Here is a 70,534-nt window from a genome sequence, read left to right as displayed (position 1 = left end):
ATCGGCACACAAACACTTCTCCAAGTAGGCCTGGGTTCAAGTTCAGATGAACATGCAATAGCGGAGCTGAGGCCAGTAAGGCACCAGTCAGGTGTCACACACTCTGGCAGCCTGCTCCTCCAGGGACAGTAAGACCTCTATTTCCCTTCAGGAGGCTCGCTTGCCTTACTTCCTGTGAACAGCGTTTCCCAGCCTGGGCGGAAAGCAGTTCCTGGAGATCTTTTCTCAGGGGCTGTTTCCCCGGAGTTGGGGCGGACCTCGGGGACCCAACTCACAGGGGAAGGCAAAACCAAATGGACAGGTCTATGCTCTGTAGGAGATCTCTAGTGAACTGCCGGGGTCCAGCCCCAGCTGATCCAGGGTATTCGAAGCAGAGACGGCGTAGGCGAGGGTCAGGGAACAACTGCTTAATTAAACGTTAATTAAGGATATAAAGAGTAATAAAATGAGGATAGCTCAGTAGGAAAATTCAGTGGAGAAAAGAGGCTGAGTAGCTTGCTTTACGCGGGGGACCAATAAAACTTCAAGACAAGAAGCTTGCACCACTTACGTAGGCCGCAGGCGTCCTTCCGTTCTCCCAAAGGAGAGGAGACACTGAGGCCTCCCCGGTCGGATCTTAGAAGCCCAGGCAAAATTAGTAAGCTTGGTGGGTTCTGCGCTCCAGATGGAGACTCAACCAGAGTGAGAGAGAGAGAGAGAGACATGGGGAGACCAGTATTTCGAGAAACTGATCCCAATTCTTTATTTTCCATGGTCTACTTTTATACACTGAGATGTTATGCAAAAGTCACGTGGGGTCAGCAGTCCTGACTTTTATCAAAGTCAGGTGCTTCATACAAAAGTATACAGAGGTCTTAGGGGTGTTACATCATCTTCTGGCCGGGGGGCCTGCTGACAATTTACGACCCTCTCCTTGTGACAGCGGTCAGTCAACCAGGACACTTATTTCTCCAGGGGTGATTATTCTTAAAACAGACGCCACCCAAATAAAGTTACATTCCTATAGGGTGAGGGTGTAGTGGGTTTTAGTTAAGGAAAGAATTTACTTAGCCTAAGGTCTAACGTGATTTATATCAAAGGTTAATACTTATTTCTTCTATATATTCATTACTGTGTATAAGGGCAGGGGATGTGGAGACTTAGCAGTAAACATCAGCTCAACAAATGAAAAACCCTTCACCAATATGATTTCTAATCAGCCCATTATACTTATACTAATAATTTTCTAACTTTCCTAAGGAACCTGTTTTTAGAAGGTTTAAAGCATCTCGTGCCTCTCATGGTTGAGAGGCTGTGAGCAATCACATGTGGCCGGACAAGCCTGTCAGGCAGGCTAGAGAACCTTCAGAGGAGTTTGTAGGTTAAAACACTCTTGTCACACCCAGGGGTTTTTATCAACTGGAGCTCTAGGTTAACTCCTTCTCCGAAAGAGGTGGTGGGGGACAGCCCCCCGTAAAGTCAGAGGTGTAGGTGAGAGCACAAAGTAGTAAGGTAGGCAGGCTCTGGTTATGCGGGTAGATGCTCGAGGATTTCCAGGGGGACTCCTGAGGCTCGATCCCGCCTTTGCGTATGTCGAGCCTCCTTCCTCATGACCTTTGCCATGGGCGGAGTGCCTCACTCTGGCCCCCAACAGTGAACCTCCTCTCTCAGGAACATTCTTGGCTCCTATCGAGACACCTCTGTGTGTGTAGCTACACACGCAACGTAGGGGCAAAGGGAGCCAGATTCTTTCCGTGGGGTGCTGATGCTTTGTGGCAAAGCACCTGCTTGAGAATCTATCAGCTTACGCTTCCCTCGCCTTGACAGAGGTCTCATTGCTGTAGCCCTTGGCAGTTTGGAAAGAAGAGGACCCTTACCTTTCATAAAGTGGGCCCTTGTCCTAGTTTGAAAGGAAAGGCAAGAGCTGAGCTGAGGCCAATAAGGCGCCAGTCAAGTCTGACATATTCCCGAAGCCTGCTCCTTCATGGAAAATAACGCTGGAATCTAGGAATGTCTCTGCAAGGCTGGCAAAGGGCAGTCAGGAGCCTGCACCCTGCCTCTGGAATTACCTATTTCTGAGCAGATCTGGAGGTCTCCTTTAGGAGAATCTAACTCATTCCTTCCATATTGAGACTTCCAAAAACAGGCCGGTCGGCTGCCTCTTCGTGCCCGAAGGAGGCTTGCTTTTCCTGCCTCCTATGAACCCAGCTTCCCAGGCTCTGGGAAAAGCGGATATTGAAGATCTTTTCTCAGGGGTTTTTTCCATGGAGCTGGGGCCGAGACCAGAGACCCAATTGCACAGGGGAAGGAAAACCACATGGACAAGTCTTTGTTCTCCAGGAGACCTCTAAGTGAAACTTACTCTGTCAGGAACGTTCTTGACTCCTATGGAGACACCCCTGTGTGTGAAGCTGCGTACCCAACAAGGGGGCACAGAGAGACTGATTCTCTCTTTGCAGCTTTGAAGCTGTCATTCAAACAACAGCTTGAGAATCCATACAATGCTCTCCCTTACCTCTGAGAGAGTTCTCATTGCTGTAGCCCTTGGCAGTTTTTAGAAATCCGCACCCAAACCCTTCTCCAAGTAGGCCTGGGTCCTGGTTTGGATGGCCATGCAGTGGCGGAGCTGAGGTCAGTAAGGCACCAGTCAGGTGTCACACATTCTGGTAGCCTGCTCCTCCAGGGACAGTAAGGCCTCTTTTTCCCTGCAGGAGTCTCGCTTGCCTTGCCTCCTGTGAACTGCGTTCCCCAGCCTGGGCGAAAAGCGGTTCCTGGAGATCTTTTCTAAGGAGTTGTTTCCCCGGAGCTGGGGTGGACCTCGGGGACCAAACTCACAGGGGAAGGCAAAACTACACGGACAAGTCTATGCTCTGTAGGAGACCTTAGTGAATCTCAAGTCTTAGGAACATTCTTGGCTCGTACAGAGACACCTCTGTGTGTAAAGCTACACACCGAACATAGGGGCACAGGGAGCCTGATTCTCTCCGTGGGGTGCTGATGCTTTGTGGCAAAGCACCTGTTTGAGAATCCATCCGCTTACGCTTCCCTCGCCTTGACAGAGGTCTCATTGCTGTGTCCCTTGGCAGTTTGGAAAGAAGCAGACCCTTACCCTTTACCAAGTAGGCCCTGATCCTAGTTTGAAAGGAAAGGCAATAGCTGAGCTGAGGCCAGTAAGGCACCCGTCAACTCTGACATATTCCCGATGCCTGCTCCTTCATGGAAAATAGCGCTAGAATCTAGGAATGTCTTTGCAAGGCTGGCAAAGGGCAGTCAGGAACCTCGACCCTGCCTCTGGAATATCTATCTTCTGAGCAGATCTGGAGGTCTCCTTCTGGAGAAGCTAACCCATTCCTTGCAAATAGAGGCTTCCAAACACAGGCTAATTGGCTGCCTCTTCTTGCCCGAAGGAGGCTTGCTTTTCCTGCCTCCTATGATCCCTGGTTCCCAGCATGGGGGAAAAGCAGATCTTGGAGATCTTTGCTCAGGGGTTGTTTCCACGGAGCTGAGGTTATGCCCGGAGACCCACACATACAGAGGAAAGCAAAACTACATGAACAAGTCTTTGCTCTCTAAGAGAGCTCTAGTGAACCTCAGTCTTTGACGAACGTTCTTGGTTCCTACAGGGACAACTTATGGGGTCAGAGAGCCTGATTCCCTCTGTGAAGGTTTAACGCTGTCGTTCAGAAAACAGCTTGAGAATCCATACAATTCTCTCCCTTATCTCTGAGAGAGTTCTCATTGCTGTAGCCCTTGGCAGTTTTTTAGAAATCCGCACCCAAACCCTTCTCCTAGTAGGCCTGGGTCCTAGTTCAGAGGAACATGCAATGGCGGAGCTGAGGCCAGTAAGGCACCAGTCAGGTCTCACACACTCTTGCAGCCTGCTCCTCCAGGGGCAGTAAGGCCTCTTTTTCTCTGCAGGAGGCTCGCTTGCCTTGCCTTCTGTGAACTGCGTTTCCCAGTCTGGACGAAAAGCAGTTCCTGGAGGTGTTTTCTCAGGGGTTTCTTCCTCGGAGCTGGGGCGAACATCGGGAACCCAACTCACAGGGGAAGGCAAAACCATATGGACAGGTCTATGCTCTGTAGCAGAGCTCTAGTGAACCTCATCTCCCAGGAACATTCTGGGCTCCTATAGAAACACCTCTGTGTTTGAAGCTACACACCCAACATAGGGGCAAATGCAGCCTGATTCTCTCCGTGGGGTACAGATGCTTTGTGGCAAAGCACCTGTTTGAGAATCCATCCGCTTCCACTTCCCTCTCTTTGACAGAGGTCTCTTTGCTGTAGCCTTTGGCAGTTTGGAAAGAAGCAGACCCTTACCCTTCACCAAGTAGGCCCTTGTCCTAGTTTGAACGGAAAGGCGATAGCTGAGCTGAGGCCAGTAAGGCGCCAGTCAAGTCTGACATATTCCTGAAGCCTGCTCCTTCATGGAAAATAACGCTAGAATCTAGAAATGTCTTTGCAAGGCTGGTAAAGGACAGTCAGGAACCTCGACCCTGCCTCTGGAATTTCCATCTTCTGAGCAGATCTGGAGGTCTTCTTTTGGAGAAGCTAACCATTCCTTCCAAATAGAGGCTTCCAACCACAGGCTAGTTGGCTGCATCTACTTGCCTGAAGGAGGCTTGCTTGTTCCGCTTCCTGTGAACTCCGCTTCCCGCCTGGGGGAAAAGTGGTTCTTGGAGATCTTTTTTCAGGGGCTATTTCAACGGAGTTGGAGCCGAGCCCGGAGACCCACACGCACAGAGGAAGGCAAAACCACATGGACAAGTCTTTGCTCTGTAGGAGAACTCTAGTTAACCTCAGTATGTGAGGAAAGTCTTGGATTCCATGGGGATACCTCTGTGTGTGGAGCTGCGTACCCAGCAAGGGGGCACACAGGGCCTGATTCTCTCTTTGCAGCTTTGAAGCTGTCATTCAAACAACAGCTTAAGAATCCATACAATGCTCTCCCTTACCTCTGAGCGACTTCTCATTGCTGTAACCCTTGGCAGTTTTTACAAATCCGCACCCAAACCCTTCTCCAAGTAGGCCTGGGTCCTTGTTTGGATGGCCATGCAGTGGCGGAGCTGAGGTCAGTAAGGCACCAGTCAGGTGTCACACAATCTGGCAGCGTGCTCCTCCAGGGACAGTAAGGCCTATTTTTCCCTGTGGGAGGCTCGCTTGCCTGGCCTCCTGTGAACTGCGTTTCCCAGCCTGGGCAAACAGCGGTTCCTGGAGATCTTTTCTCAGGGGCTCTATCCCCAGAGCTGGGGTGGACCTCGGGGACCCATCTCACAGGGGAAGGAAAAACCACATGGACAGGTCTATGCTCTGTAGGAGACGTTAGTGTGTCTCATCTCTTAGGAACATTCTTGGCTCGTACAGAGACACCTCTGTGTGTAAAGCTACACACCGAACATAGGGGCACAGGGAGCCTGATTCTCTCCATGGGGTGCTGATGCTTTGTGGCAAAGCACCTGTTTGAGAATCCATCCGCTTACGCTTCCCTCGCCTTGACAGAGGTCTCATTGCTGTGTCTCTTGGCAGTTTGGAAAGAAGCAGACCCTTACCCTTCACCAAGTAGGCCCTGATCCTAGTTTGAAAGGAAAGGCAATAGCTGAGCTGAGGCCAGTGAGGCACCCGTCAACTGTGACATATTCCCGATGCCTGCTCCTTCATGGAAAATATTGCTAGAATCTAGGAATGTCTTTGCAAGGCTGGCAAAGGGCAGTCAGGAACCACGACCCTGCCTCTGGAATATCTATCTTCTGAGCAGATCTGGAGGTCTCCTTCTGGAGAAGCTAACCCATTCCTTGCAAATAGAGGCTTCCAAACACAGGCCGGTTGGCTGCCTCTTCTTGCCTGAAGGAGGCTTGCTTTTCCTGCCTCCTATGATCCCTGGTTTCCAGCATGGGGGAAAAGCAGATCTTGGAGATCTTTGCTCAGGGGTTGTTTCCAAGGAGCTGGGGTTATGCCCAGAGACCCACACATACAGGGGAAGGCAAAACCACATGAACAAGTCTTTGCTCTCTAAGAGAGCTCTAGTGAACCTCAGTCTTTGACGAACGTTCTTGGCTCCTATGCGGACACCTCTGTGTGTGAAACTGCGTACCCAACATGGCGGCAGAGAGCCTGATTCTCTCTGTGCAGGTTTAATGCTGTCGTTCAGAAAACAGCTTGAGAATCCATACAGTTCTCGCCCTTACCTCTGAGAGAGTTCTCATTGCAGTAGCCCTTGGCAGTTTGTAGAAATCTGCAGCTAAACCCTTCTCCAAGTAGGCCTGAGTCCCAGTTCGGAGGAACAAGCAATGGCGGAGCTAAGACCAGTATGGCACCAGTCAGTTTTCACACACTCTGGCAGCCTGCTCCTCCAGGGACAGTAAGGCTTCTTTTTCTCTGCAGGAGGCTCACTTGCCTTACTTCCTGTGAACAGCTTTTCCCAGCCTGGGCGAAAAGCGGTTCCTGGAGATCTTTTCTCAGAGGCTGTTTTCTCGGAGCTGGGGTGGACCTCGGGCACCCAACTCACAGGGGAAGGCAAAACCACATTGACAGGTCTATGCTCTGTAGGAGAGGTTTAGTGAACCTAATCTCTCAGGAACATTCTTGGCTCCTATAGAGACAACTCTGTGTGTGAAGCTACACTCCCAACATTGGGGAACAGGGATCTTGGTTCTCTCCGTGGGGTGCTGATGCTTTGTAGCAAAGCACCTGCTTGAGAATCCGTCCTCTTAGGCTTCCTTCACCTTGACAGAGGTCTCATTGCTGTAGCCCTTGGCAGTTTCAAAGAAGAAGACCCTTACACTTCATAAAGTAGGCCCTTGTCCTAGTTTGAATGGAAAGGCAATAGCTGAGCTGAGGCCAATAAGGAGCCAGTCCCCTCTGGCCCATTCCCGAAGCCTGCTCCTTCATGGAATATAACTCTAGAATCTTGGAATGTCTTTGCAAGGCTGGCAAAGGGCAGTCAGGAACCAGCACCCTGCCTCTGGAATTACCGACTTCTGAGCAGATCTGGAGGTCTCCTTTAGGAGAAGCTAACCCATTCCTTCCAAAAAGAGGCTTCAAAACACAGGCAGTTTGGCGGCCTTTCGTGCCCGAAGGAGGCTTGCTTTTCTCTCCTCCTATGAACCCCAGTTCCCGCCTCTGGGAAAAGCGGGTCTTGAAGATATTTTCTCAGGGGTTCTTTCCACGGAGCTGGGGCCGAGCCCGGGGCCCAAAGGCACAGGGGAAGGCAAGACCACATGGACAGGTCTATGCTCTGTAGAAGACCTCTAGTGAACCTCATCTCTCAGGAGCATTCTTGGCTCCTATAGAGACACCTCTGTGTGTGAAGCTGCGTACCTAACATAGGGGCACAGAGAGCCTGATTCTCTCTGTTCATTTTGACGCTGTCGTTCAGAAAACAGCTTGAGAATCCATAAAATGCTCTCCCTTACCACCGAGACAATTCTCACTGCTGTAGCCCTTGGCACTTTGTAGAAATCTGCACCCAAACGCTTTTCCAAGTAGGCCTGGGTGCTAGCTCGGATGAACAGGCAATGGCGGAGCTGAGGCCAGTAAGGCAACAGTCAGGTTTCACACACTCTGGCAGCCTGCTCCTCCAGGGACTGTAAGGCCTCTTTTACTCTGCAGGAGATTCGCTTGCCTTACTTCCTGTGAACAGCATTTCCCAGCCTCGGCGAAGCGTTTCCTGGAGATCTTTTCTCAGGGACAGTTTCCCCGGAGGTGTGGCGGACCTCGAGGACCCAACTCACAGGGGAAGGCAAAACCACATTGACAGGACTATGCTCTGTAGGAGAGGTTTAGTGAACCTAATCTCTCAGGAACATTCTTGGCTCCTATAGAGACAACTCTGTGTGTGAAGCTACACTCCCAACATTGGTGCACAGGGAGCTTGATTCTCTTCGTGGGGTGCTGATGCTTTGTGGCAAAGCACCTGCTTGAGAATCCATCCTCTTAGGCTTCCCTCACCTTGACAGAGGTCTCATTGCTGTAGCCCTTGGCAGTTTGCAAAGAAGAAGACCCTTACCCTTCATAAAGTAGGGCCTTGCCCTAGTTTGAATGGAAAGGCGATAGCTGAGCTGAGGTCAATAAGGAGCCAGTCCCGTCTGACACATTCCCGAAGCCTGCTCCTTCATGGAAAATAACTCTAGAATCTAGGAATATCTTTGCAAGGCTAGCAAAGGGCAGTCAGGAACCAGTACCCTGCCTCTGGAATTACCGACTTCTGAGCAGATCTGGAGGTCTCCTTTAGGAGAAGCTAACCCATTCCTTCCAAATAGAGGCTTCAAAACACAGGCAGGTGGACGGCCTTTTCGTTCCCGATGGAGGCGTGCTTTTCTCTCCTCCTACGAACCCCGGTTCCCAGACACTGGGAAAAGTGGATCTTGAAGATATTTTCTCAGGGGTTGTTTCCACGGAGCTGGGGCCGAGCCTGGAGACCCAAAGGCACAGGGGAAGGCAAGACCACATGGACAAGCCTTTGCTCTTTAGTATAGCTCTAATGAACCTCACTCTGTCAGGATCTTTCTTGATTCCTACGGAGACACACCTGTGTGTGAAGCTGCGGGCACAGAGAGCCTGATTACCCCTGTGCAGCGCTGAGTCTGGGCGGCTAAACAACAGCTTGGGAATGCAGCCTGGGGCGCTTCCCTTCCCTCTGACAGAGCTCTCCTTCGGTCCCTAAGCCCTCTGCAAGGAGGCATGGATCATAGGTGCAAAGGGAAAGGAAGAGCGGAGCTGAGGCCAGTAAGGCGCCCGCCAGTCACGTCTCCCCCACTTCCGCAGTCTGTTCCTTCCCCTGCGCGAAAGCTAGAAGCTGGGAAGGGCTTGGCGAGGCTCGCCCAGGCAGAGCAGCCTCTAGGCCGGGGCTCTGCGATATCGCGTCTGGGTGCAGATCTGGAGCTCCGCCGGAGTGGAAGCTCATTCAGTCCTTCCCAATACAGGCTTGCAAGCACCCGACGGCGGCCTGACTCTATTCTCCCGCGTGCTGGGAGTGGGCTTCCAATCCAGAGCACAGAGCACTGCCTGGAGCTCTCTGCTCAGGGGCTGGTTCCCCTGCGCTGGGACTGTGCTAGGGAGCCCAAAGGCACAGGGGAAGGCCCCAAACCACATGCACATGACTCTGCTCTGGAGCTGAGCTCCGGGGAAGCCCAGTCTGTAAGGCGGTTTCTGAACACAAACGGAGGAACACTCTGGCTGTGGAGCTCCCTCCCCACGACAGGGGCACTGGGACCCTGATTCCCTCCGTTCAGCGCTGAGTCTGGACTACCAAGCAACAGCTTGGGAATGCAACCTGGGGCATTTCCCTTCCCTCAGACAGAGGTCTCCTTGCGGGAGGCTTTTGCAGTTTGCACACCCCCGTGCCCTAAGCCGTCTGCCAGGAGGCCTGGCTCCTAGGTCCAAAGGGAAGGCAAGAGCAGAGCTGAGGCCAGTCAGGAGCCAGTCATGTCGCCCACACTCCCGCAGCCTGCTCCTTTGCAGGTGCAAACGCTAGAAGCTGGGAAGGGCTTGGCGAGGCTTGCCCAGGCAGAGCAGCCTCTCGACAGGGGCTCTGTCCTATCGCGCCTGGGCGCAGGTCTGCAGCTCCGACGGTGTGGAAGCTCACTCGGTCCTTTCCAATACAGGCTTGCAAGGACCCGCCGGCAGCCTAACTCATCTCTCCCGCGTGCTGGGACTGGGCATCCAGGCCTGGCACAAAGCACTGCCTGGAGCTCTTTGCTCAGGGGCTGGTTCCCCTACGCTGGGGCTGTGCTAGGGAGCCCAAACGCACATGTCAAGGCCCCAAAACACATCCACACGTCTCTGCTCTGCAACAGAGCTCCGGGGAAGCCCAGTCTGGCAGGCGCTTTCTGGGCACAAAGGGAGGAACACTCTGGCTGTGGAGCTTCCTGCCCAAGACAGGGGCACTAGGACCCTGATTCCCTCCGTTTACCGCTGAGTCTGCATTGCCAAGCAAAAGCTTGGGAACACAGCCTGGGGCGCTTCCCTTCCCTCGGACAGAGCTCTCCTTGCGGTAGGCCTTGGTAGTTTGCATACAATGGGGCCCTAAGCCCTCTGCAAGTTGGCCTGGCTCCTAGGTCCAAAGGGCAGGCCAGAGCGGAGCTGAGGCTGTCAGGCTCCAGACACATCTCCCATACTCCTACATCCTGCTCCTACCCGGGCGTGAACGCTAGAAGCTGGGAAGGTACCTGGACCGTGCAGGGGCGGGGCAAACACGGGCGGCGTGGGGCGGGAGTCGGCTTCTGGCGGGGGTGGGGGCGGGCTTCCCAGTTGTGCTCTCGGAGGTGGACACTGAGGCTGAAAACGCGCCGGGAGCGCGGCAGGGGCGGGGCTAACCCTGGCGGCGCGGGGCGGGGGTCGGCTCATGGGGGGGATGGGGAGGGGTTCCCAGTTGTGCTCTCGGGGGTTGCAACTGCGGCTGGGAACTCCCATTTCGTCCGCTCCTGGGTCCCCAAGGATCGCCATCCCATGGGTGCAGCCGAGGGCTGCGGACCACAGGTAAGGGAACTGGGACTGCGTGGAGCAGGGAACCAAGTATTCCGCCGTCTGTTGGCACATACTCGGAGCTCCCCAAACTTGCGGTCGCAGAAAGGCCTTGCCTTTGGGGTCAAGGCCTTTACCGCTCCACCCCTCTGCTGAAAAATCTCCGAGTCTGCGCGGTTCTTCCAAGCAGCCTAGTGTCCGCTGGAAGTCCAAGGGACAGAACACTGAATTCTTGCCGGCTGGCCCAGCCCTGCTTCTGGCACTTTGTAAGCCAGCGGGCCCTTGAGCACCTGCTGGGATGGGAAAGGGAAGGGTCCACGGATTGCACCCTAGAAACTTAGTAGGGTGCATGGATTTCAAACCCTGGTGGCCGCCCAGGCAGCAAAGAAGGGGGGAGGGCACCTTGCTGCCCTTTCATGGCAGAATCTGTGGTTGTCCAGCTGCGTGGGCCTTTTCATGAGGACCCTGTGCAATAAAAGTTTGGTGTTTTGGAACTGAATAATTAGAACGTGTAAAAGCTTTAAATTATGTGGTGGTGTAATTAAAAAACAAAACAAAACAAAACCAAGCTCCAAATGTTTTGCAAATGGAGGTTTAAATATTGAAGGACTGTATTCCTTGCACTGTGGCATTCTATCAAGAAGTGTGCAGGATTTTTTTTTTTTTTTTAAGCAAAGTGTTCGAAGTGAGGGAAACAGGAAACCCAGAGGTGCCCCTGTATTTTGGGGAAGGCCTTAGGAGGTCACTTGGAAATGCTGCTGGCTGTGCCGGAGGGGGGCAGATGGGCTGTGCAGGCTTGTCCTTTGCATGGATGTTCTTGTGTGTGGAAACCCAGCTCGGAGCCATCTCCTGATGTGTAAGAATTTCGCAGACAAACCTTGAGCTAAGCAATGCATTTTTTCCTAAGAAAATGTTTGTCTTAAGCGATGTAAATATCCTATGTATTTCCGCTAGACTCTGGCTTCAGGTCGGTTCCCCAAAAAGGCTCAGAAGCGATTTGAACAAAACAGCATGTTTTCCTCCTAGCTTGTTCTCCTTATCTATGTTAAGGAAATGATATATTTGCCTGCAATACTGCCTTTCTTCAAGATTCATGTCAATCAAGTTTTGGCCCGGGATGACTCACCTGCTGCCAATATTATCTCAATGCATGTCGTGGGGGAGGGGCCTGGTGCCATTCCCTGAAACAGTTCCTTTCTTTCCTTAGCTGACTGCTAGTGCCTGTAGAATATCTGGCTAAAGACCAGCAGGGGGTACTCTTACTACCCACCCCCACCCCGCCTCGAGTCTAAGTCAGCAGCTTTCTCTATCTCTTTCATACTTTAATAACACTTGATGGCACAAAAGCTCTGAGCGATCAAATCATATCAAATCTTCATTTCAGATTGAAGATGCATTCCATGGTATTGCCATCTTAAGTCTTTCCATCGTTATGGAATATCTGTCCATGTATTCAGGATAGTTTTCAGCCAGGGTGTATAATTTCCAGTGTGCCAGTCTTGTCATCCTCGTTACATCCATGGCAAAGTGTTTTATTCATGTTGATATTATTGAAAGGGAATTTTTTAAAATTCCTTTTCAGATTATTATCTGCTAATGTATACAGATAAAACTGTGTAATCATTCATTTTTATCAGTTTGGACAGCTTGATAGTTGTCTTTAATTTCTTTACTTTCTGACACTTTAAGATTATCCTGGGACACATATGTAATGCCTCACCCCTAAATTCAGACATGTGTTCAAAGAACTTCTGTCCTTTTATTTATTTATTTATTCTTTAACATTGAAATCGTTTTGACTATGCTGGGTGTTTGTTGCTAGATGGAAGTAGCTAGGACCTCTGGACTGCAGTCTCTCATCTCTTGCTGACCTCTTGTTGACCTCTGCAGATTCCTGGTAGGTGGGAGCTTGTTAGTTCCTTGTTCCTTATCAGAACCTCCTGTGGTAAGTGTTTTTCTCTTCTCTGTTGCCTGGTAAGGGTGGGTGGTCATGGGCATCCCAAAGTTGGCTAGAAGTCATTATTTAGGCAGGCTTGTGCACAGATATGGGAGAAGGCAATGGCACCCCACTCCTGGAAAATCCCAAGGATGGAGGAGCCTGGTAGGCTGCAGTCCATGGGGTGGCTAAGAGTCGGACACCACTGAGTGACTTCGTTTTCACTTTTCACTTTCATGCATAGGAGGAGGAAATGGCAACCCACTCCAGTGTTCTTGCCTAGAGAACCCCAGAGACTGCGGGGCCTGGTGGGCTGCCATCTATGGCGTGGCACAGGGTCGGCCTCAACTGAACCACTTAGCAGCTGCAGCAGCAGCAGCAGCAGTGCATAGATATCAAAGGGGATGAGAACAGTCAGGTAGGATCACATATGTCATCGTGAAACAATACTTCTCCTCTTAGCCAAAGCTAACGAAAGATTTCTGTTCTAGGTCAACCTAGAAGAGATCACTTAAGAGGTAAAGAAACTTAAACTCCATTAGCAAAGGCAGTTCAACATCTCAAGAAAACTTGTGCTAGGCACAAAACTCTTTTCTGGGGGCCTACTTTCCCTACAACCTCCTTATCCCATTCTGTACCCATTCCTTTGCTTCTCCCGTCCTGAAAATGCCACCTCTAAGACAGAACTACTTCGTTTTCCTTCTTAAAGTGTGATTGCATTCCATACATTCTTGTAATAACAAGTCATACATTTCCCTTCAGCAACCAAGAACTGACTCTTATATTGGCATTTGATAGATTGGTGAGCATACCTATCAGTGATAATAGCGCCCACCCCGCTTCCTGCAAGAACAGAACAAAACAAAACAAAACAAAAAAATTGCTTTCTTACATTTAATATGTTCGGATGGTGCCAGTCACTATTCATGCAGAGTCAAAAATCTCTTTTGTTTCTGTGTAAAAGGGAGGTCCTTTCAAGTCGTGAATGTTTCAGAAGTTTCATTTATTTGGAAGTGACCTAGCTATTCAATACACTGTCGTCACTTAGTTTAGCACCAGGATAGAAACTCAGGTAACCAAAACACCTGGAGGAACGATTGTAAGTTCAGTTCAGTTCAGTTGCTCAGTCGAGTCTGACTCTTTGTGACCCCGTGGCCTGCAGGACGCCAGGCTTCCGTGTCCATCACCAACTCCAGGGGCTTGCTCAAACTCATGTCCATCGAGTCAGTGATGCCATCCAACCATCTTATCCTCTGTCATCCCCTTCTCCTCTGCCTTCAATCAAGACTATGAGAGGCAGATATTTTAGAGTATAATTATTGTTAAGAGTTTATCTAAAAGCTCATATCACATTTACATATTTTACATTGGTTGTTGCGGTTTCCAGGTACTTTCTTGCTGACAAGCTTGTGACACATATAACAATAGAGCAATTTTTACCTCAGAAGAAACCTAGGCACTATGAACATGTTGTGCTTAATGTTGTTGACTCTTAGACATGTCTATAGTGGAGGAGCAAAACCAAAAATACTAGATATTTAATATTGACTAGTTCCCAGTTCACGGGACTCTGACATTCATTTAGGTCAATGTTTTCTTGTATTTCCAGCAGTTTGATTTGGAAGGGCTGCCTTGTCTTGAGACCATTGAAATCAGAACTCAGAACTTGAGCAATATTATCAAAAAACACAAGGCTCACACTGACATATACCTTAATCCAGACAGACAGACAAGACATCTTCCAGTTTTCCGCCTGAGATTTAAAATATTTCTTTGAGCCGTTTTCCTGGGAAGTGGGGGGGGGGAGTGGGGGTGGCAGCGAGGCAGGCTTGGGTAACAAGCTAATTGTTGGTCATTGCATATGCAAAGAACCAGCTTTCCGGGTTCCAAGGAAAAAAGCTTCCTTGGTACCCAATTTTGTTTGGATCTATAGACTCTCATGGCCCTCCTAGGTCAGGACATCTTTCCTTTCTGTAGTCCTCGTTTGAACCCTAAATCATAGACAGCTTGGATTGTCTCTGTGGGGTGGATGTATTGTCCTCGTGTTTGACCTGGCGGCAGTAGCGAGGTCCGAGAGCCTCTCCTGGAACCGGGCGTGGGGACAGGGCTCACCGGGAGCCACTGGTGGAAGTGGGCAATGCGCCGGGAGCGCGCCAGGGGCGGGGCGATCCCGGGCGGCGCGGGTCGGGGTTCCGGTCGGGAGGGGGTGGGGGGTGGTAACAGTTGTGCTCTCGGTGGTGGCCACTGCGGCTGGAAACGCGCCGGGAGCGCACCCGGGGCGGGGTAAACCTGGGCTGCGCGGGTCGAGATTTAGATGGCTGTGGGTGGGGGTTCGGTCCCAGTTGTGCTCTCGGGGGTCGCCACTGCGGCTAGGAACGCCCATTTCCTACGCTCCTGTTTCCCCAAGGATCCACATCTAGTGGGTGCAGCGGAGGGCTGCGGGCCACAGGTCAGGGAACTGGGACTGCTTGGAGCAGGGAACCATGTATTCCGCCGTCTGTTGGCACATTCTCGGAGCTCCCCAACCTGGTGGTTGCAGAAAGGCCTCGCCCTTGGTGTCAAGGCCTTTACCGCTCCACCCCTTTGCTGAAAAATCTCAGTCTGCACGGTTTTCCCAAGCAGCCTAGTGTCCCCTGGAAGTCCAAGGGACAGAACACTGAACTCTGGCCGGCTGGCCCAGCCCTGCTTCTGGCACTTTGTAAGCCAGCGGGCCCTTGAGCACCTGCTGGGATGGGAAAGGGAAGGGTCCACGGATTGCACCCTAGAAACTTAGTAGGGTGCATGGATTTCAAACCCTGGTGGCCGCCCAGGCAGCAAAGAAGGGGGGAGGGCACCTTGCTGCCCTTTCATGGCAGAATCTGTGGCTGTCCTGATGTGTGGGCCTTTTCATGGGGACCTTGTGCAATAAAAGTTTGGTGTTTTGGTACTGAATAATTAGACATTGTAAAAAGTTTAAATTATGTGGTGGTGTAATTAAAAAACAAAACAAAACAAAACCAAGCCCCAAGTGTTTGGCAGAGGGAGGGTTAAGTATTGAAGGCCTGTTTTCCTTGCACTGTGGCATTCTATCTAGAAGTGTGCAGGATTTTTTTTTTTTTTAAGAAAAGTGTTCGAAGTGAGGGAAACAGGAAACCCAGAGGTGCCCCTGTATTTTGGGGAAGGCCTTAGGAGGTCACTTGGAAATGCTGCTGGCTGTGGGGGAGGGGGGCAGATGGGCTGTGCAGGCTTGTCCTTTGCATTCATGTTCTTGTGTGTAGAAACCCAGCTCGGAGCCATCTCCTGATGTGTAAGAATTTCGCAGACAAACCTTGAGCTAAGCAATGCATTTGTTCCTGAGGAAATGTTTGTCTTAAGCGATGTAAATATCCTATGTATATCCGCTGGACTCTGGCTTCAGGGTGCCTCTGAGAGGTGAGGGATACTGAGGAGTTAGAGGGGCCTCTCGGGACTCCACTAGGTTTGACGAAATGAAAGAGGGCCTCATCTCGATTGGAGGCAGGAACCTCAGGCTTCCTCTCCATTTCTGACTCCGACCGCAGGTCCCTGCAGGGTTGGGACAGGAGAGTCAGGCCTCGTCTTGTCTGAGTAATGGAACTCTGCTTGCCTCTTGAGTCGTTCAGTGGGTCTCAGGCCCCTTGTCGAGCTGTGTGTGGAACCTGCGGGTGTTTCCAGAAGATGCACGGGGGTGTCATTGCCCCTTCATTTTGTGCCTTCCCCCACAGGGTTGCCTTCAAACAGGTGTCCGGGCATCAGGTTCATTTCAAGAGCGGACCGGGAAATCGGGGTCGTTCGACATGTGGCACCACCCACGTGGCTCATCTCGAATTTCCTCGTGAGACCAGCATCATCCTGAGGTGCGCCGGGAAGGCCGGGAACACCTTCCACACAAAGAAGGGGAATCGACTCTCCTGTCGCGATCAGGAGGGAAGATGGGGCTCAGATGAAGTGGGGCCGGGACTCTAGGTGTTCCACTCGAGGGAACCCGGCGTTTCAGGGAACTTTAGGGGTCGCATCAAGGGAGCCAAGTACCGTTTCCCACTTCAGGACGGAACATGGGACTTCCCTGGAGACGCTGTAGCGGGCAAGGGCCTCATCCTGTGAAGACGTTGGAACCACGTCGTTTTTCTCGAGTTGCGTCTGGATTCTCGAAAACGACGTGGATTTCAGGTTTCCTCTTGGGTTGGCCCTGGGAAGCCCAATCTTCCCCTGGAGTTTGGAGGGAAAGCTGGGGGTTCTGCTCGAGTCACTACAGGGCCAAAGAGACCTCATCGAGGCGTGTGTCCAGGACCTAATATTCCTCTCAAGGGAAGACAGAGATCTCGGGTTTCCATTCCAGACTCCCCCGGGGAGTCAGGCCTCGCCTCGAGGGGAAGCAGAGGACTCCACTTTCCTCTCAAGTCGCGACACGGATCTCTTGGAGCCCAATGAGTGGACTCAAGGGTGTCGAGCCTCCTCTTCAGTTTGGAGAGAGGACTCGGGATTGCTCTCCAGGTCAGGCAGGAAAAGAAGGCCCTCATCTCGCGATGACGGGGGCATCTCATGGGTTTCCTCAGGCTGCGGCGCCCGTGGGGGTTTTCTCACGAGGCACGACGAGGACCTCAGGGAGCCTCTCATGCGGCGCTAGGGAACTCATGTCTCCATGCGCATGGCGAGGAGGAGCTGGTCATTACTCTCGAGTCATGGGAAGTGACTAGGGCCTCAAGACGCGTTGAAGAAGGACTCTCGAGGTCTTTCTCGGGTGGCGGCGGGAAACCCTCATTTCCCTCGACTTCTGCAGGGGACTATAGAGAACTTACCAGGGTGCCTCTGAGAGGTGAGGAATGCTGTGGAGTTGGCAGGGCCTCTCGGGACTCTGCTGGGTTCGGCGCAATGGAAGAGGGCCTCATCTCGAGGGGAGGCAGGAACCTCAGGCTTCCTCTCCGATTCTGACTCCGACTGCACGGTGCCTGCAGTGTTGGGACAGGAGAGTCATGCCTCGTCTTGTCTGAGGAATGGAATTCTGGTTGCCTCTCGAGTTGTTCCGGGAGTCTCAGGCCCCTTGTCGAGCTGTGTGTAGACCCTGCGGGTTTTTCCGGATGATGCACGGGGGTGTCAGTGCCCCTTCGTGTTGTGCCTTCACTCACAGGGTTGCCTTCAAAGAGGTGTCCGGGCATCGGGTTCTTATCAGGAGCGGACCGCAAAATCGGTGTCATTCGGCACGTGGCACCTCACACATGGCTAGTCTCGAATTTCCTCCTGAGACCGGCCTCATCCTGAGGTGCACCGGGAAGGCCGGGAACCCCTTCCAGAGAAAGCAGGGGAATTGACTCTCCTGTCGCGATCAGGAGGGGAGAAGGGGCTCAGATGAAGTGGTGCCGGGACCCTTGGTGTTCCCCTCGAGGGAACCCAGCGTGTCGGGGAACTTTTGCGGTCGCATCAAGGGTGTCAAGTACCGTTTCGCACTTAAGGACAGAACATGGGACTTCCCTGGAGACGCCGGGAATTTCGGTGTTCCCCTGGAGTGAGACCGGTATGTTGGGGAACTTTGGGGTCGCATCAAGGGTGCCAAGTAGCATTTCGAACTTTAAGATGGAACGTGGGACTTCTCTTGAGACTCTAGCTGGCAAGGGCCTCATATTGCGATGAAGGGGGAACCACATGGTTTTTAAGACTTGAGGCTGAATTCTCGAATTACGATGGGAAATTCAGACTTCCTCATGTGTTGACCGTGGGAAGCCCAATCTTCCATTCAAATTGTGAGGGAGAGATGGAGGTTGCTCTCGATCACTGTAGGGCAAAATAGACCTCATCTAGGCTTGTGTCTAGGACATAATGTTCCACTCCAGGGGCGACAGGGATCTCGGGGTTGCATTCCAAACTCACCCGGGGAGTCAGGCCTCGTCTCGAGGGAAGCAAAGGACTCCGCTCTCCTCTCGAGTCGCACCGGGTATTTCTTGGACCCAACTGAGTGGCCTAAAGGGAGTCAATCCTCCTGTGAAGTTTGGAGAGAGGACCAGGGATTGCTCTCCAGGTCAGGCAGGAAAAGAAGGCCCCCATCTCTCCTTGACGGGGGCATCTTGTGGTTTTTCTCGAACTGCGGCGCCACTGTGTGTTTTCTCACGAGGTACGATGGGGTACTCAGGGAGCCTCTTGTGTGGTACTAGGGAAGTCAGTTTTCCTGCTTGTGGCGAGGGGAGCGCGTCCTTGCTCTGGAGTCATGGTAGGGGAATCGGGCATCAAGAGACGTTGAAAAAGGACTCTCCAAGTCTTTCTCGGGTTACTTCAGGAAACTCTGGGTTCCCTCGACTTGTGCCAGTGACCTCAGGTAGCTTCTCAGGGAGCCTCTGAGAATTCAGGGATACTGTGGTGTTGGGAGGGGCCTCTCGGGACACCACTGAGTTTGGTTCAATGGAAGAGGGCCTCTTCTCTAGTTGAGGCAGGAACCTCAGGGTTCCTCTCCATTTCTGACTCCAATTGCAGGGTCCCTGAAGAGTTGGGACAGGAGAGTAAGGCCTCGTCTTGTGTGAAGGAATGCACCTTCACTTGCCTCTCGAGTTGTTCACGAGGTGACAGTCCACATTTGGAGCTGTGAGTGGAATCTGCGGGTTTTTCCAGACGATGCATGGGGATGTCAGTGTCCCTTCGTTTTGTGCCTTCATCCACAGGGTTGCCTTCGAAGAGATGTCCGGGCGTCAGGTTCTTATCTAGAGTGGACCGGGAATTCGGGATCTTTCAACATGTGGCACCAACCATGAGGCTACTTTTTGAATTTCCTCATGAGACTGGCCTCATCCGGAGGTTCGCGGGGAACGTCGGGAACCCCTTGCAGACAAAGCATGGGAGTCGACCCTTCTGTCGCGATCAGGAGGGGTGAAGGGGCTCACAGGAAGTGGTGCCATGAACTTTGGTGTTTCCCTCAAGTGAGACTGGTAGGTCAGGGAACTTTGGGGGTCGCATCAAGGGTGCCAAGTACCGTTTTGTACTTCAGGATGGAACGTGGGACTTCTCTTGATACGCTGTAGAGACCAAGGGCCTCATCTTGCGATGACGGGGGAGCCACGTGGTTTTTCTCGAGTTGCGGCGGGATTCTCGAGTTACGACGGGGATTTCAGGCTTCCTCTTGTGTTGGGCCAGGGAAGTCCAATCATCCATTCGAGTTGCGAGGGAGAGCTGGGGGTTGCGCTCGAGTCACTGCAGGGCAAAGGAGACCTCATCTAGGCTTGTGTGCAGGACCTAATGTTCCTCTCCAAGGGCCACAGGGATCTCAGGTTTGCATTCCAGCCTCACCCAGGGAGTCAGGCCTCGTGTCGAAGGGAAGCAAAGGACTCCGCTCTCCTTTCGAGTTGCGACGGGCACCTCTTGGAGCCCACTTTGTGGCCTAAAGGGAGTCAAGCCTCCTGTGAAGTTTGGAGAGAGGACTTGGGACTGCTCTCCAGTCCATGCAGGAAAAGATGGCCCTCATCACGCGATGACGAAGGGGTCTTGTGTGTTTTCTCGAGCTGCGGCGCCAGTGTGGGGTTTCACACGAGGTACGACAGGGAGCTCAGGGAGCCTCTCATGTGGCGCCAGGGAAGTCAGGTCTCCATGTGCGTGGCAGGGGGAGCGCGTTATTGCTCTCGAGCCATGGTAGGGGAATCTGACCTCAAGACGCGTTGAAGAAGGACTCTCGAGGTCTTTCTTCGGTTGTGGCAGGAAACCCTTATTTCCCTCGACGTTTGCCGGTGGCCTCAAGGAGCTTCTCAGAATGCCTATGAGAAGTCAGGGATACTGTGGAGATGGGAGTGGCCTCTCGGGACTCCACTGGGTTTGTTTTAATGGAAGAGGGCCTCATCTCGGGTTGAGGCAGGAACCTCAGGTTTCCTCTCCATTTCTGACTCAGATCGAAGCGTGCCTGCAGAGTTGGGATTGGATACTCAGGCCTCGTCTTGTCTGAGGAAGGGAGCTCCGCTTGCCTCTCTCATTGTTTAAGGGGTGACAGGCCAGTTGTGGAGCTGTATGTGGATCCTGTGGGATTTTCCGGACGATGAACAGGGTTGCCAGTTCCCCCTCGTGTAGTGCCTTCATCCACAGGGTTGCCTTAGAAGAGGTGTCCGGGCATCGGGTTCTTATCAAGAGCAAGACCGAGAAATCATGGTCTTTCGGCATGTGGCACCAACACGAGGCTACGTCTCGAATTTCTTCGTGAGACTGGCCTCATCCTGAGGTGCGCCATGAAGGTCGGGAACCCCTTCTAGACAAAGCAGGGGAATCGACCTTCCTGCCGTGATCAGGAGGGGAGAAGGGGCTCAAATGAAGTGGTGCCAGGAACTTCGGTGTTCCCTTGGAGTGAGACCGGTATATTGGGGAACTTTTGGGGTCACATCAAGGGTGCCAAGTAGCATTTCGAACTTTATGACGAAACATGTGACTTCTCTTGAGACTCTGTAGCGGGCAAAGGCCTCATATTGTGATGAATGGGGAACCACGTGGTTTTTAAGAGTTGCGGCGGGATTCTCGAGTTACAACGGGAAATTCAGACTTCCTCTTGTGTTGGCCCAGTGAAGACCAATCTTCCATTCGAATTGCGAGGGAGAGATGGGTGTTGCTCTCGAGTCACTGTAGGGCAAAATAGACCTCATCTAGGCTTTTGTCCAGGACATAATGTTCCTCTCCAGGGGCAACAGGGATCTCGGGGTTGCATTCCAGACTCACCCGAGGTAAGGCCTCATCTCGAGGGGAAACAAAGTACTCTGCTCTCCTCTCCAGTCGCGACAGGTATCTCTTGGAGCCCATTGAGTGGCCTAAAGGGAGTAAAGCCTCCTGTGAAGTTTGGAGAAAGGACCAGGGATTGCTCTCCAGGTCAGGCAGGAAAAGAAGTCCCCAATCTCGCGATGACGGTGGCGTCTCGTGGGTTTTCCCGAGCTGTGGCGCCAGTGTGGGGTTTCTCACGAGGTATGACGGGGAGCTCAGGGAGCCTCTCATGTGGCGCCAGGGAAGTCAGGTGTCCATGCGCATGGCGAGGGGCAGCGTGTCATTGCTCTCGAGTCATGGTAGGGGAATCCGTCCTCAAGACGCGTTGAAGACGGACTCTTGAGGTCTTTCTCGGGTTGCGGCAGGAGTTCCCTGTGTTCCCTCGACTTGTGCCGGTGACCTCAGGGAGTTGCTCAGGGTGCCTCTGAGAAGACACTGATACTGAGGTGTTGGGAGGGGCCTCTCGGGACTCCACTGCGTTTGGTGCAATGGAAGATTGCCGGGAGCCAGCGAGAGACATTCCACTCGTGACAAATGTCATGACGAAAGAGTCTCGGCATACGCAAAGGCGGGATCGAGCCTCCGGGAGTTCCCCCGTATATTCTTCAGCATCTATCCCCAAAAACCAAAGTCTGCCTTCTTTATTGCTTTGTTCTCTCACCTCTGACATTACTGGGGATGTCCCCCACCACCATCTCACTCTCTCTGTCAAAGAGCTAACTTACAGCTCCAACTAATAATGTTCCTGGGCAATTAGGAGTGTTTAAATCCAAACCCCTCAGATGGTTTTCTAACTCGCCTGACAAGTTTACCCGGTCTCCTACAGCTATGCATACGATTGTGTACAGTCTCCCAGCCTCGAGACGCACGGGAAGTTTAAGATATTCAAATAGCTTAGAGCCTCTCAGAGAGTTAGAAACTGTCAGAATAAAACTAGTAAAAGATTTCATTGATGAACCAATGCTTTTTGCCAAGTTTCCACATCCCCTGAATTGTATCCTTGAATGTGTGCTAATTAATATAGTTGGTATGTAGAAAAAATAAGTAGTGGCCTTGATGTTGGTAACTTTAGACCCTTAAGGTAATAAATTCTTTTCTTTGTTGTAAACCCATTACACATCCTCCCTATAGGAATGCAATTTTATCTTCGAAAGATGGCGCCAAACCTTAAACAATTACTCTTAGAGAAAATAACTCTTATGGTTGATAAGTCTTTGTCAAGAGTCATAAAATGTTAATAGGTCTTCTGGCCAGAAGATGATGTAAATCATCTAAACCATTTTTATACGATAAATCTGCAGAAAAGAAACCCTGGTTTTTGATAAGGATTAAAGACTGCTGACTTTGCATCCCCTATTATCCTCTATGTGTAACTTAGGGTATTAAAACCTGTGTTGAAAATAAAGCTACGGGCCTTGCTCGCCAACGCTTGGTCTCCCCATGTCATTATTCCCCTCAATTTTCAGATGAGTGTCCATCTGGAGCGCGGATATCCTCTGCGACCATTTATTTGCCTGGGCTTCGAAGACCCGCTCGATAAGGTGTCTAAGGTGGGGCACCTTCCTCTATTCTAGAGGGCACTTGCAGCCTCCGTGGTCAGAGCTAACCTGGTGTCACGGGTTATATTGATTTTCCGCATAAACCAAGCTACTCAGCTGCTTTTCTCCACTGAATTTTCCTACTGAGCTACCCTCATTCTATTACTCTTTATATCTTTGATGAATAAATAAATATATAAATAGGTCGCCTACTCCATCTTCCCTTCGAATACCCTGGATCAGCTGGGGCTGGACCTCTGCAGGTGGCGCCCGAGACAGGCATTTCGAAGGTAAATCCCCAACCCAATTCCCCCAGTGTTCAGTTTTCGGGACAGATAGGATCCCACTTAGGGGGCTGCAGATCCCCCTGTAGAATAGACAGGGCGAGAGGAGTGGGAAGTGTTGAAGAGTTAGAGAGAAAAAACGGTTTCTAAAAAGGCTGACAAAAAAGGCCTAATCTTTAGATAGCTAAAAGCAAAATCTTTTACTATCCTTAAGTTTCTGACATGGGCAACACTGAATCAAATGAAAGACAGCTCTTTATAGGAGTAATTTTACAGTTATTAAGTAAAAGAAGAATCAAGGTTAAAAAATCTTCCATTCAATCATTTTTTACATTTGTACAAGACCACTGCCCTTGGTTTCTACAACAAGGCACTGTTAACCTAGATATCTTGAAAAAACTAGGAAAACAGCTAAGAGCTTATTGTGCTCAGCAAGGTTTGGAAAAAATCCCTACTTACACCTTTCCTCTGTGGAATATGACTAGAGATGTTTTAGATCCAGCTCATGAATTTGAAAAGGTACCTGTTAAAGAGGAAAGTAAAGTTGGAAAAGTACCTGTTAAACAAAAAAGCAAATCTGAAAAGGTACCTGTTATAAAGAAAAGTGAAAATGAAGAGGCTATACCTAGCTATCGACAGCTAAATGAATGGCTAGCCGCTATGACTGCCAATGAGCATGTAAAAGATACGGATGAAAAGAAAGATCAGCTATTCCCTCAATTTGAAAAAGGTTTAGAGGAAACAGCAGCTCGATGCCATTCTGATGAGGATTTTTTTTTTTTAAGCTAAAGATGCTCCTAAAAGTTTAAGAAAACATCCCTAATCAGACCATCCGCTCCTAGGGGGTTGAGGGAAACATCCCCGATCAGACAGTTCGTAAGATTTAGTTACCAAACAGTTAAAGGATCTCCGGAACAGAAGAGGAAAACTTCGGGACGCTCCCATCCCCCTATGCCTCCTCCTCCATGTCGGGGTAAAGGGCCACCGCTAGGAGTTTCCCGGAGAAGGATTTTCTCTAGTCCCAAGGATGAACTTGATCCTCACCTTGAGGCTTCTTTTCTAGTCCCCTCTGCAGTTTAGCCAGGGTAAAGAGGTTACAAAATAAATAAAAATATTCTCTAAAATTAAAAAAAAAATTAAAAATGGATTTCTCTGCATCTAAGAATAGACAAATATTTATTGACTGTGGAATATGATTAGAAATGTCCTGGACCTCCGTCACGAGGCTGTTAAATAGACTATGGGGGAGGCTATAGAGGTGGATGGTGGTGAGTCTCCATTTACTGCACAGATCATATTTTCTGCCATTGAAAAAAAAAAAAAGGAGGGAGAAAGTGGTCTACCTCCCGAGGAAGGAGAGGGCTTACAGGACGCTGCGGCCGAGAGCCCTGGCGAGCTCCCTCCCCCTCTGCGCAAACCTTTAAAAAACTTATCCACCACTTTCTGATTTAAGGCGACTGCCACCGCCTTCGATTGTGCCTCCCAGGACCCAGGAGTTCCCCACTTTGCCCCCAAAGCCTCCCAAAGTGTTGCCTAAGACTGAGGAAGATAAAAAGTTTTTTAAACAAAGGAGCTTTTAGTACACAATATGCAGAGTGTGCTCCTTGGAAAAAACTCCCTCAGGGGGGTCTCACCCAGGCTAGGAGAAAAGCGAAAAGGCAAGGAGATTTAATAACAATATTAACCCCTGATGTGCCGCTTACTCCAATTCCAACCGGAGTGGCTGGCTCCCTATCTGAGGACATTGTAAGATTTGTCCTGGGGTGTAGCTTGCTTTCTTTTAAAAAAAAATTAAATAAAAAAAAAGAAAGAAAAGAAATTTCGCTGGTGCATGGTGTAGTAGATTCTGATGATATTGAGAAATTAAAGTCTTGATCTCACTGCCTATCAAAACTGTACAAATTAATAAAGGTCAAAGAGTAACACAGCTTTTACTTTTACCTTACTATCAGACAAGGAAAAACTTGACTTCTCAATCTAAGAGCCACAAAACATTTGGATCTAGTGATCTAGCCTTTTGGGTGCAGGAAATTACAGTTCCAAGGCCTTTAAAAGATCTTTTAATTCAAGAGAATAAAACGCCAGGGCTATTAGACACAGGAACAGACGTCTCTTAACATTGCTGGGAAAGACTGGCCCAGCTCCTGGCCAACACATAATACTGAAAATGAGTTGGTGGGATTAGAGAAAGTGGTATGTGGGGTGGAGATGCTGTACAGTTGGTACATTTAACAATACTTTATATATTGTTATAAATACATAATATAAATGTATTTGCCTAATTACAGTTTGCCTAATTAGGTATGGGTATAAATAAAATATAATAAAGGTATACCTAATTCTATTTATAGATCTATACTTAATTAATTTGTATATAAATTAATATGTATACAATACACACACACATATATATATACTGTATAATTAAATATATATGGCAGTAATATAATGTGTGTGTGGCTGATATTAATTGGTATGGATTGATGTGCTGTGATGATATATGTTCTATATACTGTATTATTATAAATGTGTGACATGTATTATTACAGTATATTGGTTTGTGTTGGTTGGTATTAGCTGTGTATGTGTTGTATTGTTGTAATATATATTAATTAATGTATTAATTATAAAGATTAATTCAAGTATATTGATTTATATATATTATATGTCAATAACTTTATACTTGTTGCCATATATAAATACATATATAAATGCATTTTGCATTTAGGTATATCTGTATACCTGTATACCAAAATGAGATAAGGAGGTTATACATTTATTACTTAAATTTATACAGAGACCTAAACTAAACATTAGACCTAAATTAACATATCCATAGGGAAACAGCTAGACAAATAGTGAAGTTATGTTCCAATTGTAATTAATCACTTAAACGTAAACACACAGGGGCAGACTACAATGATGAGACACTAGATGCCTGAATTACAGGCTACGACTCGGCCCCTGGTCAAGTAAAAAGGCCTCCTTACGGGAGAGTGAAAAAGGCCAGATGTGTTGCTAACTTGTGGGAGAGGGTATGCTTGTATATTTCTACAGAATGCAGATTCTCCGGTTTGGATCTCAGACAAATTCGTCATGTCACATTCCCCAAAGGCCAGGTTTGCGGCGCGCGCACTCGCTCGCTCCCCCTCCCCCAGCCAGCTCTCGCCTCCGCGCCACCAGCAGCGCCTCGCACCCACCTCTCTGCACCCCGTGACCTAGAGCAAAGAAGTCTGTGCAGCGAGTGAGGGCCAGAGAGGAAAGCGCGCCCGCGGAGTGCCGTCCAGACCAGCGTGGCCCCACCGGCGAGAGGGGACCGCCCTGAGCCCAAGCGGTGGCGGCTAGCCCTAAACCACGAACCCTGCCCCTCCGCCCACCATAGGCGCCTTGGCCCACAGCCTGCCGCTCGCGTTCTGCCTCCTGATGCTGGGGACACTGCTCCCCCGGGCTGACGCCTACAGCTGCTCCCTGGTTCATCTTGTTTAAACCCTCAATATAATGTTTGCTCCTTTGTAATGCTACAACATCCACCTTATCTTATGATGTAACCACTTATTGAATTATGGTCTTGCTGTATTACAACAACTACAGGATTTAATGCAAACACGACGGTTTGTGGGCTTACTTATCTTGGGAACAGCAGCTTTGATAAGTGCAATCACTTCTGTTACTGTGGCAGCAATATCATTGACTCAACAAGTACATACTGCTCAATATGTTGATTCTATGTCCAAAAATGTTTCTTTAACATTAGCAACACAGGAAGCTATAGAGAGAAAATTAGAAATGAGGGTAGACGCACTAGAGGAAGCAGTAATACATATTGGGACTGAATTGCAGGCTTTAAAGGTGAAAATGGCATTGTCTTGTCATGCTGACTATCGGTGGATATGTGGAACACCCCTGAAAGTAAATGAGACAGATTTTGAATGGGAAAAGATTAAAAACCATATTTCAGGTATCTGGAACAGCTCTGACATTGGTTGAGACGTAGGGAAACTTCACTATCAAATAGCAACCATGGAGCACTCCCGATTAGATTTTACTGCTGCTGGAACAGCAAATGATTTCTTCCAAACTTTCCCTAACTACATCTCAGGAAAGAATATTCTGTCTAATGTCTTTAGCTATGCTGCGGTGGCTGCTTTAATTCTGCTTCTCATAATCATTCTTCCTTGTATTGTCAGGATTCTTCGGCAGAGTATTCAGAGGCTCGCGACTGAGCTACATCTGGCTGTTTTAAGAAATAAAAAACGGGGAGATGCCGGGAGCCGGCGAGAGACATTCCACTCGTGACAAAGGTCATGAGGAAGGAGGCTGGGCATACACAAAGGCGGGATCGAGCCTCGGGAGTCCTCCCGGATATTCTTGAGCATCTACCCCCCAAAACCAGAGTCTGCCTACTTTATTGCTTTGTGCTCTCACCTCTGACTTTACTGGGGGCTGTCCCCCACCACCATCTCACTCTCTCTGTCAAAGAGCTAACTTACAGCTCCAATTAATAAAGTTCCTGGGCAATTAGGAGTGTTTAAATCCAAACACGTCAGATGGCTCTCTAACTCGCCTGACAAGTTTACCCGGTCTCCTACAGCAATGCATACAATTGTTTACAGTCTCCGAGCCTTGAGAGGCACGGGAAGCTTAAGATATTCAAATAGCTTAGAGCCTCTCAGAGAGTTAGAAACTGTCAGAATAAAACTAGTAAAAGATTTCATTGATGAACCAATGCTTGTTGCCAAGTTTCCACATCCCCTGAATTGTATCCTTGAATGTGTATTAATTAATATAGTTGGTATGTAGAAGAAATAAGTAGTGGCCTTGGTGTTACTAACTTTAGACCCTTAAGGTAATAAATTCTTTCCTTTGTTGTAAGCCCATTACACATCTGCCCTATAGGAATGCAATTTTATCTTCGAAAGATGGGGCCAAACCTTAAAATAATTACTCTTAGAGAAAATAAGTCTTACGGTTGATAAGTCTTTGTCAAGAGTCATAAAATGTTAATAGGTCTTCTGGCTAGAAGATGATGTAAATCACCTAAACCATTTGTATACAATACATTTGCAGGACAGAAACTCTGGTTTTTGATAAGGATCAAAGGCTGCTGTCTTTGCATCCCCATTATCCTCTATGTGTAACTTAGGGTATAAAAACCCCTGTTGAAAATAAAGCTACGGGCCTTGATTGCCAACGCTTAGTCTCCTAATGTCATTCTTCCCCTCAATTTTCAGATGAGTGTCCATCTGGAGCGCGGATATCCTCTGCGACCATTTATTTGCCTGGGCTTCGAAGACCACTTGAGAAGGTGTCTAAGGTGGGGCACTTTTCGCTATTGGAGAGGGAGCCTGCGGCCTCCGTGGTCAGAGCTAACCTGGTGTCACGGGTTATACTGATTTTCCGCATAAACCAAGCTACTCAACTTCTTTTCTCCACTAAATTTTCCTACTGAGCTATCCTCACTCTATTACTCTTTATATCTTCGATAAATAAATCAATAGGCCGCCTACTCTGTCTCCCCTTTGAAAACCCTGGACCAGCCGAGGCTGGACCTTGTCAGAAGAGGGCCTCATCTCGATTTGAAGCAGGAACCTCAGGGTTGCTCTCCATTTCTGACTCTGAACACAGAGTCCCTACAGAGTTAGGACAGGAGAGTCAGGCCTCGTCTTGTGTGGAGGAATGGAACTCCACTGGACTCTCGAGTTGTTCACCGCATAACAGGCCACTTGTCGAGCTGTGTGTGGAACCTGCGGTTTTATCCGGACGATGCATGGGGGTGTCAGTTCCCCTTCGTTTTTTGCCTTCATACACAGGGTTGCCTTTGAAGAGGTATCCAGCCTTCAGATTCTTATCAAGAGCAGACCAGGAAATCAGTGTCTTTCTGCATGTGGCACCACCCACAAGCCTACGTCTCGAATTTCTTCTTGAGACGGACCTCAACCTGAGGTGCACCAGGAAGGTCGGTAACCCTTTCAGACAAAGCAAGTGAATCGACCCTCTTGTCCCGATCAGGAGGGGAGAAGGGGCTCAGATGAAGTGGTGCCGGGAACCTCGATGTTCCCCTTGAGTAAAACTGGGATGTCGGGGAACTTTTGGAGTCACATCAAAGGTGCTAAGTACCGTTTCAAACTTCAAGACGGAACGTGAGACTTCTCTTGAGACGCTGTAGCTGGCAAGGGCCTCATCTTGTGGTGACGGGTTAACCACGTTGTTTTTCTCGAGTTGTGGCGGGATTCTCGAGTTAGGTCAGGAAATTCAGGCTTCCTCTTGTGTTGGCCCAGGGAAGTCCAGTCTTCGATTCGAGTTGCGAGGGAGAGCTAGGGATTGCACTTGAGTTACTGCAGGGCAAAAGAGACCTTATCTAGGCTTGTTTCCAGGACATAATGTTCGTCTCCAGGGGGGACAGGGATCTCGGGGTTGCTTTCCTGATGCACCCGGGGAGTCAGTCCTTGTCTCGAGGGGAAGCGAAGGACTCCGCTCTCCTCTCGAGTTGCAACGGGTATCTCTTGGAGCCCACTGAGTGGCCTAAAGGGAGTCAAGCCTCCTGTGGAGTTTGGAGAGAGGACTCGTGATTGCTCTCCAGGCCATGCAGGAAAAGAAGGCCATCATCTCGCGATGAAGGGGGCGTCTCATGGGTTTTCTCGAGCTGCAGCGCCAGTGTGGGGTTTCTCATGAGGTACTACGGGGAGCTCAGGGAGCCTCTCATGTGGCGCTTGGGAAGTCAGGTCTCCATGCGCATTGCGAGGGGGAGTGCGTCATTGCTCTAGAGTCATGGAAGGTGTATCGGGCCTCAAGAACCGTTAAAGAAGGACTTTCAAGGTGTTTCTTGGGTCACGGCAGTAAACCCTGGGTTCCCTCGACTAGTGCCGGTGGCCTCAGGGAGCTTCTCAGTGTGCCTCTGAGAAGTCAAGGATACCCTGGAGTTGGGAGGGCCCTCTCGGGACTCCACTGGGTTTGGTGCAATAGAAGAGGGCCTCATCTCGAGTGGAGGCAGGAACCTCAGGGTTCGTCTCCATTTCTGACTCTGATCGCAGGGTCCCTGCAGAGTTGGGACAGGAGAGTCAGGCCTCGTCTTGTAAGGAGGAATGGAACTCCGCTTGCCTCTCGAGTTATTCACGGGGTGACAGGCAACTTGTTGAACTGTGTTTGGAATCTGCGGGTTTTTCCGGACGATGCACGAGGGTGTCAGTGCCCCTTCGTGTTGTGCCTTCTTCCACAGGGTTGCCTTTGAAGAGGTGTCCGGGCATCGGGTTCTTATCAAGAGCGGACCGGGGAATCGGGGTCTTTCAGCATGTGTTACCACCCATGAAGCTACGTCTCAAATATTCTCGTTAGACCGGCCTCATCCTGAGGTGCGCCGGGAAGGTTGGGAACCCCTTCCAGACAAAGCACGGGAGTCGACCCTCCAGTCGCAATCAGGAGGGGGGAAGTGGCTCAGATGAAGTCGTACCGGGAACCTCGGTGTTCCCCTCGAGAGAGACCAGGGTGTCGGGGAACTTTTGGAATCGCATCAAGGGTGCCAAGTTTTCACACTTGAAGTGTGAAAACAGTTCAAGAAGAAACCTGGGACTTCTCTTTAGACGCTGTAGCGGGCAAGGGCCTCATCTTGCGATGACAGGGTAACCATGTGGTTTTTCTCGAGTTTCGGCGGGATTCTCGAGTTACGATGGGGAATTCAGGCTTCCTCTTGTGTTGGCCCAGGGAAGTCCAATCTTCCATTGGAGTTGCGAGAGAGAGCTAGGGATTGCTCTCGAGTCACTTCAGGGCAAAAGAGACCTCATCTAAGCTTGTGTCCAGGACCTAATGTTCCTCTCCAGGGGCGACAGAGATCTCGGGGTTGCATTTTAGACGCACCCGAGGAGTCAGACCTCATCTCGAGAGGAAGGAAAGGACTCTGCTCTGCTCTCGAGTCCCGACGGGTATTTCTTGGAGACCACTGAGTGGCCTAAAAGGAGTCAAGCCTCCTGTGGATTTTTTTTTAATTTTATTTTATTTTTAAACTTTACATAATTGTATTAGTTTTTCCAAATATCAAAATGAATCCGCCTCAGGTATACATGTGCTCCCCATCCTGAACCCTCCTCCCTCCTCCCCCCCGTAGCATCCCTCTGGGTCGTCCCAGTGCACTAGCCCCAAGCATCCAGTGTCATGCCTCAAACCTGGACTGGCAACTCTTTTCATACATGATATTTTACATGTTTCAATGCCATTCTCCCAAATCTTCCCACCTTCTCCCTCTCCCACAGAGTCCATAAGACTCTTCTATACATCAGTGTCTCTTTTGCTGTCTCGTACTCAGGGTTATTGTTACCGTCTTTCAAAGTTCCATATATATGCGTTAGTATACTGTATTGGTGTTTTTCTTTCTGGCTTACTTCACTCTGTATAATAGGCTCCAGTTTCATCCACCTCATTAGAACTGATTCATTCTATTCTTTTTAATGGCGGAGTAATACTCCATTGTGTATATGTACCACAGCTTTCTTATCCATTCATCTGCTGATGGACATCTAGGTTGCTTCCATGTCCTGGCTATTAGAAACAGTGCTGCGATGAACATTGGGGTACACGTGTCTCTTTCCCTTCTGGTTTCCTCAGTGTGTATGCCCAGCAGTGGGATTGCTGGATCATAAGGCAGTTCTATTTCCAGTTTTTTAAGGAATCTCCACACTGTTCTCTATAGTGGCTGTACTAGTTTGCATTCCCACCAACAGTGTAAGAGGGTTACCTTTTCTCCACACCCTCTCCAGCATTTATTATTTGTAGACTTTTGGATTGCAGCCATTCTGACTGGCGTGAAATGGTACCTCATAGTGGTTTTGATTTGCATTTCTATGATAATGAGTGATTTTGAGCATCTTTTCATGTGTTTGTTAGCCATCTGTATGTCTTCTTTGGAGAAATGTCTATTTAGTTCTTTGGCCCATTTTTTGATTGGGTCATCTATTTTTCTGGAGTTGAGCTGTAGGTGTTGCTTGTATATTTTTGAGATTAGTTGTTTGTCAGTTGCTTCATTTCCTATTATTTTCTCCCAGTCCGAAGGCTGTCTTTTCACCTTGCTAATAGTTTGCTTTGATGTGCAGAAGCTTTTAAGGTTAATTAGGTCCCATTTGTTTATTTTTGTTTTTATTTCCAATATTCTGGGAGGTGGGTCATAGAGGATCCTGCTGTGATGTATTTCAGAGAGTGTTTTGCCTATGTTCTCCTCTAGGAGTTTTATAGTTTCTGGTCTTACGTTTAGATCTTTAATCCATTTTGAGTTTATTTTTGTGTATTGTGTTAGAAAGTGTTCTAGTTTCATTCTTTTACAAGTGGTTGACCAGATTTCCCAGCACCACTTGTTAAAGAGATTGTCTTTAATCCATTGTATATTTTTGCCTCCTTTGTCAAAGATAAGGTGTCCATATGTGTGTGGATTTATCTCTGGGCTTTCTATTTTGTTCCACTAATCTATATTTCTGTCTTTGTGCCAGTACCATACTGTCTTGATAACTGTGGCTTTGTAGCGGAGCCTGAAATCAGGTAGGTTGATTCCTCCAGTTCCATTCTTCTTTCTCAAGATCGCTTTGGCTATTCGAGGTTTTTTGTATTTCCATACAAATTGTGAAATTATTTGTTCTAGCTCTGTGAAGAATACTGTTGGTAGCCTGATAGGGATTGCATTGAATCTATAAATTGCCTTGGGTAGTATACTCATTTTCACTATATTGATTCTTCCAATCCATGAACATGGTATATTTCTCCACCTATTAGTGTCCTCTTTGATTTCTTTCACCAGTGTTTTATAGTTTTCTATATATAGGTCTTTAGTTTCTTTAGGTAGGTATATTCCTAAGTATTTTATTCTTTCCGTTGCAATGGTGAATGAAATTGTTTCCTTAATTTCTCTTTCTGTTTTCTCATTATTAGTGTATAGGAATGCAAGGAATTTCTGTGTGTTGATTTTATATCCTGCAACTTTACTATAGTCATTGACTAGTTCTAGTAATTTTCTGGTGGAGTCTTTAGGGTTTTCTATGTAGAGGATCATGTCATCTGCAAACAGTGAGAGTTTTACTTCTTCTTTTCCAATTTGGATTCCTTTTGTTTCTTTTTCTGCTCTGATTGCTGTGGCCAAAACTTCCAAAGCTATGTTGAATAGTAATGGTGAAAGTGGGCACCCTTGTCTAGTTCCTGACTTTAGAGGAAATGCTTTCAATTTTTCACCATTGAGGATAATGTTTGCTGTGGGTTTGTCATATATAGCTTTGATTATGTTGAGGTATGTTCCTTCTATTCCTGCTTTCTGGAGAGTTTTTATCATAAATGGATGTTGAATTTTGTCAAAGGCTTTCTCTGCATCTATTGAGAAAATCATATGGTTTTTATTTTTCAATTTGTTAAGGTGGTGTATTACATTGATTGATTTGCGGATATTGAAGAATCCTTGCATCCCTGGGATAAAGCCCACTTGGTCATGGTGTATGATCTTTTTAATGTGTTGTTGGATTCTGATTGCTAGAATTTTGTTAAGGATTTTGTCATCTATGTCATCAGTGATATTGGCCTGTAGTTTTCTTTTTTTGTGGGATCTTTCTCAGGTTTTGGTATTAGGCTGATGGTGGCCTCATAGAATGAGTTTGGAAGTTTACCTTCCTCTGCAATTTTCTGGAAGAGTTTGAGCAGGATAGGTGTTAGCTCTTCTCTAAATTTTTCGTAGAATTCAGCTGTGAAGCTGTCTGGACCTGGGCTTTTGTTGGCTGGAAGATTTTTGGTTACAGTTTCAATTTCCGTGCTTGTGATGGGTCTGTTAAGATTTTCTAGTTCTTCCTTGGTCCAGTTTTGGAAAGTTGTACTTTTCTAAGAATTTGTCCATTTCTTCCACGTTGTCCATTTTATTGGCATATAATTGTTGATAGTAGTCTCTTATGATCCTTTGTATTTCTGTGTTTTCTGTTGGGATCTCTCCATTTTCATTTCTAATTTTATTGATTTGATTTTTCTCCCTTTGTTTCTTGATGAGTCTGGCTAATGGTTTGTCAATTTTATTTATCGTTTCAAAGAACCAGCTTTTGGTTTTGTTGATTTTTGCTATGGTCTCTTTTGTTTCTTTTGCATTTATTTCTGCTCTAATTTTTAAGATTTCTTTCCTTCTACTAACCCTGGGGTTCTTCATTTCTTCCTTTTCTAGTTGCTTTAGGTGTAGAGTTAGTTTATTTATTTGACTTTTTTCTTGTTTCTTGAGGTGTGCCTGTATTGCTATGAACTTTCCCCTTAGGACTGCTTTTACCGTGTCCCACAAGTTTTGGGTTGTTGTGTTTTCATTTTCATCCGTTTCTATGCAAATTTTGATTTCTTTTTTGATTTCTTCTGTGATTTGTTGGTTATTCAGCAGCGTGTTGTTCAGCCTCCATATGTTGGAATTTTTAATAGTTTTTCTCCTGTAATTGAGATCTAATCTTACTGCATTGTGGTCAGAAAAGATGCTTGGAATGATTTCTATTTTTTTGAATTTACCAATGCTAGCTTTATGGCCCAGGATGTGATCTATCCTGGAGAAGGTTCCATGTGCACTTTAGAAAAAGGTGAAATTCATTGTTTTGGGATGAAATGTCCTATAGATATCAATTAGGTCTAACTGGTCTATTGTATCATTTAAAGTTTGTGTTTCCTTGTTAAATTTCTGTTTAGTTGATCTATCCATAGGTGTGAGTGGGGTATTAAAATCTCCAACTATTATTGTGTTAGTGTTAATTTCTCCTTTCATACTTGTTAGCATTTATCTTACATACTGTGGTGTTCCCACGTTGGGTGCATATATATTTATAATTGTTATATCTTCTTCTTGGATTGATCCTTTGATCATTATGTAGTGACCTTCTTTGTCTCTTTTCACAGCCTTTGTTTTAAAGTCTATTTTATCTGATATGAGTATCGCTACTCCTGCTTTCTTTTGGTCCCTATTTGCATGGACAATCTTTTTCCAGCCCTTCACTTTCAGTCTGTATGTATCCCCTGTTTTGAGGTGGGTCTCTTGTAGACAACATATGTAGGGGTCTTGTTTTTGTATCCATTCAGCCAGTCTTTGTCTTTTGGTTGGAGCATTCAACCCATTTACGTTTAAGGTAATTACTGATAAGTATGATCCCATTGCCATTTACTTTATTGTTTGGGGTTCGAATTTATACACCGTTTTTGTGTTTCCTGTTTAGTATTTGTTGGAGAGCTGGTTTGGTGGTGCAGAATTCTCTCAGCTTTTGCTTGTCTGCAAAGCTTTTGATTTCTCATTCATACTTGAATGAGATCCTTGCTGGGTACAATAATCTGGGCTGTAGGTTATTTTCTTTCATCATTTTAAGTATGTCTTGCCATTCCCTCCTTGCTTGAAGAGTTTCTATTGAAAGATCAGCTGTTATCCTTATGGCAATTCCCTTGTGTGTTATTTGTTGTTTTTCCCTTGCTGCTTTTCATATTTGTTCTTTGTGTTTGATTTTTGTTAATGTGATTAATATGTGTCTTGGGGGGTTTCGCCTTGGCTTTATCCTGTTTGGGACTCTCTGGGTTTCTTGGACTTGAGTGAGTATTTCCTTCCCCATTTTAGGGAAGTTTTCAACTATTATCTCCTCAAGTATTTTCTCACGGTCTTTCTTTTTGTCTTCCTCTTCTGGGACCCCTATGATTCGAATGTTGTAGCGTTTAATATTGTCCTGGAGGTCTCTGAGATTGTGCTCATTTCTTTTAATTCGTTTTTCATTTATCCTCTCTGATTCATTTATTTCTACCATTCTATCTTCGAATTCACTAATCCTATCTTCTGCCTCTGTTATTCTACTATGTGTTGCCTCCAGAGTGTTTTTAATTTCATTTATTGCATTATTCATTATATATTGACTCTTTTTTTATTTCTTCTAGGTCCTTGTTAAACCTTTCTTGCATCTTCTCAATCCTTGTCTCCAGGCTATTTATCTGTGATTCCATTTTAATTTCAAGATTTTAGATCCATTTCACTATCCTTACTCGGAATTCTTTATCAGGTAGATTCCCTATCTCTTCCTCTTTTGTTTGGTTTGGTGGGCATTTATCCTGTTCCTTTATCTGCTGGGTATTCCTCTGTCTCATCTTGTTTAAATTGCTGAGTTTGGGGTGTCCTTTCTGTATTCTGGCAGTTTGTGGAGTTCTTTACTGTGGCATTTCCTCGCTGTGTGTGGGTTTGTACAGGTGTCTTGTCAAGGTTTCCTGGTTAGGGAAGCTTGTGTCCGTGTTCTGGTGGGTGGAGCTGTATTTCTTCTCTCTGGAGTGCAATGAAGTGTCCAGTAATGAGTTATGAGATGTCTGTGGTTTTGGGGTGACTTTGGGCAGCCTGTATCTTGAAGCTCAGGGCTGCGTTCCTTTGTTGCTGGAGAATTTGCTTGGTATGTCTTGCCCTGGAACTTGTTGGCCCTTGTGTTGTGCTTGATTTCAGTGTCGGTATGGAGGCATTTGATGAGCTCCTGTCAATTAATGTTCCTCGGAGTCAGGAGTTCCCTGGAGTCAGGGTTTGGACTTAAGCCTCCTGCTTCCAGTTATCTGTCTTACTTTTACAGTAGTTTCAACACTTCTCCTTCTATACAGCACCATTGATAAAACATCTACGTTAAAGAAGAAAAGTTTCTCTACTGTGAGGGTCACTCAGAAAGGTTCACAGCGTTACATGGAGAAGAGAAGAGGGACGAGGGAGTTAGAGGTGACCCAAATGAGATCAGGTGGAATCAATAGTGGAGAGAGTGGGCTGGCCAGTAGTCACTTCCTTATGTGCACTCCACAACTGGACCACTCAGAGATGTTCACAGAGTTATACAGAGACGAGAAGAAGGAGGAAGGAGACAGAGGTGGCCAGAAGGATAAAAGGGGGGAATGAAAAGGAGGGAGACAGATCCAGCCAGTAATCAGTTCCCTAAGTGTTCTCCACCGTCTGGAATACACAGAAATTCACAGAGTTGGGTAGAGTAGAGAGGGGTTAGGGAGGAGACACAGGCGACCTGGTGGAGAAAAAGGAGAGTCCAAAGGGAGAGAGAGCAGTCAAGCCAGTAATCTTGCTCCCTAGTGAAAAATGGGTACTGAAGATTGGGTTCTTAAAGGTACAAAATTGGTAACAAATACATAAAAGCAAAAATTAAAAATCTAGAGTAGAGTTTGGAATTTCAAAAATACGATGTTAAAGAAAAGAAGAAGGAAAAGAAAGAGAGAAAAAACGAACAAAGAAAAACAAACAAGCTCGCAAAAAATATTAAGAAAATACAGGTACAAAATTGATAACTAATACCAAAAAGCAAAAATTAAAAATCTAGAGTAGAGTTTGGAATTTCAAAAATACAATGTTAAAAAAAAGGAAGAAGAAAACTAAAGAGAAAACAAACAAACAAAAACAAGCAATGTCGCAAAAATTATAAAGAAACTACAGGTACAAAATTGATATCAAATACCAAAAAGCATAAATTAAAAATCTAGAGTACAGTTTGGAATTTCAAAAATACAATGTTAAAGAAAAGAAGAAAAAAAAAAACAAAACAAAACAAAAAACAAGGTCAAAAAATTAATATATATATATATATATGAAGTTTGCTGAAGAAGAAAAAAATAGGGTCTTTTTTTTGCAAAGTAATAGGTTATAAAAGTGAAAATTAAAGGAACAATAGAGGACTTAAAATTAAAAAAATTAAAAAAAAGAACGAATGATCATAAAAATATATCTAGGACTTTCTCTGGTTTTGTTGTGAGTATCGTGGGTTCAGTTCATTTTTGGCTAGTTCCTTGGTCCGACTTATATTTCCCAAGATCTATAGGCGCCTTCCTATGTAGTCCTAGTAACCACAGGGTTTTAATCTATTGCCTGTAGCTTCCAAGGCGTTTCCCTCTGTTATAGCTTCTTTTGTTTGCTGGTCTCTTCAGTGTCTGGTTTACGCCCTGACACAAAGGGGACGGTGGAGGACACTTTTTTTTTTTAGGCTCACTTGTTCAGTTGTGCTGTGGGGAGGGAGGGAGGGATGCTGCAAACAAATAACACTGGCGTGCGCTCGCAGTGGCTCAGCCACACTGGGTCTGCCCCCGCTCACGGCACGTGTAGCCTCCCTGCCCACACTGCTCGGGCTCTAGGTTGTTCCACTGGGAACAATCCGAGGCTGGCCCTGGGCTGCATGCACCTCCCAGGTCCAAGGCGCTCAGGTTCAGGCACTCGGGTAGTCCTCAGAGGCACAGACTCGGTTGGGCCTGCGTTTTGTGCTCTTCCCAGGTCCGAGCAGCTCAGGTGATGAGGTGTTTGGCGAGCGCCAATGTTGTGACTTATCGCCTCCCCGCCACTCGGTTATCTGGGTGTAAAACAGGCGCACCTTCTCAGGCAGATGTTGACCGTCCAGATCCCCAAGAAGTTTTAGTTAACAAAGAAGCCTTCTTACAGTTTTATAGATAATGTCTCTCTGGGGCTGCGATTGCCCCCTTCCGGCTCTGGCTGCCTGTCACCGTAGGGGGAAGGTCTGCAGCCGGCTATCTCTGTTCAGTCCTTTGTTCCGTGCGCGGGCCTGGCAGTGTCTTAGGTTAGGGCTGGCTTTTTGCGTGGTAGATATCCCAGAGTCTGGTTTGCTAGCCCAAGTTATTTCGTTCAGATAGCGCTCAGGGTATTCAGGCCAGATTCTTACTCTAAGCGATGCAGCCCGCGCCGCGCCTCCCTGTCCAGCCCCTGCTTGCTAATGGTGTGAGCAGGCGTCTGCACTGCTTCGCGGCTGGGGGAGTTACCGTAGGGCTTGCAATCTGCGGGTTTTAATTGTTTATTTATTTTTATCCCCCTTATGTTGCCCTTTGTGCTTCCAAAGCTTGGCAAAGATTTGGCAGTGAAAAGCTTTCCTGGTGTTTGGAAACTTTTCTCTTTTTAAGACTATCTTCCCGGGACGGAAATCCCTCCCTCCCTCTTTTGTCTCTTTTTTTTGTCTTTTATACTTTTTCCTACCTACTTTCCAAGAGTTGGGTTCTTTTCTGGGTGCCTGATGTCCTCTGGCAGCATTCATAAGTTGTATTGTGGAATTTACTCGACGTTTAAATGCTCTTTTGATGAAATTGTTTGGGGGGGGAAAGAGTTCTCCCCTTCCTACTCCTCAGCAATCTTGGCTCCTCTCTTGTGGAGTTTGGAGAGAGCACGCGGGATTGCTCTCCAGGCCATGCAGGAAAAGAAGACCCTCATCTCGCGATGACAGGGGCGTCTTGTTGGTTTTCTCGAGCTGCGGTGCCAGTGTGCGGTTTCTGACGAGGTGCGACGGGAAGCTCAGGGAGCCTTTCGTGTGGCACCAGGGAATTCAGGTCTCCATGCGCATGGCAAGGGGGAGCGCGTCATTGCTCTCGAGATATGATACGGGAATCGGGCCTCAAGACACGTTAAAGCAGGACTCTCAAGGTCTTTCTCGGGTTGCGGCAGGAAACCCTGGGTTCCGTCGACTTCTGCCGGTGACCTTAGGGAGCTTCTCAGGGTGCCTCTGAGAAGTCAGGCATACTGTGGATTTGGGACGGGCCTCTCGGGACTCCACTGGTTTTGTGGCAATGGAAAAGGGCCTCATCTTGAGTGGAGGCAGGAACCTCAGGCTTCCTCTCCATTTCTGACTCGGTGCGCAAGGTCCCTAGAGTTGTGACAGGAGAGTCAGGCATCGTCTTGTGTGGAGGAATGGAACTCTGCTTGCTTCTCGAGTTGTTCACGAGGTGACAGACCACTTGTGGAGCTGTGTGAGGAACCTGCGGGTTTTTCCGGAAGATGCACGGGGTGTCAGTGCCCCTAAGTGTTGTGCCTTCATCCACAGGCTTGCCTTCGAAGAGGTGTCCAGGAGTCTGGTTTTGATCAAAAGTGCACCATGGAATCGGGGTCTTTCGGCATGTAGTATGGCCCTCGAGGCTACCTCTCGAATTTCCTCGTGAGACCGGCCTCATCCTGAGGTGTGCCGGGAAGGTCGGGAATCCCTTCGAGACAAAGCAGTGGAATCGACCCTCCTATCGCGATCATGAGAGGAGAAAGGCCTCAGATGAAGTGGTGCCGGAAACTTCAGTGTCCCCTCTAGTGAGATCGGTATATAGGGGAACTTTTGGGGTCGCATCAAGGGTGCCAAGTACTGTTTTGCACTTCAAGACGGAATGTGAGACTTCTCTTGAGACGCTGTAGGGGGCAAGGGCCTCATCTTGCAATACGGGGAGCCACGTGATTTTTCTCGAGTTGCGGCGGGTTTCTCAAATTACAACTGGAAATTCAGGCTTCCTCTTGTGTTGGCTCAGAAAGGCCAATCTTCCATTCGAGTTGCAAGGGAAAGCTAGGGGTTGCGCTTGAGTCACTGCAGGGCCAAAGAGACCTCATCTAGGCTTTTGTCCAGGACCTAAGGTTCCTCTCCAGGGGCGACAGGGATCCAGGGTTGCATTCCAGACTCACCCTCGTAGTCAGGCCTCATCTCGAGGGGAAGCAAAGGACACCGCTCTCCTCCTGAGTATCGACGGGTATCTCTTGGAGCCCACTGAGTGACCTAAAGGGAGTCAAGCCTCCTTTGGAGTTTGGAGAGAGGATTCGGGATTGCTCTTCAGGTCATGCAGGAAAGAAGGCCCTCATTTCACCATGACAGGGGCGTCTCGTGGGTTTTCTCGAGCTGCGGCGCCAGTGTGGGGTTTCTCACGAGGTACGATGGGGAGCTCAGGGAGCCTCTCATGTGGTGCCGGGGAAGTCAGATCTTCATGCGCGTGGCGAGGGGGAGCGCGTCATTTTTCTCCAGTCATGGTAGGGGAATCGGGCCTCAAGACGCGTGAAGAAGGACTCTCGAGGTTTTTCTCAGGTTACGGCAGGAAACCCTGGGTTCCATCGACTTATGCCCGTGACCTCAGGGAGCTTTTCAGGGTGCCTCTGAGAAGTCAGGGATACTGTGCAGTTGGGAGGGGCCGCTCCGAACTCCACTGGGTTTGGTGCAGTAGAAGAGGGCCTTATCTCGAGTTGAGGCAGGAACCTCATGGTTCCTCTCCATTTCTGAATCGGATCTCAGTGTCCATGCAGAGTTGGGACAGGAGAGTCAGGCCTCGTCTTGTGTGGAGGAATTTAACTCCTCTTGCCTCTCGAGTTGTTCACGGGGTGACAGGCCACTTGTCGATCTGTATGTGGAACTTGCGGGCTTTTCCAACGATGCAGGAGGGTGTCAGACCCCTTCGTTTTGTGCCTTCGTCCACAGGATTGCCTTCGAAGAGGTGTCCTAGCATTGGGTTCTTATCAAGAGCAGACAGGGAAATCGGGGTCTTTCGGCGTGTGGCACCAACCACAAGGCTACGTCTCGAATTTCCTCGTGAGACTGGCCTCATCCTGAGGTGCGCCGGGAAGGTCCGGAACCCCTTCCAGACAAAGCAGGGTAATCGACCCTCCCGTCGCGATCAGGAGGGGATAAGGGGCTCAGAACAAGCGGTGCACCGAACCTTGGTGTTCCCCTCGAGTGAGACCAGGGTGTCGGGGAACTTTTGTGCTAACATCAAGGTTGCCAATTATCGTTTTAAACTTCAAGATGGAACGTGGGGCTTCTACTGAGAGGCTGTAGCTGGCAAGGGCCTCATCTTGCGATGACGGGGGAACCACGTGGTTTTCCTCGAGTTGCAGCGGGATTTTCGAATTACGACGGGGAATTCAGGTTTCCTCTTGTGTTGTCCCAGGGAAGTCCATTCTTCCATTCGAGGTGCGAGGGAGAGCAGGGGATTGCTCTCGAGTCACTTCAGGGCAAATGAGACCTCATCTATGCTTGTGTCTAGGACCTAATGTTCCTCTCCAGGGGCGACAGGGATCTCGGGGTTGCATTCCAGACTCACCTGAGGAGTCAGGCCTGGTATATAGGGGAAGCAAAGAATTCCGCTCTCCTCTCGAGTCCCAACGGGTATCTCTTGGAGCCCACAGAGTGGCCTAAGGGAGTCAGGCCTCCTGTGGAGTTTGAAGAGAGGCCTCGAGATTGCTCTCCAGGCCATGCAGGAAAAGAAGGCCTTCATCTCGCGATGACGGAGGCGTCTCGTGGGTTTTCTGGAGCTGGGGAGCCAGTGTGGGATTTCTCACGAGGTATGACGGGGAGCTCAGGGAGCCTCTCGTGTGGCGCCAGGGAAGTCAAGTCTCCATGCGAGTGGCGAGGGGGAACGCGTCATTGCTCTCGAGTCATGGTAGGGGAATCGGGATTCAAGATGCGTTGAAGGAGGATTTTCGAGGTCTTTCTCGGGTTGCGTCAGGAAACCCTGTGTTCCCTCGACTTGTGCCAGTGACCTCAGGGAGCTTCTAAGGGTGCCTCTGAGAAGTCGTGATACTGTGAATTTGGGAGGGGCCTCTCGGGCCTCCACTGTTTTTGGTGTAATGGAAGAGGGCCTCATCTCGAGTGGAGTCAGGAACCTCAGGGTTCCTCTCCATTTCGGACTCCGATCGCAGGGTCCCTTCAGAGTTCGGACCGGAGAGTCAGGCCTCGTCTTGAGTGGAGGAATGGAACTCTGCTTGCCTCTCGAGTTGTTCATGGGATGACAGGCCTCTTGTCGAGCTGTGTGTGGAACCTGCGGCTTTTATCGAATGATGCACGGGAGTGTCAGTGACCCTTCGTTTTGTGCCTTCGTCCACACGGTTGCCTTAGAAGAGGTGTCCGGGCATCGGGTTCTTCTCAAGAGTGGGCCGGGAAATCGGGGTATTTCGGCATGTGACACCACCCACGACGCTATGTCTCGAATTTACTCGTGAGACCACCCTCATCCTTAGGTGCGCCGGGAATGTGGGGAACCCCTTCCAAACAAAGCAGGGGAATAGACCCTCCTGTCTCGAACAGGAGGGGAGAAGGTGCTCAGATGAAGTGGTGCGGGAACCTCGGTGTTCCTGTCGAGTGAGACCGGCGTGTCCGGGAACATTTGGTGTCGCATCAAGGGTGCAAAGTACCGTTTCGCACTTCAAGATGGAACGTGGTTCTTTTCTTGAGACGCCATAGCAGCAAGGGCCTCATCTTGGGATGACATTGGAAACACGTGGTTTTTCTCGAGTTGCGGCGGGATTCTCGAGTTACGAAGGGGATTTCTGGCTTCCTCTTGTGTTGGCCCAGGGAAGCCCAATCTTCCATTCGAGTTGCGAGGGAGAGCTGGGGGTTGCGCTCGAGTCACTGCAGGGCAAAAGAAACCTCATCCAGGCTTGTGTCTAGGACCTAATGTTCCTCTCAAGGGATGACTGGGATCTTGGGGTTGCATTCCAGACTCACCCAGGAGTCAGGCGTCGTCTCGAGGGGAAACAAAGGACTTCTCTCTCTTCTCGAGTCGCGACGGGTATTTCTTGGAGCCCACTGAGTGGACTAAAGGGAGTCAAGCCTCCTCTGGAGTTTGGAGAGAGGACTCGGGATTGCCCTCCAGGACATGCAGGAAAAGAAGGCCCTCATCTCACGATGACGGGGGGGGGTCTCAGTGGTTTTACCGAGCTGCAGCGCCTGTGTTGGTTTCTCAGGAGGTACGACGGGGAGCTCAGGGAGCCTCTTGTGTGGCGCCAGGGAAGTTAGGTCTCGATGCGTGTGGCGAGAGGGAGCGCGTCATTGCTCTCGAGTCATGGTAGGGGAATCAGGCCTCTAGACGCGTTGAAGGACTCTCAAGATCTCTCTCGGGTCTTGGCAAGAATACCTGGGTTCGCTCGACTTGTGCCAGTGACCTCAGGGAGATTCTCCGGGTGCCTCTGAGAAGTCAGGGATACTGTGGAGTTGGGAAAGACCTCTCGGGACTCCACTGGGTTTGGTGAAATGGAAGGGGGCCTCATCTCGAGGGGAGGCAGGAACCTCAGGGTTCCTCTCCATTTCTGATTCCGATCGCAGCCCCCTGCATAGTTGGGAGAGGTGTGTCAGGCCTTGTCTTGTGTGCAGGAATGGACCTCCGCTTGCCTCTCGAGTTGTTCACTGGGTGACAGGCACTTGTTGAGCTGTATGAGTAACCTGCGGTCTTTTCCGGACGATGCACGGGGGTGTCAGTGCCCCTTCGTGTTCTGCCTTCATCCACACTATCTTCGAATAGGTGTCTGGGCATCGCGTTCTTATCAAGAGCGGATCGGGAAATCGCGGTCTTTCGGCATGTGGCACCACCATCGAGGCTACGTCTCGAATTTCCTCGTGAGACAGCCTCATCTGAGGTGCGTGGAGAAGGTCGGGAACCCCTTGCAGACAAAGCAGGGGAATTGACCCTCCTTTCACGATCAGGAGGGGAGAAGGGGCTCAGATAAAGTGGTGCCAGGAACCTCGGTGTTCCCCTCTAGTGAGACCCGTATTTCGGGGAACTTTTGGGGTAGCATTAAGGGTGCCAAATATCATTTCGCACTTGAAGACAGAACGTGGGACTACTCTTGAGACGCTGGAGAGGGCAAGGGCCTCATCTTGCAATGACGGGGGAACCACGTGGTTTTTCTCAAGTTGAGGCGGAATTCTCGAATTACTACTGGGAATTCAGGCTTCCTCTTGTGTTGGCCCAGGGAGGTCCAATCTTCCATTCGGGTTGCGAGGGAAAGCTGGGGAGTGCTCTCGAGTTAGTGCAGGGCAAAAGCGACCTCATCTAGCCTTGTGTTCAGGACCCAATGATCCTCTCCAAGGGCGACAGGGATCTCGGGTTTGCATTACAGACTCACCCGGGGAGTTAGGCCTCGTCTCGAGGGGAAGCAAAGGACTCGGCTATCCTCTCGAGTTGCGACGCGTATCTCTTGGAGCCCACTGAGTGGTCTAAAGGGAGTCAACCCTCCTCTTCAGTTTGGAGAGAGGACTCGGGATTGCTCTCCAGGCCATGCAGGAAAAGAAGGCCCACATCTCGAGATGACGGGGGCGTCTCGTGGGTTTTCTCGAGCTGCGGCGCCAGTGTGGGGTTTCTCACGAGGTACGACGGGGAGTTCAGGTAGCCACTCGTGTGGCAACAGGGAAGTCAGGTCTCCATGGGCGGGGCAAGGGGGAGCGAGTCATTGCTCTCAAGTCAGGGTAGGGGAATCGGGCCTCATGACGGGTTGAAAAAGAACTCTCGATGTCTTTCTAGGGTTGCGGCAGGAAACCCTGGGTTCCCTTGACTTGTGCCGGTGACCTCAGGGAGCGTCTCAGGGTGCCTCTGAGAAGTCAGGGATACTGTGGATTTGGGAGAGGCCTCTCGGGACTCCTCTGGGTTTGGTGCAATGGAAGTGGGCCTCATCTCGAGTTGAGGCAGGAAACTCAGGGTTCTGCTCCTGACTTCCTGGAGGCCGGATCTGACTCAGATCGCACGGTCCCTGTTGAGTTTGCTCAGGAGTGTCAGGTCTCGTGTTCTGCGGAGGAATGGAACTCCGCTTACATCTCATGTTGTTCAAGGATAACACCACTTTTCGTGATGTGTGTGGAACCTGCGGGTTTTTCGGAGATGCACGGGGGCGTCAGTGCTCCTTCCTGTTGTGCCTTCATCCACAGGGTTGCCTTCGAAGAGGTGTCCGGGCATCGTGTTCTCCTCAAGTGCGGACCGGGAAATTGGGGTCTTTCAGCATGTTCCACCACCCACGAGGCTACGTCTCGAATTTTCTCGTGAGACCGGCCTCATCCTGAGGCGCGCAGGAAAGTCCGGGAACCCTTTCCAAACAAAGCAGGGGAATCGACCCTACTTTCGGGATCAGGAGGAGAGAAAGGGCTCAGATGAAGTAGTGCCGGGAACCTCGGTGCTCTCCTTGATTGAAAGTCGGGTAACTTTTCTGGTTGTATCAAGGGTGCCAAGTACCGTTTCGCACTTCAAGATGGAACCTGGGACTTCTCTTGAGATGCTGTAGTGGGCAAGGGCCTCATCTAGCGCTGACGGGGGACCCACGTGTTTTTTCTCGAGTTGCGGCAGGATTCTTGAGTTACGATGGGGAATACAGGTTTCCTCTTGTGTTGGCCCAGGGAAGTCCAATCTTCCATTCGAGTTGCAAGTGAGAGCTGGAGATTGCTCTCGAGTCACTGCAGGGCAAAATAGAGCTCATCTAGGTTTGTGTCCAGTACCGAGTTTTTCTCTCCAGGGGCGACAGGGATCTCGGGGTTGCATTCCAGACTCCCCCGGGGAGTCAGGCCTTGTCTCGAAGGGAATGAATGGACTCCGCTCTCCTCTCGAGTCGCGACGGTTATCCCTTGGAGCCCAAGAGTGGCCTAAATGGAGTTAAACCTCCTGTGGAGTTTGGAGAGAGGACTCGGGATTGCTCTCTAGGCCATGCAGGAAAAGAAGGCCCTCATCTCGCGATGACGGGGGTGTCTCGTGGGTTTTCTCAAGGTGCAGTGCCTGGTTGGGGTTTCTCACGAGATAGGACGGGGAGCTCAGGGAGACTCCTGTGGTGCCACGGAAGTCAGGTCTCCATGGACGTGGCGTGGGGGAGCGCCTCATTGCTCTCGAGTCATGGTAGGGGAATCAAGCCTCAAGACGCTTCGAAGAAGAACTCTCGAGGTCTTTCTCGGGGTGTGGCAGGAAACCCTGGGTTCCCTCGACTTGTGCCCATGACCTCAGGGAGCTTAGCGGGGTTCCTCTGAGAAGTCAGGGATACTGTGGAGTTGAGAGGGGCTTCTCGGGACATCACAGGGACTGGTGCAATTGAAGAGGACCTAATCTCGGATTGAGGCAGTAACGTCAGGGTTCCTCTCCATTTCTGACTCGGATAGCAGGGTCCCTGCAGAGTTGGGACAGGAGAGTCAGACCTCGTCTTGTGTGGAGTAATGGAACTCTGCTTGCCTCTCGAGTTGTTCACGGGATGTCAGGCCACCTGTCGAGTTGTATGTGGAACCTGCGGTTTTGGGGGACGATGCACAGGGGTGTCAGTGCCCCTTCGTGTTGTGCCTTCATCCACAGGGTTACCTTCGAAGAGGTGACCGGGCATCGGGATCTTATCAATAGCGGACCAGGAAATCGGGGTCTTTCGGCATGTGGCACAACCCACGAGGCTACGTCTCGACTTCCCTCGTGAGACTGGCCTCATCCTGAGGTTCGCCGGGAAGTCTGGGAACCCCTTCCAGACAAAGCAGGGGAATCGACCCTCCTGTCGCCATCAGGAGGGGAGAAGAGGCTCAGCTGAAGTGGTGCTGGGAACGTCCATGTTCTCCTCGAGTGAGACCGGGGTGTCAGGGAAATTTGGGGGTCGCATCAAGGGTGCCAAGTACCGTTTCACACTTCAAGACGGAACATGGGACTTCCCTGGAGACGCTATAGCTGACAGGGGCCTCATATTTCGATGACGGAGGAGCCACGTTGTTTTTCTCCAGTTGCCGCGGGATTCTCGAATTACAATGGGGAATACAGGCTTCCTCTTGTGTTGGCCCAGGGAAGTCCAATCATCCATTCGAGTTGCGAGGGAGAGCTGGGGATTGCACTTGAGTCAATGCAGGACAAAAAAGACCTCATTTAAGCTTGTGTCCAGGACCGAGTTTTCCTCTACAGGGGCAACACGGATCTCGGGATCCCATTCCAGACTCACCCAAGTAGTCAGGCCTTGGCTCGAGGGCAAGCAACGGACTCTGCTCTCCTCTAGAGTAGCGAGGTGTATCTCTTGGAGGCTACTGAGTGGCCTAAAGGGAGTCAGGCCTCCAGTGGAGTTTGGAGAGTGGACTCGGGATTGCTCTCTAGGTCATGTAGGAAAAGAAGGCCCTCATCTTACGATGATGGGGGCGTCTCGTGAGTTTTCTCGAGCGGCGGTGCCAGTGTGGGGTTTTCATGAGGTAGGACGGGGAGCGCAGGGAGCCTCTCGTGTGGCGCCAGGGAAGTTAGGTTTCAATGGGCGTGGCGAGGGGAATGCGTCATTGCTCTCCAGTCATGGTAGGGTATCGGGCCTCAAGACGCGGTAAAGAAGGACTCTCAAGGTCTTTCTCAGAATGCAGCAGGAAACCCTGGGTTCACTCGACTTGTGCCAGTGACCGCAGAGAGCTTCTGAGGGTGCCTCTGAGAATCAGGGATACTGTGGATTTGGGAGGGGCCTCTCGGGACTCCACTGGGTATGGCGCAAAGGAAGAGGGCCTCATTTCGAGTTGATGCAGGAACGTCAGGTTTCATCTACATTTCTGACTCCGATCTCACGGTCCCTGCAGAGTTGGGAAAGGAGAGTCAGGCCTTCTCTTGTGTGGAGGAACGGAACTCCGCATGCCTCTCTAGTTCTTCAAGGGATGACAGGACACTTGTCGATCTGTGTTTGGAATCTGCGTGTTTTTCCGTACTATGCATGGGGATGTCAGTACCCCTTCGTGTTGTGCATTCATCCACAGGTTTGCTTTCGAAGAGGTGTCCTGGCATCGGGTTCTTATTAAGAGCGGACCGGGAAATCGGGGTCTTTCCGCATGTGGCACCACCCACCAGGCTACGTTTCGAATTTCCTAGTGAGACCGGCCTCATCCTGAGGTGCGCCGGGAAGGTCGGAACCCCTTGCAGACAAAGCAGGGGAATCGACCCTCCTGTCTCGATCAGGAGGGGAGAAGGGGCACAGATGAGGTGATGCCGGGAACCTCGGTGTTCCCTTCCAGTGAGACCAGTGTGTTGGGGAACTTTTGGGGTCACATCAAAGGTGCCAAGTACTGTATCGCACTTCAAGATGGAACGTAAGACTTCTTTTGAGACGCTGTAGCGGCAATGGCCGCATCTTCGATGAAGAGGGAACGACGTGGTTTTTCTCGAGTTGTGGCGGGATTCTTGAGTTACAACGGGAAATTCAGGCTTCCTCTTCTGTTGGCCCAGGGAAGTCCAGTCTTCCATTCGAGTTGCGAGGGAGAGTTGGGGATTGCTCTCGAGTCACTGCAGGAAAACAGAGACCTCATCTAGGCTTGTGTCCAGGACCTAATGTTTCTCTCCAGGGGCGACAGGGACCTCCGGTTCACATATCAGACATACCCGAGGAGTCAGGCCTCGCCTCGAGCGGAAGGAAAAGACTCCGCTGTCCTCTCGAGTCGCGACGGGTATGTCTTGGAGTCCACTGAGTGACCAAAAGGGAGTCAAGCCTACTGTGGAGTTTGGAGAGAGGACTCGGGATTGCTCTCCAGGCCATGCTAGAAAAGAAGGCCGTCATGTCGCGAAAATGGGGGCGTCTCGTGGGTTTTCTCTATCTGTGGCGCCAGTGTTTGGTTTCTCACGAGGTATGACGGGGAGCTCAGGGAGCCTCTCGTGTGGAGCCAGGGAAGTCAGGGCTTCATGAGTGTAGGAGAGGGAGCGCGTCAGTGCCCTCGAGTCATGGTAGGGGAATCAGGCCTCAAAATGCTTTGAAGAAGGACTCTTGAGTTCTTTCTATGGTGGCGGCAGTAAACCCTGGGCTCACTCGAATTGTGCTGGTGACCTCAGGGAGCTTCTCAGGGTGCCTCTGAGAAGTCAGGGATACTGTGGAGCTGGGACGCGTCTCTCGGGACTCCACTGGGTTTCGTGCAATGGAAGAGGTCCTAATCTCGAGTGGAGGCAGGAACCTCAGCGTTCCTCTCGTGACTTCACTGGCGCTGGTCTGATTCGGATCGCAAAGTCCCTGCAGAGTTGGGACAGGAGAGTCAGGCATCGTCTTGTGTAGAGGAATGAAACCCCACTTGCCTCTCGAGTCCTTCAGGGGTGACAAGCCACTTGTTGAGCTGTATGTGGAACCTGCGGGTTTTTCCGGACGATGCACGAGGGTGTCAGTGCCCCTTTGTGTTGTGCCTTCATCCACAGGGTTGCCTTCGAAGAGGTGTCCAGGCATCGGGTTCTTATCAAGAGCATACCGGGAAATCATAGTCTTTTGGCATGTGGTACCACCCGCGAGCTATGTCTCGAATTTCCTCGTGAGACTGGCCTCATCCTGAAGTGCCCCGTGAAGGTCGGGAACCCCTTACAAACAAAGCAGGGGAAGTGACCCTCCTATCACGAACAGGAGGGGAGAAGGGGCTCAGATAAACTGGTGCCGGGAACCTCGGTGTTCACCTCGAGTGAGACCGATATTTCGGGGAACTTTTGGGGTCACATCAAGGGTGTCAAGTATCGTTTTGCACTTCAAGACGGAACGTGGGACTTTTCTTTAGAAGCTGTAGCGGGCAAGGGCCTCATCTTGTGATGACGAGGGAACCAAGTGCTTTTTCTCGAGTTGCGGCGGGATTCTCGAGTTACGAAGGGGAATTCAGGCTTCCTCTTGTGTTGGCCCAGGGAAGTCCAATCTTCCATTCGAGTTGTCAGGGAGAGCGGGGGATTGCTCTCGAGTTACAGAAGGGCAAAAGAGACCTCATCTAGGCTTGTTTCCAGGACCTAATGTTCCTCTCCAGGGGAGACAGGGATCTCGGGGTTGCATTCCAGACCCACCTGGTGAGTCAGGCCTTGTCTCGAGGGGAAGCAAAGGACTCAATTCTCCTCTCGAGTCGCGACGGGTATCTCTTGGAGCCCACTAAGTGGCCTAAAGGGAGTCAAGCCTCCTGTGGAGTTTGGAAAGAGGATTCGGGATTCCTCTTCAGGCCATGCAGGAAAAGAAGGCCCTCATCTCGCAATGACAGGGGCGTATGGTGAGTTTTCTCAAGCTGCGGCGTCAGTGTGGGGTTTCTCACGAGGTACGACAGGGAGCTCAGGGAGCCTCTCTTATGGCGCCAGGGAAGTCAGGTCTCCATGTGCGTGGCGAGGGGGTGCGTGTCATTTCTATAGAGCCATGGAAGCAGATTCGGGCTTCAAGACACGTTGAAGTAGGACTCTCGAGGTCTTTTTCGCATTGTGGCAGGAAACCCTGGGTTCCCTCGACATGTGCCGGTGACCTCATGGAGCTTCTCCGGGTGCCTCTGAGAAGTCAGGGGTACTGTGGAGTTGGGAGGGGCCTCTCTGGACTCCACTGGGTTTGGTGCAATGGATGAGAGCCTCATCTCGAGTGGAGGCAGGAACCTCATGTTTCCTCTCCTGGGTTTCCTGTCGCTGGTACTGACTCGGATCGCAGTTTCCCTGCAGAGTTGGTACAGAAAATCAGGTCTCGTCTTGTGTGGAGGAATGGAACTCCACTTGCCTGTCGAGTTGTTCACGGGGTGACAGACCACTTGTTGAACTGTGTTTGTAACCTGCGGGTTTTTCTGGATGATAAACGGGGGTGTCAGTGCCCCTTCGTGTTGTGCTTTCATCCACAGGTTTTCCTTCGTAAAGGTGTCAGGGCATCGCGTTCTTATCAAGAGTAGACCGGGAAATCGGGGTCTTTCGGCTTGTGGCACCACCCACGAGGCTATGTCTCGAATTTCCTCCTGAGACCTGCCTCATCCTTAGGCTCGCTGGAAAGGTCGGGAACCCCTTCCAGACATAGCAGGGGAATCGACACTCCTGTCGCGATCACGAGGGGAGAAGGAGCTCAAATGAAGTGGTTCCGGGAACCTCGGTGTTCCTTTCGAGTGAGACCGGTATGTCGGGGAATTTTGAGATTGCATCAAGGGTGCCAAGTACCGTTTCGCACTTCAAGACAGAAAGTGGGACTTCACTTGAGTCGCTGTAGCGGGAAAGGGCCTCATCTAGCTCTGATGGGGGAACCACGTGGATTTTCTCGAGTTTCGGCGGGATTCTCGAGTTACGATGTCGAATTCAGGCTTCCAATTGTATTGGCCCAGGGAAGTCCAATCTTCAATTCGATTTGCGAGGGAGAGCTGGCGATTGCTCTCTAGTAACTGCAGTGCAAAATAGACCTCATCTAGGCTTGTGTCCAGGACCGAGTTTTCCTCTCCAGGTGTGACAGGAACTTGGGGTTGCATTCCAGACTCACACGGGGAGTCAGGCCTCGTCTCGAGGGGAAGCAAAGGACTCTGCTCTCCCTTCAGGTCCTGACAGGTATCTCTTGGAGCCAACTGAGAGGCCTAAAGAGAGTCAAGCCTCCTGTGGAGTCTGGAGAGAGGACTCGGTTTTGCTCTCCATGCCAGGCAGGAAACAAGTCCCTCATCTCGTGATGACGGGGGCGTATCGTGGGTTTTCTCGAGCTGCGGTGCCTGAATGGAGTTTCCGAAGAGGTACGACGGGGAGCTCAGGGAGACTCTCTTCAGGAGTCAGGGAAGTCAGGTCTCCATGCGCATGGCGATGGGGAGCGGGTCTTTGCTCTCGAGTCATGGTGGGGGAATCGGGCCTCAAGACGCGCCGAAGGACTCTCAAGGTCTTTCTCGGGTCGCAGCAGGAAACCCTGGGTTCCCTGGACTTGAGCCAGTGACCTCAGGTAGATTCTCAAGGTGCCTCTGAGAATTCAGGGATACTGTGGAGTTGGGAGGGGCCTCTCGCGACTCATCTGGGTTTGGTGCAATGGAAGAGGGCCTCACCTCGAGGGGAGACAGGAACCTCAGGATTCCTCTCCGTTTCGGACTCCGACCGCAGGGTCCCTGCAGATTTGGGACAGGAGAGTCAGGCCTCGTCTTGTCTGAGGAAGGGAACCCCGCTGGCCTCTCGAGTTGCTCAGGGGGATCTCAGGCCCCCCGTCGAGCTGTGTGTGGAACCCGCGGGTCTTTGCGGACGATGCACGAGGGTGGCAGTGCCCCTTCGTGTTGTGCCTTCACCCACAGGCTTGCCTTCGAAGAGGGATCCGGGCTTCGGGACCTTCTCAAGAGCGGACCAGGGAATCGGGGGCGTTCGGCCTGTGGCACCACCCACGTGGCTCGTCTCGAATTTCTTCGTGGGACCGGCCTCATGCTGAGGTGCGCCGGGAAGGCCGGGAACCCCTTCCAGACCACGCAGGGGAATCGACTCTTCTGTCGCGATCAGGAGGGGAGAAGGGGCTCAGAGGAAGTGGTGCCGGGACCCTCGGTGTTCCCCTCGGGGGAACCCGGCGTGTTGGGGGATTCTTGGGGGTCGAGGGAAGGCTGTCAGGGACCGTTTCACCCTTCAGGGCGGAACAGGGGACTTCCCTTGAGACGCCGTCGCGGGCAAGGGCCTCATCTTGCCAAGAGGTGGGAACCACGTGGTTTTTCTCGAGTTGAGGCGGCATTCTCGAGTTAGGACGGGGATCTCAGCCTTCCCATTGGGTTGGCCTTGGGAAGCCCAATCTTCCCCTCGGGTTGCGAGGGAAAGCTGGGGGTTGCGCTCGAGTCACTGCAGGGCCGAAGAGACCTCACCTAGGCGTGTGTCCGGGACTTAATATTCCTCTCCAGGGAAGGCAGGGATCTCGGGGTTGCATTCCAGGCTCCCCCGGGGAGTCAGGCCTCGTCTCGAGGGGAAGCCAAGGACTCCGCTCTCCTCTCGAGTCGCGACGCGGGTCTCTTGGAGCCCCCTGAGCGCCTTAAAGGAGTGCAGCCTGCTTTTCCGTTTGGAGAGAGGACCCGGGATTGCTCTCCAGGCCATGCAGGAAAAGAAGGCCCTCAGCTGGCGAGGACGGAGGCGTCTCAGGGGTTTCCTCTAGCTGCGGCGCCCATGAGGGTTTTCTCCCGAGGCACGACGAGGATCTCAGGGAGCCTCTCGTGCGGCGCCAGGGAAGTCAGGTCTCCATGCGCGTGGCGAGGGGGAGCGCGTCATGGCTCTCGAGTCACGGGAGGGGACTAGGGCCTCGAGACGCGTTTAAGAAGGACTCTCGAGGTCATTCTCGGGGGGCGGCGGGAAACCTTCGTTTCCCTCGCCTTCTGCCGGGGACCTTAGGGAACTTCCCAGGGTGCCTCTGAGAGGCGAGGCATCCTGTGGAGGTGGCGGGGCCCCTCGGGACTCCGCTGGGTCTGGCGCAACGGAAGAGGGCCTCACCTCGAGGGGAGGCAGGAACCTCAGGCTTCCTCTCCGTTTCGGACTGCGACCGCAGGGTCCCTGCAGACTTGGGACAGGAGAGTCAGGCCTCGTCTTGTCTGAGGAAGGGAACCCCGCTGGCCTCTCGAGTTGCTCAGGGGGGTCTCAGGCCCCCCGTCTAGCAGTGTGTGGAACCCGCGGGTGTTTGCGGACGATGCTCGAGGGTGGCAGTGCCCCTTCGTGTTGTGCCTTCACCCACAGGGTTGCCTTCGAAGAGGGGTCCGGGCCTCGGGGCCTTCTCAAGAGCGGACGGGGGAATCGGGGGCGTTCGGCATGTGGCCCCACCCACGTGGCTCGTCTCGAATTTCCTCGTGAGACCGGCCTCATCCTGAGGTGCGCCGTGAAGTCCGGGAACCCCTTCCAGACCACACAGGTGAATTGCCTCTCCTGTCGCGATCAGGAGGGGAGAAGGGGTTCAGAGGAAGCGGTGCCGGGACCCTCGGTGTTCCGCTCGGGGGAACCCGGCGTGTCGGGGGACTTTTGGGGGTCGCAGGAAGGCTGTAAGGGACCGTTTCGCCCTTCAGGGTGGAACAGGGGACTTCCCTTGAGACTCCGTGGCGTGCAAGAGCCTCATCTTGCCAAGAGGTGGGAACCACGTGGTTTTTCTCGAGTTGCGGCGGCATTCTCGAGTTACGACGGGGATCTCAGCCTTCTGTTTGGGTTGGCCCTGGGAAGCCCAATCTTCTCCTCTGGCTGCGAGGGAAAGCTGGGGGTTGCGTTCGAGTCACTGCAGGGCCGAAGAGACCTCACCTAGGCGTGTGTCCGGGACCTAATATTCCTCTCCAGGGAAGGCAGGGATCTCGGGGTTGCATTCCAGGCTCCCCCGGGGAGTCAGGCCTCGTGTCGAGGGGAAGCCAAGGACTCCGCTCTCCTCTCGAGTCGCGACGCGGGTCTCTTGGAGCCCCCTGAGCGGCCTCAAGGGAGTCCAGCCTCCTCTTCCGTTTGGAGAGAGGACCCGGGATTGCTCTCCAGGCCATGCAGGAAAAGAAGGCCCTCAGCTGGCGAGGACGGGGGCGTCTCAGGGGTTTCCTCGAGCTGCGGCGCCCGTGGGGGTTTTCTCCCGAGGCACGACGAGGATCTCAGGGAGCCTCTCGTGCGGCGCCAGGGAAGTCAGGTCTCCATGCGCGTGGCGAGGGGGAGCGCGTCATGGCTCTCGAGTAACGGGAGGGGACTAGGGCCTCGAGACGCTTAGAAGAAGGACTCTCGAGGTCTTTGTCGGGGGGCGGCGGGAAACCCTCGTTTCCCTCGCCTTCTGCCGGGGACCTTAGGGAACTTCCCAGGGTGCCTCTGAGAGGCGAGGGATCCTGTGGAGGTGGCGGGGCCCCTCGGGACTCCGCTGGGTCTGGCGCAACGGAAGAGGGCCTCACCTCGAGGGGAGGCAGGAACCTCAGGCTTCCTCTCCGTTTCGGACTGCGACCGCAGAGTCCCTGCAGAGTTGGGACAGGAGAGTCAGGCCTCGTCTTGTCTGAGGAAGGGAACCCCGCTGGCCTCTCCAGTTGCTCAGGGGGGTCTCAGGCCCCCCGTCGAGCTGTGTGTGGATCCCGCGGATCTTTGCGGACGATGCACGGGGGTGGCAGTGCCCCTTCGTGTTGTGCCTTCACCCACAGGGTTGCCTTCGAAGAGGGGTCCGGGCCTCGGGTCCTTCTCAAGAGCGGACCGGGGAATCGGGGGCGTTCGGTATGTGGCCCCACCCACGTGGCTCGTCTCGAATTTCCTCGTGAGACCGGCCTCATCCTGAGGGGCGCCGGGAAGGCTGGGAACCCCTTCCAGACCACGCAGGGGAATCGCCTCTCCTGTCGCGATCAGGAGGGGAGAAGGGGCTCAGAGGAAGCGGTGCCGGGACCCTCGGTGTTCCCCTCGGGGGACCCCAGCGTGTCGGGGGACTTTTGGGGGTCGCAGGAAGGCTGTCAGGGACCGTTTCGCCCTTCAGGGCGGAACAGGGGACTTCCCTTGAGACGCTGTCGCGGGCAAGGGCCTCATGTTGCCAAGAGGTGGGAACCACGTGGTTTTTCTCGAGTTGCGGCGGGATTCTCGAGTTACGACGGGGATCTCAGCCTTCCCCTGGGGTTGGCCCTGGGAAGCCCAATCTTCCCCTCGGGTTGCGAGGGAAAGCTGGGGGTTGCGCTCGAGTCACTGCAGGGCCGAAGAGACCTCACCTAGGCGTGTGTCCGGGACCTAATATTCCTCTCCAGGGAAGGCAGGGATCTCGGGGTTGCATTCCAGGCTCCCCCGGGAAGTCAGGCCTCGTCTCGAGGGGAAGCCAAGGACTCCGCTCTCCTCTCGAGTCGCGACGCGGGTCTCTTGGAGCCCCCTGAGCGGCCTCAAGGGAGTCCAGCCTCCTCTTCCGTTTGGAGAGAGGACCCGGGATTGCTCTCCAGGCCATGCAGGAAAAGAAGGCCCTCAGCTGGCGAGGACGGGGGCGTCTCAGGGGTTTCCTCGAGCTGCGGCGCCCGTGGGGGTTTTCTCCCGAGGCACGACGAGGATCTCAGGGAGCCTCTCGTGCGGCGCCAGGGAAGTCAGGTCTCCATGCGCGTGGTGAGGGGGAGCGCGTCATGGCTCTCGAGTCACGGGAGGGGACTAGGGCCTCGAGACGCGTTGAAGAAGGACTCTCGAGGTCTTTGTCGGGGGGAGCGGGAAACCCTCGTTTCCCTCGCCTTCTGCCGGGGACCTTAGGGAACTTCCCAGGGTGCCTCTGAGAGGCGAGGGATCCTGTGGAGTTGGCGGGGCCCCTCGGGACTCCGCTGGGTCTGGCGCAACGGAAGAGGGCCTCACCTCGAGGGGAGGCAGGAACCTCAGGCTTCCTCTCCGTTTCGGACTGCGACCGCAGGGTCCCTGCAGAGTTGGGAAAGGAGAGTCAGGCCTCGTCTTGTCTGAGGAAGGGAACCCCGCTGGCCTCTCGAGTTGCTCAGGGGGTCTCAGGCCCCCCGTCGAGCTGTGTGTGGAACCCGCGGGTCTTTGCGGATGATGCACGGGGGTGGCAGTGCCCCTTCGTGTTGTGCCTTCACCCACAGGGTTGCCTTCGAAGAGGGGTCCGGGCCTCGGGTCCTTCTCAAGAGCGGACCGGGGAATCGGGGGCGTTCGGCATGTGGCCCCACCCACGTGGCTCGTCTCGAATTTCCTCGTGAGACCGGCCTCATCCTGAGGGGCGCCGGGAAGGCCGGGAACCCCTTCCAGACCACGCAGGGGAATCGCCTCTCCTGTCGCGATCAGGAGGGGAGAAGGGGCTCAGAGGAAGCGGTGCCGGGACCCTCGGTGTTCCCCTCGGGGGACCCCGGCGTGTCGGGGGACTTTTGGGGGTCGCAGGAAGGCTGTCAGGGACCGTTTCGCCCTTCAGGGCGGAACAGGGGACTTCCCTTGAGACGCTGTCGCGGGCAAGGGCCTCATCTTGCCAAGAGGTGGGAACCACGTGGTTTTTCTCGAGTTGCGGCGGGATTCTCGAGTTTCGACGGGGATCTCAGCCTTCCCCTGGGGTTGGCCCTGGGAAGCCCAATCTTCCCCTCGGGTTGCGAGGGAAAGCTGGGGGTTGCGCTCGAGTCACTGCAGGGCCGAAGAGACCTCACCTAGGCGTGTGTCCGGGACCTAATTTTCCTCTCCAGGGAAGGCAGGGATCTCGGGGTTGCATTCCAGGCTCCCCCGGGAAGTCAGGCCTCGTCTCGAGGGGAAGCCAAGGACTCCGCTCTCCTCTCGAGTCGCGACGCGGGTCTCTTGGAGCCCCCTGAGAGGCCTCAAGGGAGTCCAGCCTCCTCTTCCATTTGGAGAGAGGACCCGGGATTGCTCTCCAGGCCATGCAGGAAAAGAAGGCCCTCAGCTGGCGAGGACGGGGGCGTGTCAGGGGTTTCCTCGAGCTGCGGCGCCCGTGGGGGTTTTCTCCCGAGGCACGACGAAGATCTCAGGGAGCCTCTCGTGCGGCGCCAGGGAAGTCAGGTCTCCATGCGCGTGGCGAGGGGGAGCGCGTCATGGCTCTCGAGTCACGGGAGGGGACTAGGGCCTCGAGACGCGTTGAAGAAGGACTCTCGAGGTCTTTCACGGGGGGCACCGGGAAATCCTCGTTTCCCTCGCCTTCTGCCGGGGACCTTAGGGAACTTCCCAGGGTGCCTCTGAGAGGCGAGAGATCCTGTGGAGGTGGCGGGGCCCCTCGGGACTCCGCTGGGTCTGGCGCAACGGAAGAGGGCCTCACCTCGAGGGGAGGCAGGAACCTCAGGCTTCCTCTGCGTTTCGGACTGCGACCGCAGGGTCCCTGCAGAGTTGGGACAGGAGAGTCAGGCCTCGTCTTGTCTGAGGAAGGGAACCCCGCTGGCCTCTCGAGTTGCTCAGGGGGTCTCAGGCCCCCCGTCGAGCTGTGTGTGGAACCCGCGGGTCTTTGCGGACGATGCACGGGGGTGGCAGTGCCCCTTCGTGTTGTGCCTTCAGCCACAGGGTTGCCTTCGAAGAGGGGTCCGGGCCTCGGGTCCTTCTCAAGAGCGGACCGGGGAATCGGGGGCGTTCGGCATGTGGCCCCACCCACGTGGCTCGTCTCGAATTTCCTCGTGAGACCGGCTTCATCCTGAGGGGCGCCGGGAAGGCCGGGAACCCCTTCCAGAACACGCAGGGGAATCGCCTCTCCTGTCGCGATCAGGAGGGGAGAAGGGGCTCAGAGGAAGCGGTGCCGGGACCCTCGGTGTTCCCCTCGGGGGACCCCGGCGTGTCGGGTGCTTTTGGGGGTCGCAGGAAGGCTGTCAGGGACCGTTTCGCCCTTCAGGGCGGAACAGGGGACTTCCCTTGAGACGCCGTCGCGGGCAAGGGCCTCATCTTGCCAAGAGGTGGGAACCACGTGGTTTTTCTCGAGTTGCGGCGGCATTCTCGAGTTACGACGGGGATCTCAGCCTTCCCCTGGGGTTGGCCCTGGGAAGCCCAATCTTCCCCTCGGGTTGCGAGGGAAAGCTGGGGGTTGCGCTCGAGTCACTGCAGGGCCGAAGAGACCTCACCTAGGCGTGTGTCCGGGACCTAATGTTCCTCTCCAGGGAACGCAGGGATCTCGGGGTTGCATTCCAGGCTCCCCCGGGAAGTCAGGCCTCGTCTCGAGGGGAAGCCAAGGACTCCGCTCTCCTCTCGAGTCGCGACGCGGGTCTCTTGGAGCCCCCTGAGCGGCCTCAAGGGAGTCCAGCCTCCTCTTCCGTTTGGAGAGAGGACCCGGGATTGCTCTCCAGGCCATGCAGGAAAAGAAGGCCCTCAGCTGGCGAGGACGGGGGCGTCTCAGGGGTTTCCTCGAGCTGCGGCGCCCGTGGGGGTTTTCTCCCGAGGCACGACGAGGATCTCAGGGAGCCTCTCGTGCGGCGCCAGGGAAGTCAGGTCTCCATGCGCGTGGCGAGGGGGAGCGCGTCATGGCTCTCGAGTCACGGGAGGGGACTAGGGCCTCGAGACGCGTTGAAGAAGGACTCTCGAGGTCTTTCTCGGGGGGCGGCGGGAAACCCTCGTTTCCCTCGCCTTCTGCCGGGGACATTAGGGAACTTCCCAGGGTGCCTCTGAGAGGCGAGGGATCCTGTGGAGGTGGCGGGGCCCCTCGGGACTCCGCTGGGTCTGGCGCAACGGAAGAGGGCCTCACCTCGTGGGGAGGCAGGAACCTCAGGCTTCCTCTTCGTTTCGGACTGCGACCGCAGGGTCCCTGCAGAGTTGGGACAGGAGAGTCAGGCCCCGTCTTGTCTGAGGAAGGGAACCCCGCTGGCCTCTCGAGTTGCTCAGGGGGTCTCAGGCCCCCCGTCGAGCTGTGTGTGGAACCCGCGGGTCTTTGCGGACGATGCACGGAGGTGGCAGTGCCCCTTCGTGTTGCGCCTTCAGCCACAGGGTTGCCTTCGAAGAGGGGTCCGGGCCTCGGGTCCTTCTCAAGAGCGGACCGGGGAATCGGGGGCGTTCGGCATGTGTCACCACCCACGTGGCTCGTCTCGAATTTCCTCGTGAGGACGGCCTCATCCTGAGGTGCGCCGGGAAGGCCGGGAACCCCTTCCAGACCACGCAGGGGAATCGACTCTCCTGTCGCGTTCCGGAGGGGAGAAGGGTCTCAGAGGAAGCTGTGCCGGGACACTCGGTGTTCCCCTCGCAGGAACTCGGCGTGTCGGGGAACTTTTGTGGGTCGCAGGTAGGCTGTCAAGGACCGTTTCACCCTTCAGGGCGGAACAGTGGACTTCCTTTGAGACGCCGTCCCAGGCAAGGGCCTCATCTTGCCAAGAGGTGGGAAGCACGTGGTTTTTCTCGAGTTGCGGCGGGATTCTCGAGTTTCGACGGGGATCTCAGACTTCCTCTTGGGTTGGCCCTGGGATGCCCAATCTTCCCCTCGGGTTGCGAGGGAAAGCTGGGGGTTGCGCTCGAGTCACTGCAGGGGCCAAGAGACCTCACCTAGTCGTGTGTCCGGGACCTAATATTCCTCTCCAGGGAAGGCGGGTATCTCGGGGTTCCATTCCAGGCTCCCCCGGGGAGTCAGGCCTCATCTCGAGGGGAAGCCAAGGACTCCGCTCTCCTCTCGAGTCGCGACGCGGATCTCTTGGAGCCCCCTGAGCGGCTTCAAGGGAGTCCAGCCTCCTCTTCAGTTTGGAGAGAGGACTCGTGATTGGTCTCCAGGCCATGCAGGAAAATAAGGCCCTCATCTCGCGTTGACCGGGGTGTCTCATGTGTTTCCTCGAGCTGCCGCGCCAGTGTGGGTTTCCTCACGAGGTACGATGAGGAACTCATGGAGCCTCTCGTGCAGTGCCAGGTTAGTCAGGTCTCCATGCGTTTGGCGAGGGGGAGCGTGTCATGGCTCTCGAGTCATGGTAGGGGAATCGCGACTCAACACATTTTGAAGCACTCTCGAGGTCTTTCTCGAGTCACGGCAGAAAACCCAGGGTTCCCTCGACTTGTGCCTGTGACCTCAGGGAGCTTCTCATTGTGCCTCTGAGAACTCAGGGATACTGTGGAGTTGGTAGGGGCCTCTCGGGACTCCACTGGTTATGGTGCAATGGAAGAGGGCTTCATCTCGAGTGGACGCAGGAACCTCAGGCTTCCTCTCCGTTTCTGACTCGGATCCCATGGTCCCTGCAGAGTAAGGACAAGAGAGTCACACCTAGTCTTCTGTTGAGGAATGGACCTTCGTTTGCCTTTCGAGTTGTTTACAGGGTGACAGGCCACTTGTCGAAATGTCTGTGGGACCTGCGGGTTTTTCTGGATGATGCACGCGGTTGTCAGTGCCCCTTCGTGTTGTGCCTTCATCCACAGGTTTTCCTTCAAAGAGGTGTGCTGGCATCGGGTTCTTTTCAAGAGTGGACCGTGAAATTGGGGTCTTTCGACATGTGGCACCACCCACGAGGCTACGTCTCGAACTTCCTCATGAGACCAGCCTCATCCTGAGGTGCGCCCGGAAGGTCGGGAACCCCTTGCAGACAGAGAAGGGGAGTCGACCCTCCTGTCGCAATCAGGAGAGGAGAAGGGGCTCAGATGAAGTGGTGCCGGGAACCTCGGTGTTCCCCTTGAGTGAGTCTGGTATGTCGCGGAACTTTTGGGGTCGCATCAAGGGTGCCAAGTACCGTTTCGCACTTCAGGATGGAACGTGGGACTTCTCTTGAGATGCTGTAGCGGACAAAGGGCCTCATCTTGCGATGACGAGGGAAGCACGTGGTTTTTCTCGAGTTGCGGTGGGATTCTCGAGTTACGACGGGGAATTCAGGCTTCCTCTTGTGTTGGCCCAGGAAGTCTAATCTTCCATTCGAGTTGCCAGGGAGAGCTGGGGATTGGGCTCCATTCACTGAAGGGCAAACTAGACCTCATCTAGGCTTGTATCCAGGACTTAATGTTCCTCTCCATAGGCGACAGGGATTTGGGGTTGCATTCCATACTCACCCAGGGAGTCAGGCCTCATCTCGAGGGGAAGCAAAGGACTCCACTCTCTTCTCGAGCCGTGACAGGTATCTCTTGGAGCCCACTGAGTGGTCTTTGCTCTGTAGGAGAGCTCTAGTGTTCATAAGCCTGTACATAAGTGAACACAGACATTCTGTGTGCATGTTGCTGCATACCCAAAATAGGGCCACAAGGAGCCTCATGCTCTCCATGCAGCGCGGAAGCTGTGCAGCCACGCAGCAGCTGAAGAATCCAACCAATTGCTCTTTTCTTACCTCTGACAGAGCTCGCATTGCCGTAGCCCTTGGCAGTTTGAAAACACTGGACCCTAACCCCTCTCAAAGTAGGCCTGGGTTCTAGTTCGAATAGAAAGTCAATAGCGGAGCTGAGGACAGGAACGCGGCAGTCATTTATCACACGCTCCTGCAGCCTGCTACTACAGGGACACTAACGCTAGAAGCTAGGAATGTCTTTGCAACGTGCGCAAAGGACAAGGGAGAACCTCGACCCTGACTCTAGTATTTCAGTCCCCTGAGCAGACCTGAGGTTCTCCCTCTGTAGAAGCTAACCCATTCCTTTCAAATACAGGCTTCCTAACACAGGGCCAGTTGGCTGCTTGCTCTTCCACGAAGCAGGCTTCCTTAACTTGCAAACTGCGAATTCCGCTTAACAGCCTGGAGGAAAATCGCTTCTTGGAAGATTTTTTTCAGAGGCTGTATCCCCGGAGCTGGGGCCAAGCTAGGGGACCCATACTGACAAGGGAAGGCAAAACCACATCCAATGTCTTTGCTCTGGAGGACAGCTTTGGTGAGCCTAAGTCTTTCAGGAATATTTCTGGCTCCAACAGAGTCAAATTCTGTGTGTGAAGCTGCACAGCCAAAATAGGGGAACAGAGAGCCTGATTCTCTCTGTGTAGCTTTGAAGCTGTCATTCAAACAACAGCTTGAGAATCCATACAATGCTCTCCCTTACTGCTAAGAGAATTCTCATTGCTGTCGTCCTTGACAGTTTGTAGAAATCCGCACCCTAACCCTTCTCCAAGTAGGCCTGGGTCCTAGCTCGGAATAACAGGCAACGGCGGAGCTGAGGCCAGTAAGGCACAAGTGAGGTCTCACACACTCTTGCAGCCTGATCGTCCAGGAGCAGTAAGGCCTCTTTTTCCCTGCAGGAGGCTCGCTTGCCTTGCCTCCTGTGAACTGCATTTCCCAGCCTGGGCGCAAAGCTGTTCCTGGAGATTTTTTCTCAGGGGCTGTTTCCCTGGAGCTGGGTCGGACCTCGGGGGCCCAACTCACAGGGGAAGACAAAACCACATGGACAGGTCTATGCTCTGTAGGAGAGCTCTAGTGAACCTCATCTCTCAGGAACATTCTTGGCTTCTACAGAGACACCTCTGTGCATGAAGCTACACACCTAACCTAGTGGCAAAGGGAGTCTGATTCTCTCCGTGGGTGCTGATGCTTTGTGGCAAAGCACCTGCTAAGAATCCATTCGTATAGGCTTCCCTCACCTTGACAGAGGTCTCATTGCTGTAGTCCTTGGCAGTTTGGAAAGAAGCAGACCCTTACCCTTCACCAAGTAGGCCCTTGTCCTTGTTTGAATGGAAAGGCAGTAGCTGAGCTGAGGCCAGTAAGGCGCCAGTCAAGTCTGACATATTCCCGATGCCTGCTCCTTCATGGAAAATAACGTTAGAATCTGGGAATGTCTTTGCAAGGCTGGCAAAGGGCAGTCAGGAACCTCGACCCTGCCTCTGGAATTTCTATCTTCTCAGCACATCTGGCGGTCTCGGTCAGGAGAAAGTAACCCATTCCTTGCAAATATAGGCTTCCAAACACAGGCCGGTTGGCTGTCTCTTCTTGCCGAAGGAAGCTTGCTTATCCCACCTCCTGTGAACTCCGCTTCCCAGCCTGGGTGATAAGAGGTTCTTGGAGATCTTTTCTCAGAGGCTGTTTCCAAGGAGCAGGGGCTGATCCCAGAGACCCACATGCACAGGGGAAGGGAAAACAGCATGGATAAGTCTTTGCTCTCTAGGAGTGCTCTAGTGAACCTCAGTCTATGGGAAATGTTCTTGGCTCCAACGGGGACATCTCTGTGTGGGAAGCTGCATTGCCAACATAGAGACACAGAGACCTGATTCTCTCTGTGCAGCTTTGACGCTGTCGTTCAAACAACAAATTGAGAATCCACACAATGCTCTCCCTTACCACTGAGAGAGTTATAATTGCTGTAGCCCTTCGCAGTTTCTGGAAATAGGCACACAAACACTTCTCCAAGTAGGCCTGGGTTCAAGTTCAGATGAACATGCAATAGCGGAGCTGAGGCCAGTAAGGCACCAGTCAGGTGTCACACACTCTGGCAGCCTGCTCCTCCAGGCACAGTAAGACCTCTATTTCCCTTCAGGAGGCTCGCTTGCCTTACTTCCTGTGAACAGCGTTTCCCAGCCTGGGCGGAAAGCAGTTCCTGGAGATCTTTTCTCAGGGGCTGTTTCCCCGGAGTTGGGGCGGACCTCAGGGACCCAACTCACAGGGCAAGGCAAAACCAAAGGGACAGGTCTATGCTCTGTAGGAGATCTCTAGTGAACTGCCGGGGTCCAGCCCCAGCTGATCCAGGGTATTCGAAGCAGAGACGGCATAGGCGAGGGTCAGGGAACAACTGCTTAATTAAACGTTAATTAAGGATATAAAGAGTAATAAAATGAGGATAGCTCAGTAGGAAAATTCAGTGGAGAAAAGAGGCTGAGTAGCTTGGTTTACACGGGGGACCAATAAAACTTCAAGACAAGAAGCTTGCACCACTTACGTAGGCCGCAGGCGTCCTTCCGTTCTCCCGAAGGAGAGGAGACACTGAGGCCTCCCCGGTCGGATCTTAGAAGCCCAGGCAAAATTAGTAAGCTTGGTGGGTTCCGTGCTCCAGATGGAGACTCAACCAGAGTGAGAGAGAGAGAGAGAGACATGGGGAGACCAGTCTTTCGAGAAACTGATCCCAATTCTTTATTTTCCATGGTCTACTTTTATACACTGAGATGTTATGCAAAAGTCACGTGGGGTCAGCAGTCCTGACTTTTATCAAAGTCAGGTGCTTCATACAAAAGTATACAGAGGTCTTAGGGGTGTTACATCATCTTCTGGCCGGGGGGCCTGCTGACAATTTACGACCCTCTCCTTGTGACAGCGGTCAGTCAACCAGGACACTTATTTCTCCAGGGGTGATTATTCTTAAAACAGACGCCACCCAAATAAAGTTACATTCCTATAGGGTGAGGGTGTAGTGGGTTTTAGTTAAGGAAAGAATTTACTTAGCCTAAGGTCTAACGTGATTTATATCAAAGGTTAATACTTATTTCTTCTATATATTCATTAATGTGTATAAGGGCAGGGGATGTGGAGACTTAGCAGTAAACATCAGCTCAACAAATGAAAAACCCTTCACCAATATGATTTCTAATCAGCCCATTATACTTATACTAATAATTTTCTAACTTTTCTAAGGAACCTGTTTTTAGAAGGTTTAAAGCATCTCGTGCCTCTCATGGTTGGGAGGCTGTGAGCAATCACATGTGGCCGGACAAGCCTGTCAGGCAGGCTAGAGAACCTTCAGAGGAGTTTGTAGGTTAAAACACTCTTGTCACACCCAGGGGTTTTTATCAACTGGAGCTCTAGGTTAACTCCTTCTCCGAAAGAGGTGGTGGGGGACAGCCCCCCGTAAAGTCAGAGGTGTAGGTGAGAGCACAAAGTAGTAAGGTAGGCAGGCTCTGGTTATGGGGGTAGATGCTCGAGGATTTCCAGGGGGACTCCTGAGGCTCGATCCCACCTTTGCGTATGTCCAGCCTCCTTCCTCATGACCTTTGCCATGGGCGGAGTGCCTCACTCTGGCCCCCAACAGTGAACCTCCTCTCTCAGGAACATTCTTGGCTCCTATCGAGACACCTCTGTGCGTGTAGCTACACACGCAACGTAGGGGCAAAGGGAGCCAGATTCTTTCCGTGGGGTGCTGATGCTTTGTGGCAAACCACGTGCTTGAGAATCCATCAGCTTACGCTTCCCTCGCCTTGACAGAGGTCTCATTGCTGTAGCCCTTGGCAGTTTGGAAAGAAGAGGACCCTTACCTTTCATAAAGTGGGCCCTTGTCCTAGTTTGAAAGGAAAGGCAAGAGCTGAGCTGAGGCCAATAAGGCGCCAGTCAAGTCTGACATATTCCCGAAGCCTGCTCCTTCATAGAAAATAACGCTGTAATCTAGGAATGTCTCTGCAAGGCTGGCAAAGGGCAGTCAGGAGCCTGCACCCTGCCTCTGGAATTACCAACTTCTGAACAGATCTGGAGGTCTCCCTTAGGGGAAGCTAACCCATTCTTCCAAATAGAGGCTGCCAAACGCAGGCCGATTGGCTGCCTCTTGCTCCCTGAAGGAGGCCTGCTTTTTCCGCCTCCTATGAACCCCACATCCCAGCCTCTGGGAAAAGCGGATCTTGAAGATCTTTTCTCAGGGGTTGTTTCCACTGAGCTGGGGCCGAGCCTGGAGCCCCAAACGCACAGGGGAAGAAAAACGACATGGACAAGTCTTTGCTCTCTAGGAGAGCTCTAGTGAACCTCACTCTGTCAGGAACGTTCTTGTTTCCTATGGAGACACCCCTGTCTGTGAAGCTGTGTACCGAACATGGAGACACAGAGTCTGATTCTCTCTGTGCAGCTTTGAAGCTGTCGTTCAAACAACAGCTTGAAAATCCATACAATACTCTTCCTTACCCGTGACACAGTTCTCATTGCTATACCCCTTGGCAGTATTTAGAAATCCATACCCAAACCCTTCTCCTAGTAGGCCTGGGTCCTAGTTCGGAGAAACACGCAATGGCGGAGCTGAGGCCAGTAAGGCACCAGTCAGGTCTCACACACTCTGGCAGCCTGATCGTCCAGGGAGACTAAGGCCTGTTGTGCCTTGCAGGAGGCTCGCTTGTGTTACCTCCTGTGAACTGCGTTTGCCAGTCTGGGGGAATAGCGGTCCCTGGAGATCTTTTCTCAGGGGCTCCTTCCCCTGAGCTGGGGCGGACCTCAGGGACCCAACTCACAGGGCAAGGCAAAACCATATGGACAGGTCTATGCTCTGTAGCAGACTTCTAGTGAACCTCATCTCTCAGGAACATTCTTGGCTCCTATAGAGACACTTCTGTGTGTGAAGCTGCGTACCTATCATAGGGGCACAGAGAGCCTGATTCTCTCAGTTCATTTTGACCCTGTCGTTCAGAAAACAGCTTGAGAATCCATAAAATGCTCTCCGTTACCGCTGAGAGAATTCTCACTGCTGTAGCCCTTGGCACTTTGTAGAAATCCGCACCCAAACGCTTCTCCAAATAGGCCTGGGTCCTAGTTCGGAGGAACAGGCAATGGTGGAACTGAGGCCAGTAAGGCAACAGTCAGGTTTCACACACTCTGGCAGCCTGCTCCTCCAGGGACAGTAAGGCCTCTTTCTCTCTGCAGGAGATTCGCTTGCCTTACTTCCTGTGAACAGCGTTTCCCAGCCTCAGCGAAGCGGTTCCTGGAGATCTTTTCTCAGGGACAGTTTCCCCGGAGGTGTGGCGGACCTCGGGGACCCAACTCACAGGGGAAGGCAAAACCACATGGACAGGTCTATGCTCTGTAGGAGAGGTTTAGTGAACCTAATCTCTCAGGAACATTCTTGGCTCCTATAGAGATAACTCTGTGTGTGAAGCTACACTCCCAACATTGGGGAACAGGGATCTTGGTTCTCTCCGTGGGGTGCTGATGCTTTGTAGTAAAGCACCTGCTTGAGAATCCATCCTCTTAGGCTTCCCTCGCCTTGACAGAGGTCTCATTGCTGTAGCCCTTGGCAGTTACAAAGAAGAAGACCCTTACCCTTCACAAAGTAGGCCCTTGTCCTAGTTTGAATGGAAAGGCAATAGCTGAGCTGAGGCCAATAAGGAGCCAGTCCCCTCTGACACATTCCCGAAGCCTGCTCCTTCATGAAATATAACTCTAGAATGTTGGAATGTCTTTGCAAGGCTGGCAAAGGGCAGTCAGGAACCAGCACCCTGCCTCTGGAATTACCGACTTCTGAGCAGATCTGGAGGTCTCCTTTAGGAGAAGCTAACCCATTCCTTCCAAATAGAGGCTTCAAAACACAGGCAGGTTGGCAGCCTTTCGTGCCCGAAGGAGGCTTGCTTTTCTCTCCTCCTATGAACCCCAGTTCCCAGCCTCTGGGAAAAGCGGATCTTGAAGATATTTTCTCAGGGGTTGTTTCCACGGAGCTGGGGCCGAGCCCGGGGCCCAAAGGCACAGGGTAAGGCAGGACCACATGGACAGGTCTATGCTCTGTAGCAGACCTCTAGTGAACCTCATCTCTCAGGAGCATTCTTGGCTCCTACAGAGACACCTCTGTGTGTGAAGCTGCGTACCTAACATAGGGGCACAGAGAGCCTGATTCTCTCTGTTCATTTTGACGCTGTCGTTCAGAAAACAGCTTGAGAATCCATAAAATGCTCTCCCTTACCACCGAGACAATTCTCACTGCTGTAGCCCTTGGCACTTTGTAGAAATCTGCACCCAAACGCTTTTCCAAGTAGGCCTGGGTGCTAGCTCGGATGAACAGGCAATGGCGGAGCTGAGGCCAGTAAGGCAACAGTCAGGTTTCACACATTCTGGCAGCCTGCTCCTCCAGGGACTGTAAGGCCTCTTTTACTCTGCAGGAGATTCGCTTGCCTTACTTCATGTGAACAGCATTTCCCAGCCTCGGCGAAGCGGTTCCTGGAGATCTTTTCTCAGGGACAGTTTCCCCGGAGGTGTGGCGGACCTCGAGGACCCAACTCACAGGGGAAGGCAAAACCACTTGGACAGGTCTATGCTCTGTAGGAGAGGTTTAGTGAACCTAATCTCTCAGGAACATTCTTGGCTCCTATAGAGACAACTCTGTGTGTGAAGCTGCACTCCCAACATTGGTGCACAGGGAGCTTGATTCTCTCCGTGGGGTGCTGATGCTTTGTGGCAAAGCACCTGCTTGAGAATCCATCCTCTTAGGCTTCCCTCACCTTGACAGAGGTCTCATTGCTGTAGCCCTTGGCAGTTTGCAAAGAAGAAGACCCTTACCCTTCATAAAGTAGGGCCTTGTCCTAGTTTGAATGGAAAGGCAATAGCTGAGCTGAGGTCAATAAGGAGCCAGTCCCATCTGACACATTCCCGAAGCCTGCTCCTTCATGGAAAATAACTCTAGAATCTAGGAATATCTTTGCAAGGCTAGCAAAGGGCAGTCAGGAACCAGTACCCTGCCTCTGGAATTACCGACTTCTGAGCAGATCTGGAGGTCTCCTTTAGGAGAAGCTAACCCATTCGTTCCAAAGAGAGGCTTCAAAACACAGGCAGGTGGGCTGCCTTTTCGTTCCCTATGGAGGCGTGCTTTTCTCTCCTCCTACGAACCCCGGTTCCCAGACACTGGGAAAAGTGTATCTTGAAGATATTTTCTCAGGGGTTGTTTCCACGGAGCTGGGGCCGAGCCTGGAGACCCAAAGGCACAGGGGAAGGCAAGACCACATGGACAAGCCTTTGCTCTTTAGTATAGCTCTAATGAACCTCACTCTGTCAGGATCTTTCTTGATTCCTACGGAGACACACCTGTGTGTGAAGCTGCGGGCACAGAGAGCCTGATTACCCCTGTGCAGCGCTGAGTCTGGGCGGCTAAACAACAGCTTGGGAATGCAGCCTGGGGCGCTTCCCTTCCCTCGGACAGAGCTCTCCTTGCGGTAGGCCTTGGTAGTTTGCATACAATGGGGCCCTAAGCCCTCTGCAAGTTGGCCTGGCTCCTAGGTCCAAAGGGCAGGCCAGAGCGGAGCTGAGGCTGTCAGGCTCCAGACACATCTCCCATACTCCTACATCCTGCTCCTACCCGGGCGTGAACGCTAGAAGCTGGGAAGGTACCTGGACCGTGCAGGGGCGGGGCGAACGCGGGCGGCGTGGGGCGGGGGTCGGCTTCTGGCGGGGGTGGGGGCGGGCTTCCCAGTTGTGCTCTCGGAGGTGGACACTGAGGCTGAAAACGCGCCGGGAGCGCACCCGGGACTGGGTAAACCCGGGCTGCGCGGGTCGAGATTCCGATGGCTTTGGGTGGGGGTCGGTCCCAGTTGTGCTCCCGGGGGTCGCCACTGCGGCTGGGAAGGCGCCGGGAGCGCGGCAGGGGCGGGGCTAAACCTGGGGGCGCGGGGCGGGGATCGGCTCATGGGGGGGATGGGGAGGGGTTCCCAGTTGCGCTCTCGGGGGTTGCAACTGCGGCTGGGAACGCCCATTTCGTCCGCTCCTGGGTCCCCAAGGATAGCCATCCCGTGGGTGCAGTGGAGGGCTGCGGACCACAGGTAAGGGAACTGGGACTGCGTGGAGCAGGGAACCAAGTATTCCGCCGTCTGTTGGCACATTCTCGGAGCTCCCCAACCTGGCGGTCGCAGAAAGGCCTTGCCTTTGGGGTCAAGGCCTTTACCGCTCCACCCCTCTGCTGAAAAATCTCAGAGTCTACACGGTTCTTCCAAGCAGCCTAGTGTCCGCTGAAGTCCAAGGGACAGAACACTGAACTCTGGTCGGCTGGCCCAGCCCTGCTTCTGGCACTTTGTAAGCCAGCGGGCCCTTGAGCACCTGCTGGGATGGGAAAGGGAAGGGTCCACGGATTGCACCCTAGAAACTTAGTAGGGTGCATGGATTTCAAACCCTGGTGGCCGCCCAGGCAGCAAAGAAGGGGGGAGGGCACCTTGCTGCCCTTTCATGGCAGAATCTGTGGTTGTCCAGCTGCGTGGGCCTGTTCATGAGGACCCTGTGCAATAAAAGTTTGGTGTTTTGGAACTGAATAATTAGAACGTGTAAAAGCTTTAAATTATGTGGTGGTGTAATTAAAAAACAAAACAAAACAAAACAAAGCTCCAAGTGTTTTGCAAATGGAGGTTTAAATATTGAAGGACTGTATTCCTTGCACTGTGGCATTCTATCAAGAAGTGTGCAGGATTTTTTTTTTTTTTTAAGAAAAGTGTTCGAAGTGAGGGAAACAGGAAACCCAGAGGTGCCCCTGTATTTTGGGGAAGGCCTTAGGAGGTCACTTGGAAATGCTGCTGGCTGTGCGGGAGGGCGGCAGATGGGCTGTGCAGGCTTGTCCTTTGCATGGAT

Source organism: Bubalus kerabau, unplaced genomic scaffold (assembly GCF_029407905.1).
Source record: "Bubalus kerabau isolate K-KA32 ecotype Philippines breed swamp buffalo unplaced genomic scaffold, PCC_UOA_SB_1v2 scaffold_55, whole genome shotgun sequence".
In the NCBI taxonomy this organism is placed as follows: Eukaryota; Metazoa; Chordata; class Mammalia; order Artiodactyla; family Bovidae; genus Bubalus; species Bubalus kerabau.
The sequence above is the reverse complement of the archived record's forward strand: the minus strand, read 5'-3'. Positions refer to the sequence as shown.